This window comes from Chenopodium album, chromosome 4 (genome assembly GCF_948465745.1).
Source record: "Chenopodium album chromosome 4, dcCheAlbu1.1, whole genome shotgun sequence".
NCBI classification, from domain to species: Eukaryota; Viridiplantae; Streptophyta; class Magnoliopsida; order Caryophyllales; family Amaranthaceae; genus Chenopodium; species Chenopodium album.
Window position 1 is genome coordinate 78,149,865 of NC_137837.1, and position 57,128 is coordinate 78,206,992.

The 57,128-nt window shown below is 33.9% G+C and overlaps 6 protein-coding genes across 9 annotated transcripts; 4 read left to right on the plus strand and 2 right to left on the minus strand.

Moving 5' to 3' along the window:
- Nucleotides 1–1,075: 1,075 nt before the first annotated feature.
- LOC145628267 (protein GOS9-like) lies at nt 1,076–2,787 on the minus strand. The gene is made up of 4 exons (XM_081680565.1): nt 2,764–2,787; nt 1,588–1,776; nt 1,210–1,449; nt 1,076–1,090 (listed from the first exon to the last, which is right to left on the minus strand). Exons 1-4 carry the CDS (start codon nt 2,785–2,787, stop codon nt 1,076–1,078), a joined length of 468 nt encoding a protein of 155 aa, XP_081536691.1.
- A 4,416-nt stretch (nt 2,788–7,203) lies between these two features.
- Nucleotides 7,204–12,095, plus strand: LOC145628268 (mannose/glucose-specific lectin-like). Its single transcript, XM_081680566.1, has 7 exons — nt 7,204–7,218; nt 7,375–7,563; nt 7,802–8,044; nt 8,882–9,094; nt 9,215–9,478; nt 11,542–11,775; nt 12,087–12,095. Exons 1-7 carry the CDS (start codon nt 7,204–7,206, stop codon nt 12,093–12,095), a joined length of 1,167 nt encoding a protein of 388 aa, XP_081536692.1.
- An 18,097-nt stretch (nt 12,096–30,192) lies between these two features.
- LOC145627416 (protein GOS9-like) lies at nt 30,193–31,888 on the plus strand. Its single transcript, XM_081679809.1, has 4 exons — nt 30,193–30,296; nt 30,386–30,574; nt 31,324–31,566; nt 31,675–31,888. Exons 2-4 carry the CDS (start codon nt 30,485–30,487, stop codon nt 31,678–31,680), a joined length of 339 nt encoding a protein of 112 aa, XP_081535935.1. The 5' UTR covers nt 30,193–30,296; nt 30,386–30,484; the 3' UTR covers nt 31,681–31,888.
- A 7,953-nt stretch (nt 31,889–39,841) lies between these two features.
- LOC145629429 (protein GOS9-like) lies at nt 39,842–41,434 on the plus strand. The gene is made up of 4 exons (XM_081682027.1): nt 39,842–39,994; nt 40,132–40,332; nt 40,799–41,065; nt 41,197–41,434. Exons 1-4 carry the CDS (start codon nt 39,974–39,976, stop codon nt 41,218–41,220), a joined length of 513 nt encoding a protein of 170 aa, XP_081538153.1. The 5' UTR covers nt 39,842–39,973; the 3' UTR covers nt 41,221–41,434.
- Nucleotides 41,435–41,589: 155 nt separating this feature from the next.
- LOC145629428 (uncharacterized) lies at nt 41,590–44,450 on the plus strand. Its single transcript, XM_081682026.1, has one exon. It carries the CDS (start codon nt 43,580–43,582, stop codon nt 44,270–44,272), a length of 693 nt encoding a protein of 230 aa, XP_081538152.1. The 5' UTR covers nt 41,590–43,579; the 3' UTR covers nt 44,273–44,450.
- A 383-nt stretch (nt 44,451–44,833) lies between these two features.
- LOC145629427 (60 kDa jasmonate-induced protein-like) lies at nt 44,834–51,416 on the minus strand. 4 transcript variants are annotated; one of them, XR_014111672.1, is made up of 5 exons: nt 51,268–51,416; nt 47,625–49,292; nt 46,592–46,718; nt 45,531–45,694; nt 44,834–45,390 (listed from the first exon to the last, which is right to left on the minus strand). XR_014111672.1 is itself a non-coding variant. In XM_081682025.1 (2 exons), the coding sequence occupies exon 2, from the start codon at nt 49,277–49,279 to the stop codon at nt 47,687–47,689; it is 1,593 nt and encodes a 530-aa protein (XP_081538151.1). In that variant the 5' UTR covers nt 49,280–49,292; nt 51,025–51,198; the 3' UTR covers nt 47,416–47,686. The 4 variants fall into 4 exon arrangements, 2 of the variants coding, with proteins under 2 accessions (XP_081538151.1, XP_081538150.1); XR_014111673.1 differs by having other exon boundaries at nt 45,856–46,718; XM_081682025.1 differs by lacking the exons at nt 44,834–45,390; nt 45,531–45,694; nt 46,592–46,718; nt 51,268–51,416 and adding an exon at nt 51,025–51,198 and having other exon boundaries at nt 47,416–49,292.
- Nucleotides 51,417–57,128: the final 5,712 nt, after the last annotated feature.

Below are 57,128 nucleotides of genomic sequence, written 5' to 3' on the forward strand. Positions count from 1 at the left end.
TGGTAGTACGTGTAGTACTTTGGTGGTACGAGTAAATCTAAGTGTGGTGCTTAGATTGAATAGGATAGGGTCCTATCAAGTAGCAAGTCCAGTGAGGAACTTGTGAAATAAAGGTCTGTGTCTAATAGGTTGTAACTTGGTGTTTGCCCTATTATAGTGAAGTGTTTTGTGTTTGAAATCCCTAAGGTAGGGTCGAGGTTTTACTTCCAGTTGGGCCCTGGAAGGTTTCCTCGTAAAATCTGTGTGTTTTCTTAAGTTCCTATTCGCATTGTTTATTTATCCGCAAAAAGTAGTCATTAGGAACTCTATACAATTCACCCCCCCTCTTGTATTAATCGTCTCAACTAACAGTACCTCTTATAGCTATGTACCATGTATCTTATGTAGTTCTCATGGCTCTCATATTAAGATGGTTTTCATAGGAAAACTATTTATAACGACTAAGATAGCGTTTCAAATTAGTTGGACATAACTATAAATCTAATTTTAACTCTCACGAAGAAAGGTTAAATTCATCATACACAAGTAATTGGCATTGGAATCGGATTGAGAATTATCTATTTTTGGATGATTATTGGGAGAAAGGGATTCATATAAAATGATAAAATAAAAAAAATAAAAAAAGTAAATTAACAACCCTAAATATAATCTACAAATTTTTTTTGCCTTAGAATTGTGGGATCTTTTGCTACATAATTATATATAAGACTCCTTGAATACCCTAAATACGGGCATTAATTTTATTATTTTCTTTTAAAGGAAAAATACAGGCCAGAATATGATGATGGATTAGTTGTGTAGAATGGATTAAAAACAAATTGTTAAGTAGAAAGTAAACATATTATATTGATCAAACAAAAGTCAAACATAGATGACAATAATACACTATGTCAAGTGTACAAATACAGTGATCACTTGACTTGCCACTTGGATCGAGTACAATACATGTGGCTTATTTAATGCAACACAAACTTAAAATAGAAAGAAAACATTGCTCGATACATAGGTTATAAGTATGGAAGCTTCCACAAATTAATTCTTCCAGTATTCAACAACTGCCTTAAACTTTAACTCTCTAACAACTGCGTCCCTAAAATGTACACAAATTAATTCATCATTAGCAATTGATAAAAATAATTTAATCATTAAAGAACAATTATAACATGCTACAAGTGACCTTAAGAAGAATTAAGCACAATAGTTATGTACCTTTTCAACATAGAGTCCAACGGAAACCAGGTTTTCATGAGCAGTTCCAAAGAATCCAACAAAACGATCGTTTTCACCTAGCATCGGAGTCCTAAATTCGCAACCGCTGATAAGTTCATTATTTCCATACGGTCCATGTCCACGAGGATGCAAATTAGTATGTATCCTCAGCTTGGATATGAATGAATCTGTAGTCTTCCCACTTATTCCGGTTATGTATTCACCAATCTTCATCTTAATCTTCACAATACAAAGAAAAATAAATTACGATTATGAAATATGTTAGTCGACCATTTCAACTAAAAGTTTTAGCTTGATGGTTAAAGTCCGGGAATATGTTTCATAATCCTAATCAGTATGTTAGTACGTATGTATAACCTTGTATTCAAGTCCGCCATTACCACCAAATGTGTTAGAATCGCAATCCCCGTTAGCGCTAGCAATGGTGAGCCCGATAGCATCCACAACGAATCCGGCCCTTACCATTACTTCTTTGACTCTTTCAGATCCTTCGAGTTTGAACGAAAAGTTTTCAACAGCCTCTTTGTCACCGTATGGTCCGTACTTCTGCAACAGTATTATGATGAAAAATTTATATTACAAAAGTATTTATATTTATATTTAGGAAATTTTGTTAAAAAGGACCTTTTAAGTGTATTTCTTTGTTAAAAAGGACCTTTTAAAGCTAAAGTTGTCTAGAGGGTACAAATTTTGGAAAAAATTTGTGACTTGGGACCACTTGCCGGAAGCCAAAGTTGACTGCACAACTCCGGCATTAACCAGCACTTGCGGCCACCATTTTCCTCCACCCCATCGCCTCCTTCCCCCTCCCCATTCACGACAAGTCGACAGCCCCAACCACCCCCTTTTATCCTCCGTTGCCGACACTAATCCCGAAACCCCAGTCCCATCCCTTTCACGGCCACAACCCACTTCTCCCCTTCCCCCACCTCCACTCCCTTTCCTCCATTGTGATTACTGTAAATATGTTCAAGCGATTTCCTCCACCCAAACCTTGTAATTTAGGGATGAGAGAATGGAGCAAAGAGAGAAGATGAAATCAAATTTCTGAGTGATCGAGTTTAATGAAATTAGGGTATGAAATTGGATTAATTTGTGACGAATTTGGGGAAAGTTGAGATCTTTGAGATTAAGATCGAACCCTTACCAGAGATTAAGTTGAAAACGGAGGGGGTGGGTAATCAGGCGAGAAAAAGGATCGGGGTTGAGGAAAGGGAGGCGGCTTGGGTGTCGCTTAGACAGTGGAGGGGGAGAGAGGGGGCTAATGGGGGTGGTCTGCCATGAAAGGGGAAGGGGGAGGGGTTGGGCTAGGGTGGTCAACGCCGTACTTGGTGGGTCAAATTCGACTTTCCGGTGAGTGGTCCCAAGTCACAAATTTTTTCCAAAATTTGTACCCTCTAGACAACTTTAGCTTTAAAAGGTCCTTTTTAACAAAGAAATGCACTTAAAAGGTCCTTTTTAACAAATGTTCCTTATATTTATATTGATGTTAATGACACATACAAATGTATGTTATAGAAAATTCTTACGTACCTGGATTTGAGGCTTTTGAGCCATATTCTTAGTTTATAAGTTAGAGTGTAGTGAATTTGTTATGGTGTGTGGATCATTATTGTGGATATAACAATGTTATATATAGTGTGAGCTAGAAAAGAGAAAGAATAAATTCCGTTTGTTAAAGAAGCTGATCACTTTTAGTTTTAACCCTTTTTTTTTTTAAGGAAACTCTAGTACTAGTTTTAACTTCAAGATACAGAATCTACAAATATTGCATCAGATGCCGCATTAATATTAAAAACAAACAATTTGATTTGGATATTAGTAGTAATAGTAGTAATAATAATAATAATAATAATAATAATAATAATAATAATAATAATAATAATAATAATAATAATAATAATTTTCACTAGGGTAGGCTTAGCTATAGCTAGAGGAGTGGGGGCCTAAATTGTATCTCGGCTTCCCACTAATTTATTGTAGGTGGTATGACTTTTATAATAATAATAATAATAATAATAATAATAATAATAATAAAAGAAACTAAAAGCAATCAAACTTTAAAATCAAATTTAGAGGCTAGCTAGAATATTGCACGTACCGGTAGCACACATGATTCTGCCATTTTGTTGTTGGTAACTTGATATTAACGAGATGATTTGTGATTTAAGTTTGAAATGGAGGATGATTGTTATGTTGCAATGAAAATAGGAAGATGATCGACACATATATATAGTCGTTTAATTAGATCGAACACTGAATATTTTCAGAGAGAGCATGGTGGGATTAATATATCATTAATGTTAATACATTAATGATCTATACAATATACCAACTTGCATGGTCTTGGTCAACTCACTTAATTATAGATTTTGATTAAGAAACAAAGGCTGAGAGAATAAGAAGATGGAGATCTGTGAAAAGATGAAAGGGTTGGATCTTGGAGGGGAAACGATTGAGTTTGTGAAATAAAGGGGAAAGGGTTTTAATTTTGATTTTGATTTTGATTTGATATTCAATACGAGTACTCCGTAATTGATAAACAAGCGGTTATTTTTTAGGGGAGTGGGCAGTATAGATGAGAATACTTTAGGTTTTTAATTCTATAAACCACAAACACGTGTCGTGTGAATAGTGTAAAAGTCAAACTGTGTCAACTAAAAAAATACGGAGGAAGTATTATATATCAAACTAGTTTTTTGCCCCGTGTAATTGCACGTATTTATAGTAATATATTATATTAAATATTACTAAAATAGAAGTTGCTGACCTCATCATTGCCCATGTGTCGCTTTCTCAATAAAAAATTTCCCGCCTAAATGCAATGATGATGTCTTTTTTTTTTGTGGTAGAGTTATCATTTTTGAAATTTAAATATTGGAAGCTTCTACATTACAACTAAAACCTATCAATTTATCTTAGAAAATTAAAACAATTTTAATTTTAAATAGCACACTAATAAATGACCTCCTGCATTGAACTATGAATTAGACAATGTTGAACAGATACCGTATCATAATTTTGATGAAAATAAAAATTATAAAATATACTTAATTCTTATTTATATTCATGTATAATAACGATTTATTTTTAAAATGTACAAATTAAAAATAGGTTTTATATAAACCGTGCATCACACGGGTTCTAACCTAGTACTACTTATAAATAAAGAAAAAAAAAGTCAATTAAATGAAATTAGTTTGAATGAGATGAGTTATATAATTTTTTTTTTTTTTTGAAATTTAAATTCATTTAATGTCCACCCTTAAAACTCTATTGTTATATTAAATATATAATTTAAAATATTTTTATAAATTATTGTAAGTTTTTATTCAGTAACTTATTCTTTTTTTCATGCTACTTTTTATAGAAAAAATAAATAAATAAATAAATAATTTGGCGGGAAATTTTTTATTGTGAATGCAACAAGTGTCATTTAGGGATAACTAATTGTGATTACTTTAGTATATACTAGTTCTTTGCCTGAGCAACGCTCGGATATTCACAAGAAAAAAGTTACGTTTGTATATTATTATAAGTTTGTATTTGTTTATAGAATGTGTATATTTTAAATATTTTATTTATTTTAATTTGTTGTTATTGTTCTATTATTTAGGCAATATATATGTTTTATTATTTTTTTGAAAAGATTGTTTATTTTATTTTTTTTATCAATTATCTTTTTATTTCTAAGGAAAATAATAAAAAAATTAAAATTTTTTGGAGGGAAATTTTTTAATGTAAACGCGACACGTGTAATTCTTGGATATTTCTGGTGATTACTTTAGTATATAGTATTGAAGTATAGAAGATTTATCAAATACAATAGTTTTAAATTAATACAAGTAAATTAAAAGGTCCCTCATCTACAAGATAGTACAAGATGTATCAGTATTAAAAATATATTTTATATAAAAATCGATGACCATAACAGTCATTAAATATAGTTTATCAATACTCCAGGAAGAACCGACCAAGTTCATAAATCTCAATAATGTAGTATGAACACAGCTACTCACGTTAGACACCCAAAAACTGCGATTTGCATTGACTTATTGATACACCACAAGGGGGGGGGGGGGGGGGTTTGACAAGTTTTCCTCAGTATACTTATGTATGTGTATAATCCAGATACGTGAGAAATAGTATTCATCAATAAAATAATGGAATTGAAAAAAACAAAAAAGAATTAGGAGTACTAGTAATTAAAATACAGTAATTACAATACATGGCAATACAGTAATCCCAAATGACGTCACATTTGAGTTGAGAGTCAAGTAGATGGGAAGTTTTGATGTTTTAAAAAATAGTTGGTGGTAAAATAAAAAAATAAAAAAAAACTATAGGTGGTAATTGCTAGTGGTAATTGTCAAATTCCTTTTTAAAAAAAAAAAAAATCTTTTTAAAAGCAATTAACAAAGAATTATTCATTCAATTAGTCTTTGAAAAATAAGTTGAAAGTACATAAGTTTTATTTTTTATGTAAATTTGCATGATAATGTCAGTGCTAACATGAGGAATATGCCTCCCTTAATACAATTCAACCATTATTGACATTAAGTTTAATCGAAACCATAGACATTATATTCTAAGACGGTGATCTATCAGATGTAATCGCTTGAATGTACATGTTCTATATCATGATTTATAATCTATTGATCTATTGATTAACCAACTTGCAATGTCTTGGTCAACTCAACTATTGTTTCTTTCTTCATGATTGATCGATGATGAAAAGGAGAATTCAATGGAATGAATTCGATCAAAACATCAATGAATGGTAGCAAGAGTTTAGAAGTTCTATAATGTTGATATAAAAAAAAAAAAGGAAAATTTGTCTAGAAGGGACTTATATTGTTTCACTCTTTTGTCTGGAAGGACCTTTTATGTTCAGAGTGGTCTATAAGGACCTTATAAGTATGTTTTGTTGTCTATAGGGACCTTGACGCTGGATTCTGGTGTTTGACTTTTTTACTCCGACGTTGACTAGTCACCTGACTATCACGTGACTCTAAAAAATCACACTCCCTCTTATTTTTTTTCACCTTTTCCCTCCAATTCACATTATATGCCGTTGGAGTTGAGCAGCCAACTTTGGCTTCCGGCAAGTGGTCCTAAGTCACAAATTAAAAACAAAATTTGTACCCCCTAGACAACTTTGGTTTTAAAAGATCCTTTTAAACAAATAAATGCACTTAAAAGTTCATTTTTAGCAAAATTTCCATAAATAATAAATAAAAAAACTTGTTTAGGTTGTAATTCAACACATCAATATCCATATCAATATCAAGTAGCATCTGTTGTTGCTTGGCCTAGTGATCTAAAAGATAAGTCTCTTATTCAAACTAATCCAAATGTATAAGGAGAATACTAACCTTTTCAAATCAAATTGTTAATGTTATTGTGGCATATTGGCATACTAAACTAATTTTAAAAAAACTCTTATAAAGTTGTAAAAAGTCTTTTTAAAAGAGTTTTTTTTACTCCAAAAAGATCTTTTAATAAGCTATTTACCAAATATCAAAATTAACTTTTAAAATGGTCAAACCACTACTAGTGTTCAATAAGATAAAAGCTTTTCAAAATGTGCATTACCAAATAAGGTCAAATATATAACATTATTAATTACATCCATAATAGATGATCCAAACCGTAACACATTCACTACACTCTAATTTGTGAACGTACTCACCTTTCGTAAATTGTAAACTAAGAATATGGCTTAAATCAAGTTAAAATCTAGGGTGATCGGCTTTGTTGGTTGTCAATAATACAGAGAGGATTCACTTGCAAAATTCAACAATGTTCTGGCACGACATAATTTATTATTGGTCCCTTTTCTCACACAATATATATATATAATAAAGCATTGCTACAACCAACTCATTATTCACTACACTCGAAATTGTAAACATAGTACAACTATTACTAGCTAAACTTTACCTTACTTTGTAATCCAAGATTCAAGAAAACATGGCTCAAATTCAGGTTCGTATGCTTTTACTTTATTTTTTGTCTGTCTTATTAATTCATTTCATCATTTTGCATCGATTTGCGAAACAGGAACATCATTATGAAACGGAGGGAGTACTAACACAAATAGCTATAAACTTTTTTTATTTTTTGTTTAAATTATTTTTGCAGAATTACGGACCATATGGTGACGAGGGCGCTGTACAAAACTTTTCGTTGATGCTCGAAGGATCTGAGAGGATCACGGAAGTAGTAGTAAGGTCGGGGTTCATCGTGGATGCGATCGGGCTCACCATAACTGACGCCAATGGTCAATCCGATACCACCAAGTTTGGCGGCAATGGCGGACAGGAATACAAGGTCACATACCGTACCTATGCATCTTGCGCATAGATCAATTTAGATAAACATTCAATTAAGCTTATTACTATTATAACTTATGTTTCAAATTATTTGAACCGATTTGGCATAAAGAGTGGGAGTAGAAAATACGACGTTACAAATAATTTAAAACTAAAGTAATATTATTTTCTTTTCTTTTCGACTTTTCAATATATGATTATGATATATGGCTTTATTTGTTTTTGTTTTATAAAAGATCAAGCTCCAAATTGGAGAGTACATAACTGGAATAAGTGGGAAGGCTAAGGATTCATTCATATCCCAAATGAGGATACATACTACTTTGCATCCTCGTGGACACGGGCCGTATGGAACTGATCAACTTAAGGGAGGTTGCGAATTCAAATCTGCTATGCCATTACCACAAAATGACCGTATTGTCGGATTCTTTGGAACTGCTTATGACAACCTTGTTTCCATCGGACTCTATGCTGAAAAGGTAACATTTTAGCTACAATACTTTTACTTCTTTGTACCTGAAAATGGTATAGTGTTCGATTGAAATATTAATACTGATCTATATGTTTGAATGATTATTCAGTTTATGATTGATTTATTTTACTTCAAATAAGTAATTAAGTATGAGTATATTTAAGTTCAAAAAAAAAAAAAAAAAAAAAAAGTATGAGTATATTTCTTTATTTTTGGTACAAAATTGTAATTATGAGATCAATTTAACCAAAAGTTTAAGCTTATAGTTATCCTAGAATCGGTTTGTATACCCTATCCTGCCCTTCACATGAGAGCCCTTACTTTGAGCTTGAAATGTGAACGCGGCATGGGCTCCTCATACGCAGCGCAAAATATTCCACTTGAAAGTAGGGGATGAATGAGATTTGAACTTGTGACTTTTGTATCACGCTAGATCTTGATACCAACATGTTAAAGGACTGACACAAAAGCTTTTAGTTTCATTTATGTAATTTTTATTTATGTTATAATTTCAAGAACAAAATTTCAAAAATTACATTTGTATTGTAGATACTATAAGACTAATTGTGTCCATATTATAAAGTAAAAAAAAAAAAAAAAGAATCAATCATTATGTTTTATCATTGAAATATTACGATAGTCATATTTTAAACGACCACTTTACGCCTAATATAAGTCTAATATATGATACCATTCTTCATAATTTATAGTGATCGAGTACATGTTAAGTTATAACTTTACTAGTCCGTTCAAAAAAAAAAAAAAAACAAAAACAAAAACTTTACTAGTCTTTATTATGCCAAAATAAATGCATGAAATATTTTTACTTATTTTCATTTGGCAGAAAAACCCGCAAAAATGGGTGATTAAGAAGTGCGGACCTTATGGTTCTCAATGTGCTGAAAATTATAGCTTTAAACTTGAAGAAAGTGAAAGCATCAAAGAAGTGATAATAAGGCATGGGTTTATCGTGGACGCGATTGGGTTTGTTGTTGCTAAGCCAAATGGATGCACCTACACCAAGGTATTTGGTGGCAATGGAGGAAATGAATCCAAGGTAAATGCAAACTATTAAAATCTTCATGTTTATTACTAAGCTAGTACAAAAAATTACTTATTTAAGTATTTTATTTTTCTTTTCTCAACCCTAATGTTTTATTTGTATGCATTTACATAGATTGTACTTAGGTGTGGTGAAAATATTACTCATATTAGCGGCACCTATGGAAACTACAATTATCTAGGTAATAATTGTGTGATTGCGACAATGAAAATCCACACAAATTTATGTCCAAATGGATATGGACCATATGGAAAGGGTATGGCTATCGAAGGTTGTGCACTCGATTTTGCATCGCCACTCCTTGACGGCCCTATGGTCGGAGTGTTTGGAAGGCACTGCATCTATCTCGAGTCTCTTGGAATTTTCTACAAAAAGCTGGTAAGACATATATAAACTATTAGGATATGGTAATCAAATTTGACATTAATTATTACCTCCGTTTCATATATTTGCAACGATTTGACATAAAGTAGAGAGGAAAAATGTCTGATCGTTGCAAATAATATGAAACGAAGGTAGTATATCCCTAGTTTATTTTTATATAATTAACGCTTTATTTCCTATAAAAAAATAAAAACCGACGCTTTATTAATTAATTTCCATGTCCATTTGATCAGGAATAATCATGCTCTAAATTATGGTTGTGAAGAGATCAGATTGGCTTCATAGCTAGCTATTCCAGCAAAGTTACGGTTGTTATGTATTTCTACGACAGTCATCTATATTGACTATATTTAACTTTCAAATAAGCCAATAAATACTACCTCCGTTAGATATTATTTGCAACAATTAGATATATTTCCTCTCTACTTTATGTCAAATCGTTGCAAATAATATGTAACGGATGTAGTATATACTTTGTATCTACAAAGGGGCCTTTCGACCATCCTATATATTGTAATCATATAATTAATATAATGGAGTGTTGTAACGCTGTTTCTTGATTTATAATATATTATTGTCTTATTGGTGTCTTCTTTACTATCCTTTCATTTGCATTTATAAATACTACATTCGTTAATTGTTATGTGCAATTAACTTTGGGTATTATTTGTGAGATATAAAATATTTGTGAGATATAAAATATTTGTGAGATATAAAATATTTGTGAGATATAAAATATTTCAAAGTTGCTTATAATTGTTATGTGCAACTTTGGGGCATTATCTGTTATGTTGTTTGTTTCTTTATCCAAAAGCATCAAAGTATCATCTTTATACCTAAATATGCAACAAAATACTAGCAATCCCGTGAAGCTTAGGATATGTTTTTGTCAAACATAAGTATGTTCTTTTTCAAACTCGGTATGCTTTTTATCAAACAACCTTATGTTCTATGGTGCACCCGGGTGTACTATCTTATTTTCACTAAAATTGTTGTCGGCATGCACTTCATTCGTCTATAATTTGTTAAAAATTCTAATATAGTCGTCGACTACGGGCTATTATCTTCGACTACGCTAAGAGATTAAATATGAACCGTTGATCGATATGTTTTTTTTATCTAATCCTAGCCATCCAATTCAACACCTATGCTGCACAGTCATCAAGAGCTTGTTGGGTTAATAGATAATTCTTTTTACACACATGTTTTTATTTTTTTAATAAAATAAAAAAATTGCAGATTTTAATTTAAATATACGTATTTTTCACCAAATACCACTGAGTTAAAGCTTAATTCACCATATACCATAGAAAACTTTCTAATACACCATATAACCTTCAATTTTACGAAAATTTCACAACTTTCCCTTTCCGTTAACTCAGTTAGTCATTAACGTTAATTGTGCCACATGGCAGCTTATAATTGGTTCTTATTAATATTCTTTATTTAATTAACTAACTTTAGAGAAATTATTTAAAAAAAAATTTTTAAAAAAAAACACCACCACCTTAGCCACCGCCGCCACCAGCCTAGCCCTAACCCTACCCCCAGCTGGCCGGCGATCGTCCCCCCTCCCCGCCGGTGAAATTCCCGACCCCAGCCACCTTTCCCTCCGGAATTCCCAGCCACCACCTGCGAGTATCTGTATCCCTCTCGAATTCCTAAGCACCACCTACGAATTCCACTTTCCCTCCCGAAATCTCCAGCCACCACCTTCGCGCGGCAGCCTAAATCCACTCCCACACGTCGCCGCCGCCCAACTTGCCGAAAACCACCACCTCGAAACCCTAAACACCAAAATCAAAACCCTAAGGTTCGTTTGGCATCACTGTGGTTTTCTGTTTTTTGGTTTTTTGTATTTTAAAAGTATGTTATATATGTCACATAATGAATCAAAAAATATTTAAACTTATTAAAATCATGATAATTTTGAAAACTGACAACAGAAAAGTGGAAACACCTTTTTCTTGTTTCCTGTTTTTGGTTTTTAGTTTTAAAAAAACAGGAAACTGAAAACTAAAAATGATGCCAAACAAACCCCTAGATTTTGGTTTTAGGATTTCGACATACGTGGTGGTTTAGTTTGGGGTGGAAATGGCACCAATAGGGGCGAAATTGATTCGTCGGCGCGGGGGAGTGGTTTGGGCGCTGACCGGTGGTTAGCGAAGGGTTCTTCGAGGGAGATGGGCTGCTTCGCGACCGGTGATTCGATTGTTCTTCTAGGATTTCGCCGGTGGTTCAAGAGAAAGGGAGTACGGCGGCCCGACGGGGGTATTCTCGTCGAATTTCAGGTCAGTGCGGGGGTTGTGGTCGGAATTCGGCGCCAGCGCAAGGGTTATGGTCGAGTTTTTCGCCGACCGGTGGTGGCTGGCTGGGTGGAGGGACGTGGGTGGCTGGAGGGACGGTGGTGGCTGGCTGGAGGGACGTGGGTGGCTGGGTTTTTTTCTTTTTTTTTATTTTTTTTAATTAAAATTATATAATTATTTTAAAATTAAGTAATTTAAAAGGGAACCAATCATATGTTGCCACGTGGCCTTATTAGCCTTAATGACTAACGGTGTTAACGTCTGTTAGTCATTAATGGCATGTTGTGACATTTTAGTTAAACTGAAGGTTATACGGTGTATTAGAAAGTTTTCTGTGGTATATGGTGAATTAAGCTTTAACTCAGTGGTATTTGGTGAAAAATCCGTTAAATATATGATCTTGAACCTTGAATCATCTTTCACATTGAAATTGGACTTGATCTTCAACCTATGTCATCTTCATCCCTAAACATTATTCCATCTTAAACCAAAAATTTATTTCGATGATTTTGTCAACCTAACTACAGTATATAATTATTTATATTTTTCAATTCATCAATTGTAGAAATAATTAATTTATTCATCACTTATAGTAATGTGATTCTAGATTAAAATAAACTTCAAAGTTCTAGTTTTTGAGAAATAATTCAATCGAGTTGCAATAATATATTTGGAGATTCGAATAACATTTTTTTCAGTATTCATTAAAGTGATTTTGTGATCAATTTTGATCTAATTCAATGATTATCTTGTTCAATGTTGAACATACATATAATGCCATTGTTGAATATTGAAAATGCATAAGGTTGAAGATGACTAATATTTTTATAAATTTTTCTTTACAAAAAAACCATTGATTAGGTTTTTTTTTGGGAAACAAATTATTATAATCTATTGATTATGGGGCCTTTTTTGGGGGAAATATATTATAAGATATTTTCTTAAATCTAACTGATACATTTATGTTAATAAATAAATTCCAAATTCGATAATATATTCTTATTCTTAAATATTGCAACTCTGTCATATACATATACATATATATATATATATATATATATATATATATATATATATATATATATATATATATATATATATATATATATATATATATATATATATATATATAATACTATGGATATTAATCCAACCTTTTAGGGAGTATCATACATACATAAAATTTCTTCCATACATACATAAAAAGGCCCATCAAGTGATTGACATTTTTTTTTTGATGAGGCAAACTCTTTAATAATATCATGTATATATATAAAATTATTTGTATATGTTGATCCTCCGTTGCATAATTTTTAATTTAAATACAAAAATTTGGCAAAAATTAATCCTTTAATTTTAAATGTTATATTAAGATATTGTAACAAATATATTCACACACAAAAAAAAAAGATACTGTAACAAATTATAAAGATAATTAACGATAGAATTAGTTAAAAAAAAATCACCATGATTTAAGAAAAAGTGGATTTGTCTAAAAAAAAAAAAAGGAAAAGTGGAAAACTGTAGGTTTCAATATTTTTGTTATTTTTTTTATAATACAATTGTATTTTTGTTTCTTTTAACCACTTGATTATTTATTATTTGAGATTTTTTTTTGAAGTAAATCATTTCATCAATAAAAAGCCATCCGACATCTACAAATGAAATCTAAATTAACAAATACATAAATTGAATCAAATTAGGGTTTCCTTTATCAAAGCTACGATCGTTGAAAAGATCTTGCACTGTGGTACATCTCTCGCACACATCGCTGGAATATACAACCTTTTCGGATAGACAGTCTAACGATTTGTTGTATCTGTAAGGATGATTCTCATCTGATTTGCCTAAACGCATTTGAAAACTTGACAACCGTTGTGATCCCGAACAAATCTTTACCAAAGAACTGACAATAGGGCCAAAGATGATTACCTTTTTGATGAACCCTAACACACAAACAAACCTTAAACGTAAATAAACAACTAAACTAACAAAAACCAACGACTCCACTATAGGGAGACACTCCACCATAGGGAGATGGACAAATATCTACACTACTTGTGTATATTTATTGAAACCTAAAATGCAAAATTAAATAAAATTAAGGGAAAATGGTCGGAAATAGTCTAATTTCCGATGAAATTAGACTATTTCCGGCCTAAACGGCCAAGATTTTGGAGAAACCCTAGAAGAGAGGAGGAGAGAAGAGGTGTGATTAGGTATTTATTATTTGAGATAATGCCTACTATTCTATTACAATATGATATAATATGCACAAATGCAAATAATTCAATCTTCCAAATATTATTTTTAAATTAAAAAAAAAAATCATCTAATACTTGAGACACAAAGTCTTATATGTGGTTGGCCACATCGTATAGCAACGGTTACCTTGTTAATATAATAGAGGTTACTTCGTCAGTGTTATAGGGTTACTCGATTAATGTTATAGGGGTTACACAGTTAGTATTACAGGGGTTACTTGGTCAGTGTTATATGAGTTAATTTGTTCTTTTATATGTGGTCACACGGTGTGGCTAGCCACACACAAAACTGGTCGTACTAGAGAAGTACCTTCTTTGTATATAATCACGCCATTGTAAATGTCTCTTTTCTTACCGTTTTGCGTTTGTTATTTTCTCCCCCAATTACCCTACTTACACAAGTATTTTTATTATTTCTTAATCCTATTAACAATTAGTTAGAATAAGATGAAATAGACACACCCTCGTCAACCCTTATCTTATTTTATTTCATGTATATTCATTGATTTTCAAGAAAGATGCTATCTCTATTATGTAAGATAACTTTGATTTCCCTATTAAAAAAAAACAAAACAAAACAAAACTCAATAATTTTGATTATATTACATTACTTGTATAAATAAATTATGCTTCACATAGAATACTTATTAGTTATTACTATGAAGATAATAAAATAGTTTAGTTAGTTAAAGTCTCAAACGGTGATAGCCAAAAAACCCTAAGATCAATTCAATCTCATCTACATCGATCATTATCATTGTGGCTCTCTTTACACCAAAAAAAAAAGTTTATAATGTGCTAATTATGTCATTGTTTTGTGACACACAACTATATTTTAAGTGCACCTAAAAGTAACATCAGACTTTTGTTTAATCGAATTATTCTTAGGCTTTAATCATCATACTTATTATATTTAGAGTCCCTACAAATAATATTTAAAGGTTATTATTATTAATGAAGACAGTGTCAATTCAAATAAGTACGAGTATTATAGAGTCTCAATAAAGAATATTTCGAGGTTATTATATCAAATTAGGTAGCCGCAATTTTTATTTTTTTTTTAATTAAGTATTACAGAGTCCCAATAAAGAATATTTGAAGGTTATTATATTTAATTTAGGCAGTGCCAATTAAGTATTATACAATCATAATAAAGAATATTTGAAGGTATTATAATAAAATTAGGCAGTCCCAATTAAGTTTTATAGAATCCCAATAAAGAATATTTCGAGGCTATTATAATCAAATTAGACTGTCCTAATTAAGTATTATAGAATCCCAATAAAGATTATTTCTAGGCTATTATAATTAAATTAGGTAGTCCTAATTAAGTATTATATAAATAATATTTGGAGGTATTATAATCAAATTAGGCAAACCCAATTAAGTATTATAGAATCCTAATAAATAATATTTAATTTCGAGGTTATTACAATCAATTTAGGCAACCCCAATTAAGTATTATAGAGTCCCAATAAAGAATATTTGGAGGTATATATTGTAATCAAATTAGGCATTCTCAATTAAGTATTATAGAGTCCCAATAAAGAATATTTGAATTTTACTATAATCAAATTAGGCAGTCCAAATTAAGTATTATAGAGTCCTAAATTATAATCAAATTAGGAAGTTTTAATTAAGTATTTTAAAGTCACAATAAAGAATATTTCGAGGCTATTATAATAAAATTAGGCAGTCCTAATTAAATATTATAGAGTCCCAATAAATAATATTTGTAGGTATTATAATCAAATTAGGCAATCCCAATTAAGTATTATAGAATCCAATCAATTACATATGAATGTTACTACAATCAAATTAGGCAGTCCCAATTAAGAATTATAGAGTCCTAATAACGAATATTTAGAGGTATTATAATCAAATTAGGAAGTTTTAATTAAGTATTATAAAGTCAAAATAAAGAATATTTAATTTGATTAAATTACAAAATAGTCTAATTTTTCTTTTTGTTAAAAAGAAGGCACTCATTAGTCCTAATTAAGTACCTAACCTGTTGTTGACCTGACTCGATTTCAAATCACCTTAAATTCAATTTAGACCACCTTATTAATACGGAAAATACAAGTTTATCTGCCGGATAAACAAAATTTTGTTAATCTGGTGGCAATTCTGTAAATAAATTGAAAAAGCGTGGTCATTTGTTCAGTACTTTTGGTGAGGTGTCCAATTACTGTTTGCAACTTGCTTTTACTGTTTGATGGGGAAATTACACATGTACCCCTCAACTAGTATATAAATAGACGCATGTACCCCTCCACTGCTACTTGAAAATACGATTATACCCCCAGATAAAAAAAATATTTATCTGGGGAATTAACTGGGTACAACTCTTATTAATACATAGTTATAAACTTACATACTTATTTCTAAATTAATGTCTTTTTGACTCAAAATTTAATTTCAATCTAATTTTTTGATTCAAAAAGACATGAAAACATAAAAAATAAAGCAAGCAAACAACGATCAACTACCCCTTATTTTAAGGAACCTATGTTCATCCTAACTTAAATAATTATACTTGACTTGCATAAAAAAAAATGTAAAAAAATCAATATTTTAGAGATCCCAAAATGTATAAGTAATTCTAATTTAAAATATTAACAGAATATTTAACCCTTTGTTTAGAGTAAATTGAATAATGGTTAAAGAATCAAATATAATGCCATTGATAAACAATAACAAGGTTCAATTAAAACTCATCTTTCCTTTATACAGGAATATGAATATTTCAAAATCTAAATACTGTTAGATTATGTGAATAATCTTGTATATATTTAGTTTGTATTTTACTAATATAACCTTAGTCCTAACCCTAATATACTTTCTATATATATTCTTAATTATTCAATGAGAAAGGCACGTCAAATATTCTCATATTCTCTCATGGTATCACGAGTCTAGGTTTTTCGATCTGAAACGAACCCTAACTCTCTTCCGCTCATTTCTTCTTCTTCCTTTCTTCACCAATGGCCGATTCTAGCAAGGTACATCCGGCCACTCTTGTTAACAACATCAAGGCATGTATTCCGGTCACTCTGGATTACAAGGGCACGCATTACAACCTCTAGAAAATTCTCTTTCAACTTCACTGTCGCGCAAATATGGTCATTAACCTTATTATTCCTCCTCCAGTTGATCCCTCTACGAAGAAAACCGATCCCTCTGCTGTAGTAGTTTTGGCTTTCTTGCAACGCCTTGATGATATTTTCCGTCAATGGATATATGGGACAATATCCATTGACCTACTAAACACCATAGCCGACCCCGATGACACGGTTGTCGACGCTTGGAGAAAATTGGAGAATTTCTTCCTTAATAACAAGTCTGCTCGTGCTATGGCCCTTGATGCGCAATTTACACCAAACTTGATCAATTTGATGGTGTTAAACCATATTGCTCGCATCTAAAAACCCTTGCGGATAGTCTGAAGAACGTCGGAGATACGGTTTCCGATCATCGAATGGCTCTACAATTATTGAAAGGGCTCACGTATGAATACAAGCCGTTCCGTACCTCTATTAGACACCTTGACCCGCTGCCTTCTTTTGATGCCTTGCGTTCCATGCTTGAATTGGAGGAGCAAGGGAACACATCTGACATCCCTGATTCCGGTGAAGAGGCTCTTCTTTCTCAATCCTCACCACACGCATCTTTCTTACAACAGGGGAAGGCAAATATCGCGACTGATTCTGTTCGTGGTGGTGCGCAACCTGCTCGCGCTGGCTGGAAAAATAAGGGAAAGGGTGGTAAAAAGGGCGACGCTGGTTCTGGTGGCCGGAGCAACCAGTCGCCGCAGCAAGCCGTGCAGCAGCAACAATTCCCGTAACAGCAGCAAATGGGGCAGCAACCTGGTTGGATGTACCCTCCTCAATGGGCCTATTGGAACCAACCGTGGGCCACTCCACCATGCCCCTACCCCTCCCAAGGCCCAGGTCCAATGCAATGGACTACTTGACCTACACAACCCTCTCAACAGGCCGGTCTTCTTGGCCCTCGACCGCAGCAAGCTTACTACATGTCTGGCCCTCCTTCTTCGGCTTCGGGTTACATGCCCACAAACATAGAGCAAGATATGACACCATGTCTTTAGCCGACCTAAACTATTATATGGATACCGGTGTCATATCTCATATGACGAATTCTCAAGGTAACTTGTCATCTTATTCTCATTTGAGCAAATACTAATAATAATGCAATTATTATTGTTGGTAATGGTAGCAAAAATCCAATTAAAGGTTATGGTCATACTTCCCTCCACCAAAACACACTTCAGCTCAAAAATGTCCTTCATATCCCAAATATTGTTAAAAATCTTATTTCTGTTAAGAAATTCACAATCGATAACAATGTTTCAATTGAGTTTGATCCTTTAAGGTTTTCTGTGAAGGATTTGCAGACGGGGAGCAAAATAGTGAGATGTAATAGCAGTGGCGATCTCTATCCTTTCTTCACAGATTGTCAAGTCATTTCCTCTTCCATTCCGTCAGCTTTTGCAATTGTGTCTCCTAGTGTGTGGCATTCCCGTTAAAGTCATCCGGGAAATGCAATTCTCAGTTCTTTGCGTAGTAGTAGTCTTATCAATTGTACTAAGGCTTTGAAACATTCTTGTCATTCTTGCCCTTTGGGTAAATTAATAAAGTCGTCTTTTTATGACTATAATAATAAATTACAATATTACATGACGAATAATAATAATAATAATAATAATAATAATAATAATAATAATAATAATAATAATAATAATAATAACAATAACAACAACAACAACAACAACAACAACAACAACAACAACAACAACAACAACAACAACAACAACAACAACAACAACAACAACAACAACAACAACAACAATAATAATAATAACAATAACAATAATAACAATAACAACAACAACAACAACAACAACAACAACAACAACAACAACAACAACAACAACAACAACAACAACAACAACAACAACAACAACAACAACAACAACAACAACAACAACAACAACAACAACAACAACAACAACAACAACAACAACAACAACAACAACAACAACAACAACAACAACAACAACAACAACAACAACAACAACAACAACAACAACAACAACAACAACAACAACAACAACAACAATAATAATAATAATGATGATAATAATAATAATAATAATAATAATAATAATAATAATAATAATAATAATATGATGGTGGTATTAAAATTAAAATTAGAAGAATAAAATAATAATAAAAATTCAAATCAAATTAGAAAAAATAAGTTCAGATCAAATCAGATAAGAAAAAAATAAGTCCTGATTAGATCAAATAAAAAAAAAATTTCACATCAGATCGGATTAAAAAAAGTTATGATTAAATCAAATTTAAAAACAAATAAGTTCATATCAGATTAGAAAAGATTCAATGCATGGTTTCTACGCCCAAGTGTACTGAGCAAGGTACACCTGTAAAGTACATAGTGCTTACACATAAAGATCCGGTGCTTTTAAATCTTTGAGATGGAATGTAAAGAAAAAATAATTAGAGTGAAAAGAACATACCGTTAAAAGGTAAAGAACACATCACTTTTTTAGCATAGATTTTAAATAAGTAAAAGATAATTACGTTTTATCTATTTAGTTCGCGTCTTATGGAAAATCTTATTAAGAAAATCAGTTTCTGATAGTAATTTTTTTTTTCTTAAACATAAGTCAAGATTTAATTTTCAAATTTTAAAATTTCATTTTCAAAATTTTTTCATGCTAGTTAAAATTTAAATAATGTTCTTTTCATAATAATATCATGTTCATTATTTTTTTTTTCTTATATTCATTTTTAATTTGGTATGTCCATGCGTATAACTTGTAACATTCTTTGTATAATTTAACAATGTTCTTTTTCAATATGTACATTATTATATCATATAATGATATTTTTTGAATCTTCAAATGAATTATTTTAAATGTCCATGTCTTTTAATGATAAGTTTAATGTACTTGTTGTTCATTACATGATAGTATCATACATGATAGTATCATGTTCTTTATCAATAACATGGAGGTTCTTTCTTAATATTTTGGATGTTGTTTAAATCTAAATGTCCATGTTTGTCCCAAAAACTTCTCATTAACCTTCATAATCTTGATTACAAAAAAGAAATAAAAACATAATTATTAGATTTTCTAAATTAATATAACAAAATGTTAATTATAAAGTAAAAAGATTATATTTTATAATTAAAACCTAAAGAACATACTATAAAGTACTTCATATAATTAAAACCTAAAAAACATTTATAATCTACATATACCTTAAAGAACATAATTGGTAATGTAGAGAACATACGGTTCAAACTCAAAGAATATATATTAATCTGACCCAAAAATACATATTTCATTCCTTTTAAAAAAATAAATATGGATCAAACAATTAAAATAACATTCATTATATTTTGAAGAACATCAACTTTGACCTTTGAAAGTAACACAAATTTAGAAGAAAAAAAATGCAAATACTAAGCATTATTGAAAACTAGATACTTTCAATAACAAATTTGTTAACCATAATCAATGAACAGATATAAATCATCATCAAACAACCATCAAAATAATGAAATTTAAAAATAAAAATAAAATCTAAATTTACCTTTTAATTGGGTCGTCACGTACGAATTCCTCATGAATCTCACCTTCATTCTCAAAAACATCATTTTTATATACATCAAGAATAGATCTTCAGTCATAATTGTGATGAAATTCACCACGCACTATCATTTTTCTCTATGTAAATTTCTCTCTCTATAAAAAATTCTCTCTAGATCTCATAAATTAAATTATAGAAAATTGTTGAGATAAATATTTTGAATGCTATAAATATGGAAAAGAAATTAACAAATTCCTTCAATTAAGGAAGACATATTTGAAAACTGATTCCTAAAAAAAAAAAAAAACACAACTCAAAACTACTGCTGTAGTTTTTCATCCAAGTGTATCATGCTTGGTACACTTGGGTATATTATAAAATTTTCAGAAAAGATTACTCATGATCGGGCAATCCGTTTAGTAAGCGAGTTAATTAAGTTTGGATCAAGGATTTTCATCCCTTTTAATAAATGGGTTATGTTTGGGTTAAGAGTTTATCAACCCATTTAGTATCGACACATATAAGAATCCGACACAACACGACCCGTTTGACAGCCCTACCTAACTTTTGTACAAAGGTTGAAGTTATGGCCTGGTATACTCCAACTTGACGAGTTTGCCAGAAATTTAACAGTTATGAATGAAAATCCCCGTAAAAAAATGAATATAAATCATGTGATGCAAGGTTAACACAGTTAAACACAAGCTCGGCCGATATTAATTTGTTCACATCACGTGGGTTAAAAATGTAATACAAGTGAAAGGTTTAGCCAAGATTTTAGGAAAAGTTGAAACTAACAATCCCACCTTTGCCTTATCTACTCAAAACAATCTCACCTTTTTGAATTCCCACAATAATCCCCTCTTTAACCTCCATCTTCTTAAAACAAGCCTTTTACCGGTTTTTGAAATTGGTAACTTGTTTTAGAAGGTGACTTGCCACATTTCACCTTCTAATTGGTCCAATTTTAATTTTTTTTAATTTAAAAAAACAAAAATAATTTTCCCTTCCCACCTCCGATCCCCACCACCACATTCCCAGCTCCCCACCACCGCATCACAGCCCCCTCCCCTTTCCTAACCTCCCTATTCTGGTTTCACTGCCATCGTTACCCCACTTCAGCTATCCTACAACCCCTTGTAACATTGCACCGATCTTCGTTGTTTCCGTGGTCGAATTTCGTAAGTTGGATTTTAGGGTTTCGTGGAGGTGGTCGGATTTTAGGGTTTTATGGGTGGTCAGATTTTGCAAATCGTGAAGGTGGTCGAATTTTAGGGTTTCGTGGGTGGTCGGATTTTAGGATTCATGAAGGCGGTCGAATTTTAGGGTTTCGTGGGTGGTCAGATTTTGGGATTCGTGAAGGTGATCGAATTTAGGGATTTTGTGGTTGGGTTGGTCCGTTGGACCAAGCGGTGGTGTACATAGTGGAAGGGGTTTGCGTGGTGGGTCAGCTAAACCAGCCAGGTGGTGGTGTGGTTGGACGATGGTGCTGATAAGGTGGTTGCAGTGGTCGGTTTTCGGGTAAGGGGTGGTAGTAGGATTTAAGGGTTAGGGGGTTTTAGGGCTATGGGTGGTCGGGTTATAAGGGTTAGGGGGCTTCAAAGTGGTCGGGGGGAGGGGGGCTGGTGTGGTGGTGGCTATGGAAGGTTGTGTGGTGGTGGTTATAGAAAGGAGTTGGTATTGTGGTGACCGTACCATGGAAGACTTGAGGTTGAATAAGCTAAGAGAATTAAAAAAAAAAAAAAAAAAAAAAAAAAAACCTAATTAACAGATTATAGGTTAAAAGGCCTGTTGACAAATTAGGGAGAAGAGAGAGAATTGCTTGATTATTATTCATCGATAGGTACGCTCATAAGATAGGAAACAATATTCCTAAAGATGTACTTACATAACCATAAACTCTAAAGATATATTCCCAGAATAATATCTTAACATAAATATCCTAAATATATTATTCTCTGAATGATATCTACGGAAAATATATCATACATATATTTTCCGAAATCTCATATCTCTAACACCCTCCCGCAATCGTAACGGCAATAACACGAACGTTGCGATTGGAAATTCTTCAATTTGTTGAAGTCGAGATGCACACTCTTGTGATGTCGCCTTCAATTTTTTGTTTCTTCTTTTTCAACTATGAGAACGTTCATCTTTTCGAACTCATTAGTCATCTATCAAACAGGAACGTCATTCTTTTCGAACCTGTAAATAACAATTTTTGGTTTTTCCAGAACAAAACCGAGCTCCAATCAAATATTAGTTTTTGCAGAGTAAACCACACTCAAATCTTTTATTGGTATTTCAGAGTAAACCATACTCTCATATCCAAATGAGCAAAATCATGCTCGAATCAACTCACAAACCTTGTCTCACAGCACAAGGAGAACCAAATATATCTTGTCTCACGACACAAGAGAGCCGATTTTTTTTAAATATTGCGTCAAGCATAACGCTATTTAATGTCTTCATCTCCAAAGATGTGTTATAGTGGAGGAAGTCCACCCACATACTCCCACAAAAAAAAATTCTCCCAAAAAAAATCACATACACATGTGATTAACGTGTATCAACCCAAAAAATAAAAATTTAAAGAGTATTAATATTGCATAGCGGAAACAAAATTTTGAATCCCACCGGTGGGTTTAATTTTCTAACCCACCGGCAGGGGGGGAAATTTTTGTGAACGGTCCCAAGATTTAACCTGCTCTTGATACCATGACAAATTAGGGAGAAGAAAGAATGAATGGCTTGATCATTATTCATCGATAGGTACGCTCATAAGATAGGAAACAATATTCCTAAAGATATACTAAAATAACCATAAACTCTAAAGATATATTCTCAAAATAATATCTTAACATAAATATACTAAATATATTATTCTTTGAATGATATCTACTAAAAATATATCATACATATATTTTCCGATATCTCATATCTCTAACACCTGTTTAAAGAAGGTGGCGGTTAAAAGTGGGATTATTTTGGGAATTCGAAAAGGTGGGATTGTTTTGAGCAGAAAAGGTAAATGTGGAATTATTAGTTTCCAATTTTCCAAGATTTTTATTTTGTCATCAATAATTTATATTGTCATTACATAGAGTGATGGTAGTGAAAGAAGTATTTTCTTTCCCTTATTCACAAGCCTATCAAGGCTAATATATACACCAATAGCTACGTATATCAAGGCTGACATCTAGGCCTAACTTCCTACAAATATGGGAAGATAATATACGATAATATACAATGAGCCTAATTAACAAATATACAATATATACGGAATATATTGATGCTTATCAATATACTCTAACACACCCCCGCAGTCTTAGCGGGAGGCCCCCGAACACTAAGACTGTCCCTAAAATCTTCAAATAAAACCAACGGAAGTCCCTTGGTGAAAATATCTGCAATCTGATGACGGGAAGGCACATGTAAAACACGAACCTGGCCTCGAGCAACCTTTTCCCGTACAAAATGAATATCCATCTCAATATGTTTAGTGCGTTGATGGTGAACAAGATTACCGGCAAGATAAATAGCACTAACATTATCACAATAAACCAATGTAGCCTTCTTGATGGGACAAAGAAGTTCCAAAAGAAGATTACGTAACCAACACGACTCAGAAACCACATTAGCAACCCCTCTATATTCCGCCTCGGCACTAGACTTAGACAAAGTAGGTTGTCTTTTTGCGGACCATGAGATCAAACTATCACCTAGAAACACACACAATAGCCTGAGGTCGATCTGCGGGTATCCGGACATCCACCCCAATCTGCATCAATATATGAGACAAGAGAAGATATATATAGAAGAGGGATATAAATGAAGACCAAAGTCTAGGGTACCCTGAATGTAGCGCACAATGCGCTTGAGAGCAAGCATGTGTTATTCTTTCGGGTCATGCATGAATAAACACACTTGTTGCACTGCATATGTGATGTCAGGTCGTGTAAAAGTAAGATATTGAAGAGCCTCTGCAAGGCTCCGATAGAGAGTAGGATTTGCATAAGGTGTGCTAGAAGTAGCACTCAACTTCGGTTTAGTATCAACCGGTGTAACAGACGGCTTGCATGATGACATGCCGGCTCTTTCAATGATTTATGAGGAATACTTCTTTTGGGATAAGAAAAGACCACCTGCATGACGAGTGACTGCAATTCCCAAAAAATAACTTAAAGGGACCAAGTCCTTCATAGCAAACTCCGAGCTAAGAAAGGTAATAATGGACTTTCGGAGATCATCAGAAGAAGCAGCTAAAATAATGTCATCCACATACAACAATATATATGACATGTTAGTACCTTGCTTATAAATAAAGAGAGAGTGATCAAAAGTACTATGTGTGAAACCAAGAGTGGAAACATAGTTGGCAAATCTCTTATACCAAGCTCGTGGAGCTTGTTTGAGGCCATATAGAGATTTCTTCAATAAGCACACATGGTCAGGATGATCTAGATCTCGGAATCCCATAAGTTGATGCATGTAAACAGTCTCATTAAGTTCACCATGTAAGAATGCATTTTTTCATGTCCAGTTGGTGAATTGGCCATGACTTTGAGAGAGCCAAACTAAGGACGGTACGAATAGTAGCCGGTTTGACAACCGGACTAAATGTCTCCCCACAATCAATGCCCACCTGTTGAGTTTTGCCATCACCTACAAGACGGGGTTTATGCCTCTCAAAAGAACCATCAGAATTTTCTTTATGAGTAAAAATCCACATAGACCGAATGACATTCACATTAGGTGGACGGGGAACCAACTCCCACGTCTTATTTTTAATAAGAGCATCAAATTCATTAGTCATAGCCATTTTCCAATTCGGGTCCTTAAGAGCAGACACGGGGTTATGGGGTAGCGGAGACTTCGACACTGAAGTATGAAGATTGTGATGTATCTTTAGTTTAAAGATACCATGCATGCTACGAGTTACAGGTCTGCTAGGAGCACTAGGAACAATGTTAGGAGTTGGATTTGATGGTGGAGAAGGAACTGGGCTCGAATCATGAAGCCCAGCAGGAGTTGGTGATGTTGGGCTAATGGGTGAGGATGGGCTTGATAAAGGGGTAGCCCACGTGTGGCCCGTGGCAGAGTGAACTGTCCCACGGTCCACCCGTGGACTATTCTGCCCACTTTCAGCAGTTGGTGAGTCAACTCTAGCGGGTTGGGCTATGGCAGGTGGGCTATGGACTGTGGGTACCATGTTATGGATTGGGCCATCAATGTATGGGTCCATTAGAGGAGTGATGGGAGAAGCTGGTGGGCTAGAAGTAGAAGAAAAATGATGGACTATGGAAGGATGAAGACCATCATCCAAGAAGTCGTAACTGTGAGGATGAGGAGTGTGTAAATTTCGAAAAGGAAATTGTGTCTCATCAAAAATAACATGACGACTAATGATGATTTTACGAGAGGAAAGATCATAACACTTGTACCCCCGATGATTAGAAGGATAGCCCAAAAACACACATGGTGTAGAACGGGGTTGAAGTTTGTTTATGGTTGTAGAAGGAAATAGTGGAAAACATAAACACCCAAAAACTCGAAGATGAGAGTAAGACGGATCCTTTTGATAAAGAATCTTTAGGGGAGATTGATAGTTCAATTGCTTATTTGGAAGAATATTGAGAAGGTAGGTTTCCATTTGTAAGGCATGGTGCCAAAAGGATAGTGGTAAATAAGCATGTGCAAGTAATGTACGAACAACATTGTTAATCGTACGAATTTTTCTTTCGGCTTTCCCATTTTGAGAAGAAGTATGAGGACAAGATAATCGGAAAGAGAAACCATGCTTTTTACAAAAATCCCAAAAAGGTCCATTTTCAAATTCCCGACCATTATCACATTGTATATTTTTAATTTCCCGTTCAAATTGAGTTTGGATGAAAGTCCTAAATTGTAAAATAGTGGAAAAAGTGTCGGAATTCCTAGATAATGGAAAGGTCCATAAATACTTAGAAAAATCATCCAATAATAACAAATAATACCGATGACCAGTAGAACTCAAAACAGGAGATGTCCAAAGATCAATGTGACAAATATCAAATGGCATAATAGTAGTGGAATTTGAATTAACAAATGACAATTTAATATGTTTCCCAAGAGGGCATGAATGACAAATATTAGAATCTCCAATTTTATTACATTTAATAAATTATTCTTCCTAATAGAACTCAAAATATTCGCTCCCGGGTGTCCCAAACGGTCATGCCATAATGAAGGAGCTAAAACAGCAAAAGTGGAATAGGGAGTTTCAGGTGGCTTGGTGATAGGATATAGAGCACCCCGACTCTCACATCTCATTAGACGCATCCCCGTCTATAGATCCTTTACAGAAAACCCAAATGGATCAAATTCAATTGAAACAGAATTGTTAGTAGTGAATTTCCTAACAGACACTAGATTTTTGATAAAATGGGGAGCATGAAGAACATTTTTGAGAGATAAGGGAGGGTGAGGAGATGATAAAGTAGTATGACCATATCCTTGAATTGGAATAGATTGACCATTACCAACAATTATACCACGATTATTGCTCAAATTAAAATAAGACGTGAGATTACCTTGTCCGGATGTCATATGAGGTAGCGTCGGTGTCCATGTACCAGTTTGTATCCGAAGGGGTAAGACCGAGAGTATGCATTGCAGCCTCGATATCTGTTGGTATAGGGGCAGTAGCCAAGTATGCTTGTTGAGGACGAGGTCCAAGAGAGTTTGGGCGCTGCTGCTGTTGAAAATTCATGTTGGGCCTAGCCCACTCTCCAGTAGGATATGGACATGGTGGGATAGCCCACGGCATCCAAGGCCACCACTGCCCAGGAACCTGACTTGCGGGGTGTTGCTGCAGCTGACCACCAGTACGGTTGTGGTTGCTACCGTTCTTCCCCCCACCGCCGGAATCACCGCCTGAGGTGCCTTTGCCCTTGCCTCCACTGCCGGAGATCCTATTCTTGCCAGAATTACTCCGGGTTTTCTACTTTTTACCACCACCATTATTGCGGTATAATGGTGGCTGTTCAGAGGTGTCATCCGAATCACGAGCAAGCATAGCAGATGAGGTGGTTTGAGCCGCCTTCTTGAGGCCAGATTCTTCAAGCACAAGCATAGAGCGGGCTTGATAAAATTGGGGCAAAGGGTCACTTTGACGGATAAGCGTGGCCACACCATGATAGGGCTCGGTGAGGCCAGAGACCAACTGGAGTACCAGTCGATTGTTGTCCACCAGAGAACCGACATTCTTGAGTTGATCTGCCAATGACTTGAGGTGTTGACAATACGCCGAGACATTGGGAAAATTCTCCATTTCAGTATGTGAGAAATCATATTCAAGGGTGACGGCGCGGGAGTGTTTGTTATCTTGGAATATATCACGCAACCTATTCCAAGCCTCCATCGCTGTGGTGTCGGGTTCAATAATTGTGTTCAACAAATCAGGAGAGATAGTAGCATAGATCCATTGGAGAACCGCGGCATCGAGAGTGTCCCACTTCTCCTTCTCCTCCTCTGTTTTAGGTGGCTTCTCCTTGCCTTTTGCCGGAGGAATAATGTGATCCATGACTTTATGTGATTTTGCGTGAATTTTGAAAAGCTCCGCCCATGTCGCATAGTGGACGTTCTCAAGAGTAATGGGAACCAAGCTCTTAATGTTGGTAACAGTTAGAGCAGGATGAAAAGATGATTTTGAATCACCCATTGGAAAAAAGAGGAAAAAGAAAGCAGAGGATAAGAGAATGCAACAGGGGAATGCGGAAAGTGTAGGTCGAAACCTAGAAATCTGATACCATGAAAGAAGTATTTTCCTTCCCTTATTCACAAGCCTATCAAGGCTAATATATACACCAACACAAAGTCTTATATGTGGCTGGCCACACCGTGTGGCCAGCCACTATAGGGGTTACTTTGCTAGTGTAATGGGGGTTACTTGATAGTGTTAAAGGGGTTACTTCATCATTGTTATAGAGTTACTCGGTCAGTGTTATAGGGATTACTTAATTGGTATTACAGGGGTTACTTAATCAATGTTATAGGGGTTACTTTAAGTGGTCACACGGTGTGGCCGGCCACACACAAGACGAACTGATACACCAATAGCTACGTATATCAAGGCTGACATCTAGGCCTAACTTCCTACAAATATGGGAAGATAATATACGATAATATACAATGAGCCTAATTAACAAATATACAATATATACGGAATATATTGATGCTTATCAATATACTCTAACAGGTAGTCGTTATATTTCACATCATATATGCTCATCAACTAGGGTAGGTCTTGATGTTGATTCAATTCTTGCATTGCATCCAAAGATGCTGGCTTTTGATCTGTAAATGTTGATAACATTGGCGATTTTTGAAGGTGCCACATAATTTGTTCCTAATACAGCAAAGTTTTAGTGGACCATTAAAATTTAAAAGATATTTTTTTTAATTATAAATCAGTTTTAATTTGATTTGATTAAACTTAATTAAGCTCGTTCAAGCTCAAGTTTAAACCCGAAATATAAACGCGCATGTTTGTGAACAAAGCTCGAACAAGCCAAATCCTTAACTAGTCAAGCCCATACAAGATTTTTAACTGCCCGTTTAATCTCAAGATAGCTTGAACAATGGTATTTCTTATCATGTTTAGTTCGAACAGACTAAAACTCAACTCGACTCGGATCGTTTACAACCCTTTTATAAAGACAATCAAATCAAATCAAACCTGCACCTTGCTTGGGGGCCTAGTTGAGCCATTGAGTTGAGCTTAGAGATGTGAAGAAGCTTTGAAACTAAATTACTTAGTTGTAGTAGTAGTAGAAGCAAGTGAGTTCTGGTGTGCTTTGGTTAAGGAGAATATGTATCTATCTATATAAACATTTAATTTTGCTGATCACTTTGAACATATTCCAATGGTCCAACATGCTTGCCACTTATTTAGTTATTTATTCGATTCGTATGTATGAATTGAACCTTCGAGAATGAATGTGCTCATGCTTCAAATAAAAGGATCCATGACTCCATCTGATTTGTTAACAATTGATGACTTTAACAACGTTAGTAAGAAAATTAATACATCTGGAATAATTATTAAAAAAAATAAAATTGCGCTAGTAAAATAAAAATAATTTCGGAATCAACCGTGATTATATTTTATTTTTTATTTTTTGAGACTTATAATTGAAGGCTAAGATAAAAATTCAGCTTTATAGTACGAATCTAATTTTATGTGGACATCGGAATGAGAAATAGTCTAATAATAAATTGATGTTATTAACACAATTTTATGAATCTAATATTTACTTTTGCACAAAAATAAACATAACAAATCGTTCGAGTTTAGATAAATATAGATAGAGTTATCCGAATCGACGATAGTACAGGATGGATTCGGTTGTGATTGGGCGCGCGCACTGTTCAGGCAGGGCAGAATATATTCTTGGTCTTTTTCTTACACTACATATATCATTGCTACATCCACAATATTCTACAACATAACACATACAATTACATAGTTTATCTCAAGTGGTTAGAGCTTTTCTTCCGATTCCAAGAGATCCTGGGATCGATTCTCACCCCCGCCTCTGTAGCTCCAGTCCAGGTATCATAGTTCAGATCATATGTATGTGTTATAAATTAACATTAACATTATTTAAACTATTTATTTCATATATATTACTATCGTTGCAGAGGTACGGACCATATGGTAACGACAAAGCCGAAGAAAACTATTCCTTCCAAATCAACGACGATGAAACAATAACAGAAGTAATCATATGGTCGGGATTCATGGTGGATGCAATCGGGTTCACCGTTACCGGTGATGATGGGGATAGCAGTACCAACATTTACGGAGGCAATGGTGGAAATAAAAACAAGGTCATACCTCATACTTCATAACTCATATGTATTACAATACTTATATATATGCATGCATGCGCATATATAGATATGAAAATTCTATGGTAGTCATCCTTAAAATTAAACCACACTACAAGAAAAATGTATGTACAATATGCAAGTCTGTTTGTGAAATAATTAAGGAAGTCGTATCATTTTACAATCGGCATGGTTTTTCCCATATAAAGTCAATACGGAAAACATAATAATACATATCCACACTATTTTTACACATTTATATAATTTTAAGAAATCGTATAATTTACAATCGCCACTAAATCCTAAAAATCGATACGAAAAGCCTTTTCAACACTAGATATATAAATATTGTTTGACAAAAAATACATAAAATATGTCATATCTTATTGGTGAAACATTTAATATAAGAGTTTGAGGTTGCATGTTCGAATCTTGTAAAGATCATATTCATGGATATTGTACCGAATGACCATTCGTTGGGGAAGCTTTCTGTTGCAATTACAATCGATACTAAAGGTTAAAATAATCGCTACGAAAATGTTATTTTCTTGTAGTGCCATTATACGAGTACTATTTTTTTTTATTGGCTGATTATGATTTATTTTATAATGTAAAAATTAACTATAAATCATTTGTCTAATTTTTAAAATTCATCATCCAATAAACCATATATAGATTAAGCTTCATTTAAACTTAAAATGATGAATTCTCCAAAATTTAATTTGTTATAATTTGTATCATGCATGAAGATTAATCTCCAACTTGGTGAAAACATACTTGGAATAAGTGGAAGGTCTAAAGGTTCAAAGATATCCCAACTGAGGATACATACTGATTTGGTACCCCGTGGACACGGGCCTTATGGAGATGATGAGCTTAAAGACGGCAGCGACTTCCAATCTCCAATGCCATTACGAGACAACCAAGAAGTAATTGGATTCTTTGGATCTGCTCAAGATAGCGTTGCTTCCATTGGACTCTATGTTCAAATGGTAACATCTACGTTTCACTCGTTGTTTGACTCTTAATACCATGTCACATGATCAAATGGTTAACTTAAAGCCTCATGATTGTTAATAACAAATTAAACTTCATTTTAGGAGTGAAGTTGGAGACTTGGAGCTTATGACGGTTGTGGATGCTTCCATACCTAGAGCATCATCAAGCAATGTTTTCTTTATCTTTCAAGTTTGTATCCAACATGCGTCAAGTGTCCATGTATCCGTACCCTTGACTTAATGTATTATTATTATTGTCATCGATAATATATCTGTGTTTGAGATCAATATAATATATTTACTTTTCACTTAACAATTAACATGTGTTTTTAATTTCCTATTATAAGTAAACAAATTATTTAAGGCCGTCTTCTACAAATCAATCATCAATAACTATAACTATAACTATATATACTAAACTAGTTTAAGTCCCGTGCCATGCACGGTCATAATTAAATTTTAGAACAAATAAATAATAAATAGTGGTGTTAATTCAACAATAATTTATCCAAAAAAATTATGTGTAATAAAATAACTTGAATTTTAGTTTAAACCAATTAGGGGTGGCAATTCGGGTCAGCAGGTCGAGTTCGAGTCAGATTTCGGTTTGATTTTGGGTTATGCTTAGAAACTATCAAAAATAGTGTAAAACTTAATATAATTATGAAATATGAAATTTAGGTCAAATTATCCTTAGAAACCATCAGTTTAAGGTTTTGGTGAGGCCCAAAAAAATATGTCTTATACTCTATCAAATAATTAGATTAAATTTTTTAATATATGTTATGTACGTTTGTAGGAAGCATACTATAACAAAATGATTTTGTTTCTATAAACCTTATATAATTTTAAAATTTATACAAAGAATTTATACAAAGAGATATTTCTTTTTTTAGTTAAAATAAATTTTTTTATCACATGATAAAAGTTGGAGAATTTTTTTAATATAAATATGTAGAATTAAACTATTTTACTCGTATCCATTGTTAATCATGCATAAATTTGATATTTAATGGTGAATTGAAACTAGGGAAATTTGTCAAAAATAACACCACCTTTGGCCGGTCTTCCCGTAATAGCACCACCTTTTGATTATTCCAGAATAACACCACCTTTCACATGTATTTGCCAAAAATGAAACAAAACCGGTTGATAACCTATTTTACAGGTTACCTGTGACACGTGTCACAATGTCATTGGTCAATTTTTTTATATAATTTTTTTTTAAAAAAAACCTAATTAATTAAATAACAAAGTTAAAATAATAAAATAAAAAAAAAAAACAAAACCACCACCTAGCCCCCGCTGCCCAGCCCCCACCCCCTACCCACCCTCGTCGCCGCCCTTCCCCTTCCCCTTCCCCAATCCTTGCCGCCGCCCTTCCCCTTCCCCATCCTTGCCGCCGCCCTTCCCCCTCCCCATCCTCGCCGCCGATCGACCTCCCCGGCCTTCCCCCTCCCTCCACCCATTCCCCGTCCTTAAACAACCCACCACCGCTTTCCCGTCATCGTTTCTAGCCCCCTTCCCTTCCCAATTTTCGATGCCCCTACCCATCCCTTCTCCATTTTTGATACCCCCTCCCTTTCCCTTCCCAATTTCCGGCCCCTACCACCTATCTCCTTCCTCGAAAATGTTGGTTTTGTAAAGGGGAAGGGCTCGAAATTGGGGACGATGAAGGGAGGGGGGATTGAATCTGCTACGGGGAGGAGAGGTGGGGGCTGAAATCGCGAACGGGGAAGGGAGGAGCTCGAAATCGGAAACGGGGAAGGTGGATGGGGCTGGTGGGGGTGGTGGACGTCGGTGGGCATATTCATTCTGGAATAATGAAGGTGGATGGGCCTGGTGGGGGTGGTGGACGTCGGTGGGCAGAGGGCTGGGAATGTGGGAAGGGATTTAATTTTTTTTTTTTAATTTTTTTGTTTTTTTTTTAAGTTTTTTCAAAATTAAAAATAAAAATAAATAAGTTAACCAATCAAACTAGAACACGTGTCCCAGGGTTACCTGTAAAATAGGTTACCGGTTTTTTGTTTCATTTTTGGCAAATACATGTGAAAGGTGGTGTTATTCTGGAATAATCAAAAGGTGGTGCTATTACGGGAAGACCGGCCAAAGGTGGTGTTATTTTTGACAAATTTCCCTTGAAACTATATGTAGATAGTGTTGTGGAGTATGAAAATAATATTGGAAATTTGAAAAGATTTTATACTACATTTCACATTATTACTGTTTTGTGAATGATATGGTTGATACGGTGTATATATTTACTATTTATACATAAATATTATATGGTAAGAATATATAAGAATATAATAAAATATAATAATTAAATGAGGAAATAATTATATAATAAAATTAAAATATAATATAATAATTAAGGAAATAATGAAATTGGCGGGAAAAAAATGAATGACATTATGCCAAGTGTCATTATAGGTTCGCTTTTAGTATAGGTTAATAGATGACACACCAGCAATAATACGTGTCATTTTAATATAATATATAAATAAAAGAATAAAATACATTTAATGTTTCCTTCATATTGATTCCATAACCTTAAGTTAAGATAGGAAAAAAAAAACTAATTCTTAACATAGTTTGTGACTTATAATATTATGTAATATAATACTCTTCTATTATTACAATAAAGATTTTTTTTTTCAAGATTATTGTATTTATGTATAAAAATCTTGCCAAGAAAGATATTAAAATTTTTTAAATTCAAGTGATTATTGAAAATAATATTGCAGAAGATAGAATAAATAATAGTGTGTAAGAAAATCTATTTACGAGTTGAATACATATTGTTAAGATATTCAATCATCCGGTTAATAACAAGAAAATGATACAAAATTATATAGTACTTTACCTGTAAATTTATAATATTTATTAAAAATTATCGTGCATGGCACGGGACCTAACCTAGTTAAGTATATAAAATCGAGACTTTTATAAATAGAAAATACACAGTTCGTTCAAAAACTATAAAAAAAAGTAAAACTATTCATCACTTGGCACTACTTTAGGGAAATTTAACTAGAAAACCTGTTGGGCCTCCGATGCATGCTTATACACATACTAGTACAATATTTTTCACTTTGGGGCAAGCCCGCACGGTTTACGAGTTCATTCCCAAAAGGCCTTGTACTAGTGTATTGAGCATCACTATTATATACTAGGGATAATACTTCCTCCGTTTAATTTCTTTATAGTTGACACGTTTTTTTAAGTCACGTTTGCTAATGCACAAATTCAACCATTAATATCTTTGATTGTCGATAAGCAAAAATTATATAAAAAAAAAAATTGATATTTTGAAAGTATAAATTGTAACAAATCTAACAAGATCACACATGACTGTATTTTTCATTACGTATAAACCAAAATACACGGTCAAAGGAGAGTGTGTGAATAGTGCAAAAGTCAAAACGTGTCAACTAATAAAAAAACGGAGGTAGTATATTATTGTCTTGGTATCTTCTTTATGCTCCTTTCATTTCATATATAATAGTTTCATTTTAGGACTTTTTTTTTATTATAATACAAAACATATATTAACATAATAAATAAAATGAATGACTAATTATACTATTGTAAACACAAATTTCAAATCTGCAAAATATAGATTCAAAATAAATGAAACAAAGTGTTAATTTTATTAATATGATAATATTGGGTACAATCTCTAATTTGATCCTCTGATTCGATCTCCACTTTGACTTTGACGTAATTCACGAATTAACTTGATTCTCGAACGAGGGCCGTCGAGGCTTGATCTCGATCGAAGATTTGATGTAGAATTTTGACTTATTGTTGATGTAGAATTTTGACTTGTTGTTGATGTAAACCTTTGACTTGAATTCTTGATTGAGGGCCGACGAGGCTTGATCTCGATCAATGATTATTTGATGTAGAGGTTGAACCGGTGTTCTTGATGATTTAAATTCCTTCTTTCCTTTGTGTTGAGGGTCGTCGAGGCTTGATCTCTTCCACGGGTGATCTTCTAAAGTAGAACGGCACGTCGAATGCTTGTTGTTCTTCTTCTAGGTTTTGAGAGGATTTCTTTGGAGAAGTTTAGAGTATTTGATGAGAGGTTTTTTCTGAGTTTTTCTCTCTTTTTTAGGTTTTTCCTGCTCCTAAATGAAATAGAGAGTCTCTATTTATAGAGTGAGTAACTGTTAGGGTTAGGGTTTGATGTACAATGAAGTTGGGCTTTTGACTTGGTAATCTTGACTAATTTATATAGCTTAACCCATTTAAGTAGGCTTTTGCTATTAAATGAAAAATTTTATTAAAACAATTAAAATGGGCTAATTTAACTTATTTCACCCAAAATAATTAAATTAAATTAATTGTCAAAACCCGAGTCAATATTTTGACTTTTGACCAGTAAAGTATCCCATGTGGCACTTATATACATTTTTCGTGCCTACAACTATATATATATAATGAAAAATTGATTCAAATTAATGATTGAATTATAACCATGGCAAAATATTTAACATAACAATATACACAAAATAGTCCCTTAAAAATTTTTAAGGTTTTTTTTTTTTTTTTGAAAAAAAAAAAACCTACCTAATACAGTTTAGATTTTGTGGAAATAAACGACCTTATAAAAAAATGATGAAAGAAAATACCTTATAAACATTAAAATAAATAAAATGGGCAGTAAACCCTTAAATGCACCTTGCATCCGATTATATATAAAAAAAAATCTCATTAGGGGTCGGTATCCTTAAAAACAAAATCTAAACTACCCAAACACAATCCTTATTAACTCGATGTTGTTTTCAACATTTCCAGCACAAAAACGCAGCATTAGTTGATGTCTTGGGAACAAATTATGTGGCACCTTTGAAAATCGCCAATGTTGTTATCAACATTTACAGATCATAAGGCAGCATTATCTTTGGATGCAAATATGCAATGCAAGGATTGAATCAACATCAACACCCTAGTTGATCAACACCCTAGTTGATGAGCATATATGTTCATTTGATGTGAAATATGAGCACCATAATTCCATGCAACGACTATGTAAATTATTATTGACGACAAAGTAATAAGCTTGGGTAAACTTTTATATTTTTAGCCCACTATAAAACAAATCGAGCTGGGCTTGTTTTAACTGTATTAACCTTGCATCACATTATTCCATCGTCCAAAAGTTTTTCACACTAGCTAAGGTGCGTATAAACTATGCTTATACTCTGACGACATAATAGAGGTAAATGTTGCAACATGTTAATTTACATACCAATATATCGCCAACTGCTAATTTTTATATCAATATATCACCAGCAATAATTTTTATACTAATCTGTACTGTTACAAGGGTGTTAACTTTTATAATCTGTTACAAGGGTGTAACTTTTAATTATATCAATACGGTCAATTGGCCACATTAATATTATGCTTAAAAAAATTCACTGATAAAAAGTCGTCAACATTAACAAAGGATATTCGACTTTAACAAATACATAAGATATTGCATCAAATAAAAATTTCCTACATAAACACTATGATTGTCGAGTAGATCTTGCACTGTAGAACATCTCTCACTTATATCGCCAGTGCATGGTTGGTGCACTCGGGTACACCCGAAAAGAATATTAGGCATATTTTGAAGAACATGGGCAAAAAATAGAACATTAGGCATATTTTAAAGAACATAAAAATGCATGTTTTAAAGAACATGGGAAAAAAAATAACATTAAGCATATTTTAAAGAACATGGGCGGAAACACAAACATGTTCTCTTATCAAACATAGGGTTATTTTTCAAACACATTCAACCATCTGAGTAACCATGAAAAAGTAATATGCATGTTTTGTAATTAATTATCACGTTCTTTTGTAAAAACTTTATGTTCTTTCTAATGTCATGTTCTTTTTCAAACACTAGTATTCTTTTTCAAACCCTTGTACACTATACTATTTTCATTATATCGCTTGAAAATACAACCTTGTTGGAGAGACAATCTAACGATCCTTTGTAGTCGTGAGGATGTTTTCCTTCTAATTCATCTGTGTGTATTTGAAAGCTTGATAACCCTTGTGATCTTGCATAATTTTCACCAACGAAATAATTTCACAACAATGCATTAGATCTAATATCATGGATTCAAACCTACCTAAAATGATTCTCCTACGAAAAGAGGAGATAAACCTTGTCTTTCGAAGGAGGTCGAATAACCCTTGTCTTTCAAAGGAGATCGAAAGTATATGATTGCCATCGAACCTTATGGCTCTCAATGTCCTGAAAACTACAACTTTAAACTTGAAGAAGGTGAAAGTATAATGGAAGTGATAGTAAGGTATGGTTTCATTTTGGATGCAATTGGATTTGTCGTAGCTAAGCCAAGTACCTACACTAAGATGTTTGGCAGGAATATAGAGCCCTCGCGCAAAGGAGCTAGGCCATGATTAATACGTAGTAATTAGTACATACACCATTCATGTTTTCAAATGTACTTGCGCTTGCGTTAGATAATTGAAAAAGAAAAATTAGTCTTCCTTATTAGGAGGCCCAAAACCTTTTTGATACACACAAGTGTACATAGAGATAGATCCACCCAAAGGTGGTGTGTTTTTTTTTTTTTTTTTTTTTTTTTTTTTTGGCTCATTTAATTTTTTTCTCCCCTCATTTTAATATTTTAATATGAGCAAAAAAATTATAAATGAGCAGTACACTCTTAAGTTCATCTTGCACCTGATTGTATATATAAAAAAATTCATTAGGGGAATAGGGGTCAGTATCCTTAATTACAAATTCTAAGATACCCAAACTCAATCCTTATTAACTCGATATTGTTTTCAACATATCCAACTCAAAAGGCAGCATTAGTTGACGTCTTAGGAACAAATTATGTGGCACCTTTGAAAATCGTCAATGTTGTTATCAACATTTACAGATCATAAGGCAGCATCTTTGGATGCAATGCAAGGATTGAATCAACGTCAACACCTTAGTTGATAAGCATATATGCTCATTTGATGTGAAATATGAGCACCATCATTCCATGAAACAACTATGTAAATTATTATTGACGATTAAGTAATAATCTTGGGTAAAAATTTTACATTTTTAGCCCACTATATACAAATTAACTGTATTAACCTTGCATCACAAAATTCACAAGTTATAATTGTTAAATTTCAGGAAAACTTTTCAAGTTATTGGAGTGTAAGTCATAACTTCAACTTTTGTACAAGCTAGCAGATCCTACAATTTGAAGCAAACATGTCATTGAGATCACCCCTTATCTATCTCCACGATTTAGACCCCGATTGATTGTGGCAATACTAGCAATTGTTGCGCCAGAAATCATTATTGAGAGGGGATGGTAAAGAGAAAGGGGAAAGAAGAAAGGGTAACTAAGTATTTTTAATTTCCGCATACAAGGTATTAAATATGTATAGTTTGGTCAATGGAATAAATGGTATAGATTTAAAACAAAATACTACGTATTAATTATCATGATCAAATTATAAGGGTGACATTATTAGTGTAGCTATTGCAAATTGTCCAACTATTATTAATTAATTATTAAATAATAAATTAATAATAGTAATCTAGGTTATTTGAGTGCAATTCAGTTCACGGTCATTTTAGTTTACATGGCCTTAAGGCCTGTTCATTTTAGCTTAATTTCAGTTTAGTTCAGTTCAGTTCAACTCCAATCAGTTCAGTTCAATTCAGCTCTCAATTTCCTTCTCTTATAAAATATTCATTTCAGCTCTATTTAGTTCATTTCAGTTCAACTTCAATCAGTTCAGTTTAGTTCACTTCACTTCACTAAATGTGAACATGCCCTTAGTCTTTATATGCTTTGGTTTTATGCCTCATGTTCAAATAATGTACATTAAGCTTTAGCACAATGCATACACCTCCACCATCATATCATATTTACGAAATCTAACTCAATCCAACCCTAAGCCAATAAAAAGAAATTAAATATGTAAATTGAGTACTAAGTTCCAATTTTGGCACTCTGCCTACTTTAGACGCACCGATTTACTGGATAGCTTCACATATAATGAGAATTCATCAATTCAATCAATCTATCACTATCCAATGGAATATGTATATAAATGGATTAAATATTACACGATATATTTCACTTTATTTCTATGCTCACATGCATGTATAATTGATATATTCAAAGTGATGATCTAAATCATGTGTATATATATAACATTACAATATATTCAAAGTGATGATCTAAATGTGTATATATTCAAAGTGAAGAATTATGGACCACTAGAATATATTCAAAGTGATGATCTAAATGTGTATATATACACATCCTCTTCATTCATTACAAATCACAGCATTCACTTAGTTACTACAACTTATTAGTAATTTCCAAGCTTCTTCGATCACCTCGCTCTCAACAAAATGGCTCAAGAAATCGCCCAGGTTCGGAGTTAGTTCCTTTTTTTTTTTTTTTTCTATTTCTCTATGCATAAATAAGTTTAATCCATTTCTTCGAGCTGAGCTCCAATTATTTGATTATTATTATTCATGTATGTTGAAATTAAGTTTATTTTTAATAGAAGCATATGATTGAACAATACGGACCTTATGGTTCACAATGCCCCGAAAACTACAGCTTTAAACTACAAGAAGGTGAGAGCATCAAGGAAGTGATTGTAAGGCACGGGTTCATTATCGATGCCATTGGGTTCGTCGTAGCTAAGCCATGTGGTGGTACCTACACCAAGATGTTTGGTGGCACTTGTGGAAATGAGTCCAAGGTTAGTAATTAATACACGTAAAATATATATACAAGAAAATTATTAAGTTATGAAATTTTACAGTAGTCATTTATAATATTTAATGATTATATAGTTTATGATTGACATATTTTCCTAGTAATTGATTATATTACTTAATTATTGGTATAAAATAGTATTATCAACATTTTTTTGATTTATCAAATATTTATTTTCATTTATGTTTTTTTTATTCTTATTTTATAATTTCTCGAATATATTTATTTCATATTGAATTAAATTTTTTAAAATTTAAGTTTACATGGTAAATATTATATGATTAATTGTGGCTATTTTATAATGTAAAAAAAAAAATAAACCGATCATATTGTATATCATTAAAATAATACCGCTGTAAAATCATCGAATATCTTATTATGTTAATTTTTTAGTTCTTGCTTCTAACATATTGTCCCTTAATTCCACTTTCATACATAAATGAAAATAGATTGTGCTCAAGTGTGGTGAAAAGATAACTCGAATTAGCGGTACCTATGGTAACTACATATACCAAGGTGGTCAATGCTTGATTGGCACAATGAAGATCCACACCAACTTATGTCCAAATGGATACGGACCATTCGGACAAGGAAAGGGTATTGAATGCACCGCAAAGGATTTCTCTTCTCCATGTACACTCGATGGCCCTATTGTCGGAGTTTTTGGAAGGCACCACAACTATCTCGAGTCTGTTGGAATTTTCGTCGAGAAGAAGGTGAGACATGATTATATATTTGTAAAATGTTAATAATACCAAGATTTTTAATTTTATAATTTAGATTTTGCCATAAAAATTTTGTTCACACCTAATAATGCATGAATTGGTTTCCATGGCAAATTGATCAGCTTCAGGACTGCTCATGCGCTTGAAGTGTTTGGCTACCGCGATAGCCTCCATCTTTGGCGATTATGCTGTGGGATTTTCTTTGTTTCCAATAAGCCACATATCATGTTTACTACTAATCAAAGTGGCCTCTCAAGTGTGATTTGTAGCCATTAATCAACTTGAGTACGTGATTGTTGTATCGGTCTTTTTAATATATTATATTAACAAGTCTTGATATATCAATACTTGATCTCTTAACCCTTTAGTGCATACTTAATTAAAAGTTTCACATCTAATTTTAATGTAACTTAAGTAATGACCTTATAACACATGAATGGAAGATAATGACCTGAAACAAAATAAATATAAATAAAGGAAATTTTGTGAAAAATTACCTATTATAGTCCAGAATTTGCGAGAAACTACCTATTAAAAAAAATGTTGTAATTGGCTACCTAATTTTTGAAAAATGTTGTAATTTACTACCTTACACCGGATTATGAAGGAGTTTGACAAAAATTCTCCGGCGTTGACTTGTTCATGTGACCATCACGTGACAATTAATGACCCTTTTCTTTCCCAAATTTTCTCACAATTTTCCCACGTGATGGTCACTAAGTGACACATGACCAAGTCAACGTCGAAAAATTTTGGTCAAACTTCATAATTCGGTCTAAGGTAGTAAATTACAACATTTTTCAAAAATTAGGTAGTCAATTACAACATTTTTTTAATAGGTAGTTTCTAGCAAATTCTGAACTATTATAGGTAGTTTTTCACAAAATTTCCATAAATAAATAACTAATTATGGCCTAGACCATATATGCAAACATACATTGATAATTCAATTGACTATCTATGTTGTACAGTGTTTATAATGTTTTTAAAAATTTAAAACTATACTGAGAAACAATAGGTCATAGATTAAAAGCCGTTGATCCTTATTTGTAATTTGTATTTTTCTAGTGGATCATCTGCACCCAAAAAATTTAATTGTTAAAAACTAAACTAACTTGAAAAAGTTTATCTGAACAGAATTTGAATCATACCAACGTATACTTGAACGATGGATTGTGACCCACTACCCAAACCAAATTGTACTCAGAATTTGAATCATACCTACAACATTTGTAAGGGGTACTCAGAATATGTTACTAATTCGTTGTGTGGTGACCCTTAACCAAATTTTATCCATTACGCCCATTTTTAAGGGGTAATCTAAATTTTAAATTTTGCAACCTACTAGACGGCCCAGTCCAAACCGATTTTTTAATACCCTAAAAATTACAACAAATGTTGTAGGTTTGGGACTATGTGAGAGAAGGGAAATCCCGGAATAATTATTGTATACGTAGTAAAATATTTCGAAATCACAAATTTTCATATGTGATTGGCCATACTGTGTGGTTGTATTACTTGGTTAGGGGTTTTTCATTTGGTAAGAAGTTACTCGGTCTGTGTTTTGGTATGTGTCAATTTGCCGCACGGTGTGATGGATTGGCCACACTAAAAAAACGTTGTTTTAATTTAAATAGGGTTATGTTGTATGTAGCCCTAAACATTAAATATACTTTTGAAAATCGTATAAAACTAGGAATTCATGATAAAAACGCGTGCAAATCAGTGTAATTAGTGTTTATATTTTTCTTTATTTCCTATATTATACGATTTTCTAATGTAATTTAATACTTATATATAGCTCTAAGGGTATGTATAGCATTTTCCTTTTAAATAAGTGCAGCTCAAAAAAATCTTTGAATTAGTCTCATAAATGATATCCGGCCCTATCTGTTAATAAATAATCTTTTGATTTCGAGTTGGTGGTCAATAACAATTCATGCCAAATCAAATCATATAATTTCATTTTCTTTCAAAAAAAAAAAAAAAAAAAAAATCATATAATTTCATTTACTTTTTTTTTTTTTTGAAATAATATAATTTCATTTACTAATCAAGTTTGAATTCGATAATTTGTGTAAAAAAAAGAATTCGATAATCGCATATCATTAAATCTCAATTAAAGTATTACTCCGTAATTTTTTTTTTAAAAAAAAAAAAAATCTAAGTATTAATTTATTTCAAAAAAAAAAACTAAATTATTAATTAATTACACGTCAAAAAAAGCATTAATATTTAAATACTCTCCCATCAAACACGTCGGTTACCTTTCTCTCCACGCATAATCCTTGCTCTCCAAGCAAATAAAAAAACACACAATAAAAAAAAAAGCCTGTTTCAAAGTCAAAATCTATCTCCTCCTATAAATAACACAACTCTCACCCTAAAAAACATACACTCGTTGCGCTTTCAACGTTCACATCTATTTACCCCTTACAATTTTTTTATCCCGTTTCTCCTTAAAAAAAAAAAACCCTAGAGAAATTGAATTCTTTGAAAATCAAAATGAGAAGAGAAGGGCGTCCACATGGAATGGTCCGTACATATCAAATATTACCATCGCCATTGAACCCGAGACCCGCCTCTCGAATTGTAAACCCGGTTAATACACCCCCTACTGCCGGCCTTTTCGCCAAGGTCACTAACAAGCCTACCAACCACTCCAAATTCACTGGAAAATGTGAAAAATCGCGGTGTGCTGGGTGCCATCTACACCCGTCTTGGAAGTCTAAGGTTAAGTCTAAGGGTGCTTTAAAACTTAAAAACGCTGATGCTGAGCTGGATTACCGCCAGGTTACTTTTCGCGTTATGGGTTCCAATAAATTACGTGATAATGGTTATTCTGCTTCGGGTATTCTTGATGAGTTAAATATTCATCATCATCATAATCATGATAATTATTATGATGATGATAATTATGACGATGATGATGGCCAGGATGATTGTGATGGTGATGATGAGAAGGTAGGGATAAGAGAGCTTTTGCTTGAAACGGCCTCAACCCATCATGATGTTCATGATGTTGTTGATGATGATGTTATGGTGGATAAAGATGATGATGATGTTATTATACATGCGGGTGTAACGGATGATGGGGATGATGGGTACATGGGATTCTATGATGTTGCATATGTGCTTAATCATGTGGATGAAGATGAGGATGAAGGTTGGTCTATTGTTGGAGATGATAAGATTTGATTATGTTAATTATTGTTTAATTAACTTATTGTAATTACTCATTCTCCTATATTCCCTTCTTTGAAGGAAAAAAAAAAAAGATATGTCTATATTTTATGAGATTAGATATATCATTTAGTTTGTTTTATATTCTATAATAAATAATATTCAAGAAGAATAATTTATACTTCTTATTTGATTTGGTTGGTTTCATTGATTTGGTGGTTGTAATTAAGGTAACATGTGAGGAATTGGTTATGTTATATTTAATGAAATAACTGTTGTACAGAATTGGCTATGGAATTTAAGATAGAGACAGCTGGGTGATTTGTTGTGTTACGTTACAATCTTTTAATACGAAGTATATTAGTATATATTGATTTTGAAATGGCCACTATTACTTGATTAACCAAGTCAATCAAGAAAAATGAAGCATTATTTTACTTTTAATCTAATAAACTAATTTATTAAGACTTGGCATATACTTTGTATGCAACTAGATAACAAGCCAGGCTCAGTTTTTAATGGTAATTGAAGCTCAAATATAGAAGTCTTTGGAAAATTACCTCAAAAAAAAAAAAAAAAAAAAAAAAAACTCTGAAATAAAAGTCCAAAAACCATTACATCTAAGACATTAAAGCACAATCAGTAGCGATTGATCACAGGAACCCGATAGCCTATTATGTACACTTGGGTGCATATAACAAATTCTGCAGGAACCTATAGACACCCTCACCTGGGTGTACATAACTTCATGTTACTGTCACTCAAACATGGCCATGCTTCCCTTCCCTTAATAACTTCCAAGGAATCCTATAGACCCATAGTAGGCACAGGTATCACAGATCTCAGCAATGGGATGAGATTTCCTGTCCCACACTTCACCTTCACATTCTCCCGTTCATCTATCTTCTTAAAATATGTACATCGATAGTAAGATTTAGTTCGCTCATCCCAGTGGCAGTGCAATAAATCATAGTTGATATAACGAGCTGCTATCAGGCTTCCACAAACGTCTGCAATGTACTAGCCTGCACAACACTAGCCTGCAGTGTACTAACAAACGAAGTTCCCTCTGCTGATTTCATCTCTGAAGAAGGGTTATTGCCTTGCTTCTTAAGAATGGAATTCACTTCCAACTGTGACAGGTCCAGTAAGAGTCAGAGTCTGAGAGCCTTGAATGTACTCGTAATCTTTATGTGTACATTAGTACATATACCCAAGTCATGTTTGAAATCAATCTTTCTTATATTTTACCAGCAAGGTTGTTGATACGTACCGAGTATTTAGTACACCTCGAGGTTGGAGGAGAAGATATCCTTTCCATCGAATGGAACCAGGTTAAGTTTGTGGCAAGTCTTCTGGAGTTGGATGGTTTCCTAGCAACAGGGCTATTTGCGCTATTCATTTAGCTGCATCTGCCGAAGTTACTATTCCCAGCTCCTGTGTAATAAAAATGAGGGTTTGCAGGGTTTTCATCATCAGGGATCTTAATACAACTCGTAAATTTTGAATAAACTTCACCCCTTTTGTGGAATATACTTAACAAACACATAAATACACAATAAACATTTAATGCTCCAAATTAGAGACAAAAATCATACTGGAAGTTGAGCTGATTTTATACTGAGCTTCAAAAACCAGTTATAACACAAATTGCATCACATCCAATTTGAAATTCTCAAGTTTTTGGCAAGAGTGAGTTGATATTAACTCTACCGCTCATTCTAGATAAACTAATCAACTAATAATAAAAGGTACAAGTGGCAGTGACTAGAAATAAAGGAGGATACAATTCTCATTCAATATTGAAATTATGCCCAGATTCTCAGATCTTTTTGGTACTCAGAATATCACACTGAAGTTTTGCTGAAAAGATAAGCAGAAAGCTTAGCTTTAGGAAAAAAAAAGAATCCACCTTTTATCTTCTTTCCTTGTTCTTCGAAAATGATACAAAGGAAACAATAGGGTGCTATACTATCCAGAATCAATAAATCCTTCTAGTGAATGTCAATTCATGAAATTCTCCTTATCCTAAAGCATCTTTTAGCATAAACTATAATTCATGTACGTGTGTCTCCTAAAGAGTCGTTATAGCATAAACTATCTCACTCAGCTTTCTCATACAAGACAAGGAACTACTTCTTAGGAAACCCACAGGACTTGACTGCTCGGTAGAAAATACTTGTAAAAATCGCATTATTTATAGAGGTGGGCTACAGATTACAGTACAAGTTCATACATAAGGTTCTGTCAATCTAATGCAAAGTATAAAACAGAAAACAGTAAGATAAAGCTTATCTGGATGTAAGGTGAATCCACATAACTAAGTCACCGTACCAGGGAAATACTTCAACTTCATTGCAAATTGTTAACACCAGTTAGTTGCTCTCCAGGGTTGCAACATTGACCATATCGAGTATACTCAAATAAAGTTGGAGTAGAGTGATGGAAACAGCACTCAGTTCTGAAATCATGTACGAGTAGACAATAAGATTATTAAAACCAGCTATGGCCAAACAGTACAGCAGAACAAATAGAATATGGATGTACAGGACAGTAACAAAATATCAGCACATGAATTAAAAAAAAAAAAACGATACCATAGTTGCAAAGTAATATAATCTTGATCACAGTATACATTGAAATCAAGTGCAACACAGGCTGCTAGCCTACTTCAGTTGCTAGTACGGAGTATTATTTTACATAATCTGATAGCTTCCATCGGTTCACTCGTCACTTGGCTTATTTGACCACTGACCAGCTAGTAGTTTAGCTATTTATATTCTTTTAGCAAGATGGTAGTTTTAGGCTTTTAGCCATTTATAAGGGATAATGACCAGCTTTTAGCCATTACATGAAGAAGTTGCTTCAACCAGCTTGAAAAGCTAGCTTTTTAGCCAACTAGACAGACTTAGATAGTCATATCTAGTGTATATTTTCATATTTTGGCTGATTGACCACATAAATATGCTAATTAATTATCTGGCAAAGGTCAGTAAATAAGCAATGCCATCAACCACAAGGTTAGATTTTTGGATCTCACATACCCCTATCTCACCTATTAGACCATCTTTTTGTACTAAAGGGGTCTAATAGGAGAGCTTATTCTGAAGTACCATGTTTTCTTAAAAGCAACAACATTGAGCAAATTAGTGAAGAGATAGCACAGGTAACATCAAACTCTTCATACCTAAAGGAAATTACAAGGCAACTCCAAGACAAAGGATTATTGGCAATTCCCCAGATTAGAAGTGGAAGCCGTTATTACAAGACATGCCAACACACACACACACACACACACACACACATAATTATACATTTATTAAAGCCTAAAGGCCATTACAACACGAAGAAGACATTAGAGGATTACCAGGACCAAACAGATTATTTGGTTCATTGATCGAGTGCAGGAACCATATATTTTTTTGTCAATCAGTCGTCAGAAATCTGAGCTTTCCATGCTACTGTCACTCGAACAAGACCAAATTTCCCCTTAATGTCTTTCACAGTTTTACCATCCAACTGAGGAGGAAATTCAGCTGTCCCCTTGGAAATTTCTTTATTAGAACTAACAAATATGTTAGCTTCAGTTATAAGGGATCCCGTAGTAGGCACACTGATTACAGCTCTCGACAATGGGATGGGTGTACCAGGGTTCACCTTCACAAACTCCTTGCTTGGCTTGTTAAACAGAGTACTTTGGTATTTAGCTTGCTCATCACCAGTGGAAAAAATATAGTTGCTATAACGAGCAACCAGGCTTCCATACACTTCAGCTGGGTTTTTACCATCACCATTGATAAGCACAACTTCCACATTAGCCTGCACAGCATCACGAAACGGGGTGTAGTACACTGTTGCAGACCCACTTCTGCCATTCACAACATTAGATAGACGCTTGTCATAGTAATCATCATTGCTGAGTTGACAAATATCCCATGAGAACAAATCATTGCTTACTTCAACATCTGAAGTAGGGTTATTGCCCCGCTTCTTGAGATCAAGACTCACTTTAAAATATTGACTAACCGATGTGCAGCGATAGGGCCCAGTGAGAGTCAGAGCCTCGTTAGTTTTAATGGACTCGTAATCAGTCCTCTGTCGTTTGTAGAGATGGAGGGTACCTAAGCCATCATCAACTTGAATTGTTCCATAGATTTCACCAGCAATGTTGTTGATATGAACAGAGAACACCTGGAGAAGAGGTAACCCTTTGCCCTGAATGGAGTTACCTGAATTAGCTGCAGCAGGAATTCCCATGAGTTGCAATTTACGAGTTGGATAGTTTCCTTTCAAGACAGAGATACACTTGGCTGCCTCTGCTGAAGTGACTATTCCCAACTCCTTTGTCCTTGTAAGGATATTAGGCTGATTAGTCTCTTTATCTCGAGGTAGGCGGAAGTAAATGGCGAATTGGTCCTCACGTAGTAACATGTCTGAAAGATCACCCCAATTCTTAATCAGAGGCTCCATCCAAGTCTCATCAAATTTAATATCTTTTAGTGCCTGCATCACCGGGGCGAAAGTATCAGACAGCTTCTGAAATCTAACTGTCTCCGATATCATAACAGCTAAAGCACGCAATGAGGACTTCCTGGTTTTGCTGTCTGTAGTTAAAGCAAGGTCAATGATAGTTTGTTTGAGCGTGCTGTAGCCCACCTTCTCAAGATTCTCTAGCTTACCAAGGTTATCATAGTTCTCACCAAAGCCAAGAGATACAGAATGAGGAATTAACTTTAAATTGGCAGTGTCCCACTTAAACTCAAGCCAGTTGGTAGCTCCATCCATCCGATAGCCAATAATGTATAGGTCATGCCGTCTTATTTTCACAGTCAGAACTCGTTCTATTTGCTTAGCATCTTTTGCTCGTAATTCAATGTCCATATATTGTGCTTCTTTCATTGTTGGAGGTGGATGCGGAAGGACAGGACGACCATGGGAAAACCTATTTGGATCCTTTGCCCAGTCTCGTACTTGTTGGATGAATGTCATGTAATTGTCAGTTGATATGTTGAATTTGATCATCCTTGTCAAGCCCCTGTAAGAAGGAAGTTTATGAAAATTTTGCGATAACAAAAAGTTTGTACCCATAAATACACCATAATAGTAAGCTTTTCACAAAGAGTTAATATCAAAGAAAAACAGTATCTTTTGATCTCAGTCACATTTGGTTCAGATAAATATAAGGAAAGGAGAAGTAAATTTAAGAACAATTGAAAACACATTTTTACATTGTTCTACCAAATCAGAAATTTCAGTTCCATACAATAAAGGTAAAGGTACAACTTCTCAAAACTTTCCTTCATCTTCTTCCCTATTACCTTATTGAAGAGGTCTATAAAAAGGATAAAAGAATACTCCCACATAAAGCGAGTCATCTAGTTATTAAATCGGTTGTGTGTGTAAATCACAAGCATGCATAAGCTTTTTCAATAGCTTAATAGCATTACCGGATGTTACATTCAGCAGCAATGTGAACTGAACAGATGTCATCCAACTTGTTTTTCTCATATTCTCATGAAATATTTAGGCAGGTGTTTCAAGGTGGCTCAATACTCAAAAGCCTAGGTATTTCGGAAATGAGTAGCCATCTATATGACAAGGTGAGTGAATTTTAATCTTTAACTAAATAGGAATGCAAAATCAAGCCTAAACCCAAATGTCCAAACATGATTTCACGTATTACTCAAACTTCATGTACTGGCAGCACCCTTGTTGGAGCTCAACAGTCTGACATGGGCTTGGACACCTTGGCATCTTATATGAAATTGTCCAGTTTGAGACATGGACACTTCTGTCAACACTAGTAGGCTTTCATCCCACCACAAACCTGGCTCAATTGTCAGGCATAAAATCTACACTACTACCTTACAAAAAGTTCAATCTTAAAGTTTCTGCCACCATTTTCAGATGTTTACAGAAGGGCTCAGTGCCACATGAATGACAGGCGCTGAGACCCTTGTGATAGGTGTCGAGACCCTTGTGATAGGTGTTGAGAAAGAAAAACAGTGAGGTTCATTTGTAAAAATAAATGAAAAGGGTTTTTTTTAGCAATTTTACTATGGAGGGAAAGAAATTCAATTATCAATACTTACAGGATGAAGATAAGACTAACATGCACTTCCTAGCCAAATTTATGTGCTATACTAGATTCTTAGAAAAGGTTTGGTTGCTATGAAGTAAACTGCTAACAAATTTACTTGTGCTTAGGCTCCAGGAATCCAGGTGATCTGGTTTTAGGAAGGTGGTGCCAGGATTTGGGAGAGTTTGAGATCTAATTGAGTTTTTTGTATCTCTCGTTTTTATATTCAAAGATTTACTGGCCAGATAAGCAAAGCCTGTTAGATTGGATTGATAACCGGATCCCAATCCACAAGAAAACCCAACCACTTGGATGGGTAAACACTAAAAAGGTAAAATTATCCAGAAGGAAGACACCACAATGACCCAACTATGAAATTGAGGTGATAAGAATTGAACCCCAAAACCTCATGGTTGTAATTCATGAGGTGGGAGCTCAACCATTTAGCTCCCACTCAATTATTCTTTGGGGTTGCAACAATACCTTAAATAATTACGTATTTACGCAGTATATTCTTATAATCGTATCTGATAAATCGTAGAAGAATTTGAACTGATTCAGGGGAAAAAGATTGAAAAATAATGCTTCTGGGACAAATGAATTTTCCTCAGTTTTCAACATACATATAGGATAGCAAAGAAACAATCAAAACTAAACCATCACAATGTCATATGTCTCATACACACACCAAGGTAAGGATCAGCCAATCACCCCAGACTCTCAGAGCCCCACTACTTTGGCTTTGCAGCCACACCTTGCTAACACCCCCATTAACGCATACACTCATGGCAATCAACAACTTTGAAACTAGTGGCCACAATAGACATGGTAATGGAGATCAGTGGTAGCCAAATAGCAATGTTTGTTCTGCATCACTCTAAAATTATATATTCATCGTAATGTAAATAAATAAATAGAAGGGATTACATACCTTTAGTAGAATAGCAGCTTCAGGAGTTGGTTTTCCTCTGGTCTCTAGCCCAGGTCTTTCCACATATGCAGTAAATAAACCCACTGCCCTCGTTTTATAGGCCAAGTATTTCCACACGTGCAGAAATAAACCAAGTATGGATACCCCCCACCCCCCCCCCCCCCCACCCCCTCTCTCTCTCTCTCTCTCCTCTTTCTGATTCACAACAGTACAAGATCATAAAGTAGTATAATCAAATTATTCCCTTTGCCCCACAGTACTCCAAATGTTAAAAATTGCAAGTCACAAATTATAAAAACTAAAAAAAAATGTAGTTTATGAGAGCAAATTATTGCATTTTTTATTCATAAACAAGTAAACACTTAATATTATACCTACAAGTTTTATGCATGTATATAATTTGCAATCTTAAATTTCTAATACTTCGTATATTATTTGATAACAAAATGAAATATAGTAGCATTAAGAAAAAAAAAAAAAAAACAGATGCATCATTATTACGATAGGCATAATAATACAGATCTGTAAGCTGCTATTGATCACCTTTCATGTTCTATACGATTAGTTTCTTGTTGCTCAGTACATGTTTTAAATAGAGATTAACCTCATCTAATTATTAGTGTTTGCCTTGATATTCAATTTTGAACTTTATACATGCTATCTCAGTATCTCTCCATCCCTAAACAAGAGTCATTTTTAAAGCTTCCTTTTGGTTCAAATTACTTACTGCTCTGCAAGGCCAATTCCACAGTAGAAAACTTTTCCTATTCTACTGTAACTATCAATAATGCAAGATGCAACTACAGTGTTTCAAGATAAATGCAACTAGTAAATTCGTAAAAAAAAAAAAAACTTCACACCTTTAATATAAGCGCACATGCACACACACACACACACGCAAAGACAATAAGTAAATGCTTTGAATAAAAAGACATAAATAAAACTCCAAAGTAGATAAAATATTTAATTGCTCAAGTTGAGTAGATTCTATATTGAACCTCATGTGATGAGAAATCGAAGAGAGAGAAACAAAAGGTAAACATGTGGTTTTGGCAAGGTTAAAGTTTCTACTTTTTGGGCATGCTTGGATTGAGAGTGATGTATTACTAGGGTAATAAAAGTCAAACCATATAAAATGAAAGAGAATTTAAGGAAGGATGAGATAGTGATGGTGAGATTGTAAGAGAGTTTGTATAGTAACGGTGTGGTGAGAGGTGAAGAAAAGAGAACTATAACCCCTCATTATGGGGGTAATAGTTATACTAGGGGGAGGGTGGAGAACTATTACTATCATAATGATTCCTCCATCTCTCTCTTTATTTCATGACACAACTACCATATTTCATTTGTAAACACCTTATCTCCTATAATAACACCGCTAATCACTTATGTTTTTTCTAGTATGACTTTTATCAAGTGTGTCCATGGAGGCTTTGGGTATGGGCAGAGGGACGCCGGTGGTGAAGCTATTATGGATTTTGCCCAATCATATGATTTAATTTTGGCTAATACTTGGTTTAAGAAGAGGGATTCACACTTGATAACTTTTCGGAATGGAGCAAATGCAACTCAAATAGACTTCCTGCTCACAAGGAGCATAGATAGACAAAGTTGCATAAACTGTAAGGTTATCCCAGGGGAGAGTGTGGTCACCCAACACCGGCTATTGGTAATGACTATTCGTCTGAAAGAGAAGGCGAAGAAAAAAGTTAGACAAGAAGAACCAAGGATAAGATGGTGGACCCTAAGGGATGCAAAAGCTAAGGTTTTTACAGAAAAGGTAATTGAAGAAGCGGATTGGGATGGAGAGGTGGATCCGGACATGACTTGGTTACGAATGAAGAACTGTTTCCTAAGAGTGGCCAAAGAGGTCTTAGGGGAAGTAAGGGGAAGAACTTCGGTACAGAGAGATACTTCGTGGTGGAATGAAGAGGTGAAAGCAGTAATTAAGCAAAAAAGGGAATGCTATCAAGCCTTAGGAAAATGTAGGAGTGATGAAACCTTTGCAGCGTATAAGGAGGCTAAGAGTAAGGCAAAGGCAGCTGTTCGCCAAGCAAAAGAAAAGGCATATCAGGAGGTTTATGAAAAGCTTGATTCCAAGGAGGGAGAAAGGATCATTTATAAGATGGCAAAGAGAAGACAAGAGGCAAGGAAGGATATTGGCATGGTGAAGTGTGTCAAAGATAAGAACCAAATGGTCCTAGTGCAAGAGGAGGGCATCAAGGACAGGTGGAAGGGGTACTTCGATGAATTATTTAATGGAAGTAATGGAGTTGTGATAGGAGATACCTCTATGAGTGATGAAGAAATCAACATGGAGTATGTGCGAAGGATTAGGAGAGTAGAGGTGGAGATTGCACTGAGGAAGATGAAACCTAAGAAGGCGGTTGGCCCTGATGGGGTACCGATAGAGGTGTGGAGGTGTTTGGGTAAGATTGGTATTGATTGGTTAACAAACCTTTTCAACAAGATATGGACGGCTACAAGGATCCCACAAGATTGGAGGAAGAGCACCTTGGTCCCGGTTTATAAAAACAAAGGAGACGCTCAAGATTGTTCTAACTATCGAGGAATTAAGCTTATGAGCCATACTATGAAGTTGTGGGAAAGGGTGATTGAACAAAGGTTGAGGGCATGCACAAGCATTTCAGATAACCAATTTGGTTTTATGCCTGGGAGATCTACTATGGAGGCAATCCATTTGATAAGACAAATGATGGAGTTTTATAGGGTAAAGAAGAAAGATCTTCATATGGTCTTTATTGATTTAGAGAAGGCATATGACAAGGTGCCAAGAGAGATACTTTGGTGGGCAATGTTGAAGAAAGGTATCCCACGAAGGTATGTAGACCTAGTTAAGGATATGTATCGGGATGTGTCAACAAATGTGAGGACATGCGGAGGGTTGACAAAAGATTTCCCTATTACAATCGGATTGCATCAAGGGTCTGCATTAAGCCCTTTTCTTTTTGCAACGGTTCTAGATGAATTAACTAGACCAATTCAAGATGAGGTTCCATGGTGTATGCTGTTCGCAGATGATATCGTTTTGGTGGATGAGACTAAGGATGGGGTTAATGTCAAGTTGGAGCAATGGAGGCAAAGGTTGGAATCTAGAGGGTTTAAGCTAAGTCGGAGTAAGACTGAATATTTGGTATGTCGTTTTGGCACTCAGAGGGGGACACGCAATGAAGTGGTGAGTTTGGATGGAAAGGATTTGACCATGAGTGAATGTTTTAAGTACCTAGGGTCGATCATCCAGAAGAATGGTGACATTGATCAAGACGTGACCCACAGGATTAAGTCAGGGTGGCTTAAATGGAGAGCGGCCACGGGAGTGTTATGCGACCGCAGCATTCCCTTAAAGTTGAAGGGAAAATTCTACAGGACTGCCATACGACCAGTGTTGCTCTATGGTACAGAATGTTGGGCTTCTAAGAAAGAGCATATTAAAAAGATGGAGGTTACGGAAATGCGCATGTTAAGGTGGATGTGTGGAAACACTTTAAGAGATAGAATCAGAAATGAGGTTATTCGCAAGAAAGTAGGTGTGGCGGGCATTGTAGATAAACTAAGGGAAAATCGTCTGCGTTGGTTTGGACATGTAAGACGGAGACCCGAGGGTGCACCGGTGCGAAGAGTGGAAGAGTGGGACCATGGAGGGATTAAACGAGGAAGAGGGAGACCAAAGATGACTTGGTTGGAAGGAGTGAGGAAGGATATGAAGTGCATGGATTTACGTGAGGATGAAGTTTTGGATCGTAAGGGATGGAGGAGAAAGATTTATGTTGATGACTACACGGAATAATCAAATTTGGTTCATGTTAGCCGACCCCACTTTTGGGATTAAGGCTTTGATTGATTGATTGATTGATTGACTTTTATTACCCCCTTAATTCATTATCCCCAAAATAAAATTGTTGCAATAATTGTCAAACTTTCCAAAATAACATTGTAGTTAATTGTTACTCCTTTATTAATTAAGAACAAAGGAAGTTTTTTTTTTTTTTTTTAATGATGTGAGATTAGTCTAAACATATCAAACTTTTGTAATTGATCATTAAAGATATCAATGGTCAAAGTTTTGCATTAGAAAACATAATGTCAAACTTTTAATACACTACTTGCAAATTACGCAGAATCTCAACATTTTGAGGTTGGCAGAACTATATACACAAGAATCCACCTTTTTATCTTCTTTCTATTTTCCTTTATATTCCTATCAAAGAAAAAATTAAGATGCTCTCCTATCCAGAATCAATCCCTCTACCCTCGTAGTGCATATCAATTCATGAAATTTGCCTTTGCATTCCAAAAAATCAGTTAAGCATAAGTTATACAAGTATAAAAATTTGTATCATTCTAAAGAGTCATTCTGGCATAAGCTGTCTCTTTCAGTTTAAGAGAGGATTTAAACTTCTAGACAAAAGTAACTACTGCTTAGGTAAGCAGCAGAGCTGCAGGCCTGCAGCACATTATAGACCAAATTTCACGGGACTTGACTACTCATCAGAAAATAGAAACTTGGCTTACATGAGTTAGCTACAAATTATACTACGTACAAGTTCATAACTTCGTATAAATAATATGTACTACGACATATTCTCAGTATGTTCAATATAGGTGCATAATACAGAAAGAAGTAAACAAAACTTATCTGAATGAAAGATGGCTCCAAATAACCAAGTCATCATACAAGGGGAACACTTTAAGTCCAACGCAAACTCTTAGACCTGTTGCTTGCTATCCAGGATTAACACAGCTTTCACCAAGTCTAGTCTATTCAAAAGCCAGTTTGAATGGCGTGATTGAAACATTGCGCAGTTCTGAAATCCTGTAGACAATAGAATCACAATAAACTACAGATGGCTTCAAGAGCCTGTAAGCCAATATCTTGAACCAAAACAGCAGAAACAAATGTATATGGAATACAGTATCGAAATTTCGGCATAAACAGCATGATACCTCAGTTGCACAGAAATATATCCATGATTTATAGTTTAAACTAAAACATAAAAGCCACATAAACTGAAACTGATGTACTATATCACAGTAATCAGACAAAGGCCTTGGTTTGCAGTTTGTTAATTTTTGGCAGTTGGCTTGCTTAACCAGCTGTTAGTAGCTACATATATTCTTTTAGTCTGCTGGTAGCTTTAGCTATAATTATGTTTGATGAAGCCAGCTATTGGAAGTTAGCCGATTAAAACTTTAAAATTTATACACAAAAGAATTTACTTATTTACAGCTATACCAGTCAGCTTAAAAAGCTAGCTTTAAAGCAACTGGAGAAAAATAAAAATTACAAAACATCTTTTTGAATGCTTGCTCACATGAAGTCATGAAGAAACAAAACAATCAAAGCCAGCCACCAAACAGTGCCAAACTAGATGTTCCATAATTAGGTTGAAAGTTGAAACACCACAAAAATGTTACCCTGCCTCCCCCTTTGGAAAATATATGCACCCACACAAAGATGCATCTACAGTTCTTGTGTTAAACAGACGAACAATATATATTATTAAAAATAAATAAATAAATAAAACAAAAAAAAAATACAAAAAAAAAAAAAAAAAAAAACGCAGCAGCAACAACTAGAATCCTATTACCCCAATCCCCAACACAGCCCCTGCCACCAGCAGGGCTTAAAAAGGTTGAACTGTATGCCGACCCACCCCTATATCCCTAACCATTCAAAAAAAGTACAGAGTATATTAAGTTGAGAAAAGAAAAAAGTTCTCATAGATCCAACTTAGCAATTGTTCTTTCAGTATGCCATGATCAATTACAAAACTACCATTTTCTTTTAGGGGTAAGGAACATGAGAGATAATTTACCACTCATCATGCATAATGCATTTC

Excerpts from the sequence above, each read along its gene's own strand:
- LOC145629429 (XM_081682027.1), top strand. The coding sequence starts at position 39,974 with ATGGCTCAAGAAATCGCCCAG. Across the intron at positions 39,995-40,131 it reads TGGCTCAAGAAATCGCCCAG|AAGCATATGATTGAACAATA; the intron begins GTTCGGAGTTAG and ends TATTTTTAATAG. Across the intron at positions 40,333-40,798 it reads CTTGTGGAAATGAGTCCAAG|ATTGTGCTCAAGTGTGGTGA; the intron begins GTTAGTAATTAA and ends AAATGAAAATAG.
- LOC145629428 (XM_081682026.1), top strand. The coding sequence starts at position 43,580 with ATGAGAAGAGAAGGGCGTCCACATGGAATGGTCCGTACATATCAAATA.
- LOC145628267 (XM_081680565.1), bottom strand. The coding sequence starts at position 2,787 with ATGGCTCAAAAGCCTCAAATCCAG. Across the intron at positions 1,777-2,763 it reads CTCAAAAGCCTCAAATCCAG|AAGTACGGACCATACGGTGA; the intron begins GTACGTAAGAAT and ends ATACTGTTGCAG. Across the intron at positions 1,450-1,587 it reads ATGGCGGACTTGAATACAAG|ATTAAGATGAAGATTGGTGA; the intron begins GTTATACATACG and ends TGTATTGTGAAG.
- LOC145627416 (XM_081679809.1), top strand. The coding sequence starts at position 30,485 with ATGGTGGATGCAATCGGGTTCACCGTTACCGGTGATGATGGGGATAGC. Across the intron at positions 30,575-31,323 it reads ATGGTGGAAATAAAAACAAG|ATTAATCTCCAACTTGGTGA; the intron begins GTCATACCTCAT and ends TCATGCATGAAG.
- LOC145628268 (XM_081680566.1), top strand. Across the intron at positions 7,564-7,801 it reads ATGGCGGACAGGAATACAAG|ATCAAGCTCCAAATTGGAGA; the intron begins GTCACATACCGT and ends GTTTTATAAAAG. Across the intron at positions 9,479-11,541 it reads GAATTTTCTACAAAAAGCTG|GATTTCGACATACGTGGTGG; the intron begins GTAAGACATATA and ends TTTTGGTTTTAG.
- LOC145629427 (XM_081682025.1), bottom strand. The coding sequence starts at position 49,279 with ATGATCAAATTCAACATATCAACTGACAATTACATGACATTCATCCAA.